This window comes from Malus sylvestris, chromosome 16 (genome assembly GCF_916048215.2).
Source record: "Malus sylvestris chromosome 16, drMalSylv7.2, whole genome shotgun sequence".
Classification (NCBI taxonomy): Eukaryota; Viridiplantae; Streptophyta; class Magnoliopsida; order Rosales; family Rosaceae; genus Malus; species Malus sylvestris.
Window position 1 is genome coordinate 8,589,372 of NC_062275.1, and position 72,089 is coordinate 8,661,460.

The 72,089-nt window shown below is 36.6% G+C and overlaps 4 protein-coding genes, 1 non-coding gene and 1 pseudogene across 5 annotated transcripts; 4 read left to right on the forward strand and 2 right to left on the reverse strand.

Moving 5' to 3' along the window:
* Positions 1-18,675: 18,675 nt before the first annotated feature.
* On the reverse strand, positions 18,676-21,472 carry LOC126609420 (bidirectional sugar transporter N3-like). The gene is made up of 6 exons (XM_050277372.1): positions 21,165-21,472; positions 20,339-20,375; positions 19,993-20,203; positions 19,739-19,900; positions 19,399-19,518; positions 18,676-19,307 (listed from the first exon to the last, which is right to left on the reverse strand). Exons 1-6 carry the CDS (start codon positions 21,217-21,219, stop codon positions 18,975-18,977), a joined length of 918 nt encoding a protein of 305 aa, XP_050133329.1. The 5' UTR covers positions 21,220-21,472; the 3' UTR covers positions 18,676-18,974.
* A 5,482-nt stretch (positions 21,473-26,954) lies between these two features.
* LOC126607894 (uncharacterized) lies at positions 26,955-27,830 on the reverse strand. Its single transcript, XM_050275597.1, has 2 exons — positions 27,649-27,830; positions 26,955-27,573 (listed from the first exon to the last, which is right to left on the reverse strand). The coding sequence occupies exons 1-2, from the start codon at positions 27,828-27,830 to the stop codon at positions 26,955-26,957; spliced, it is 801 nt and encodes a 266-aa protein (XP_050131554.1).
* A 5,921-nt stretch (positions 27,831-33,751) lies between these two features.
* Positions 33,752-33,823, forward strand: TRNAQ-UUG (transfer RNA glutamine (anticodon UUG)). The gene has a single exon. It is a non-coding gene; the product is annotated as a tRNA-Gln (tRNA).
* A 284-nt stretch (positions 33,824-34,107) lies between these two features.
* Positions 34,108-35,355, forward strand: LOC126606686 (delta(3,5)-Delta(2,4)-dienoyl-CoA isomerase, peroxisomal-like; annotated as a pseudogene).
* Positions 35,356-54,243: 18,888 nt separating this feature from the next.
* LOC126608444 (glycerophosphodiester phosphodiesterase GDPD2-like) lies at positions 54,244-56,490 on the forward strand. Its single transcript, XM_050276319.1, has 8 exons — positions 54,244-54,528; positions 54,647-54,840; positions 55,028-55,087; positions 55,179-55,259; positions 55,354-55,554; positions 55,622-55,717; positions 55,798-55,994; positions 56,082-56,490. The coding sequence occupies exons 1-8, from the start codon at positions 54,429-54,431 to the stop codon at positions 56,176-56,178; spliced, it is 1,026 nt and encodes a 341-aa protein (XP_050132276.1). The 5' UTR covers positions 54,244-54,428; the 3' UTR covers positions 56,179-56,490.
* Positions 56,491-67,574: 11,084 nt separating this feature from the next.
* On the forward strand, positions 67,575-69,551 carry LOC126608171 (NAC domain-containing protein 83-like). Its single transcript, XM_050275989.1, has 3 exons — positions 67,575-68,185; positions 68,496-68,782; positions 69,032-69,551. Exons 1-3 carry the CDS (start codon positions 68,005-68,007, stop codon positions 69,329-69,331), a joined length of 768 nt encoding a protein of 255 aa, XP_050131946.1. The 5' UTR covers positions 67,575-68,004; the 3' UTR covers positions 69,332-69,551.
* Positions 69,552-72,089: the final 2,538 nt, after the last annotated feature.

Consider the following 72,089-nt stretch of genomic DNA (forward strand, 5'->3'; position numbering starts at 1 on the left):
CACTTATTAATTTTGTTGATGTACAAAACTGGAGGGGTCTTGGAACAACGTAAATCTGACCGTGAATTTGCAAGAAAGTACATAACACAAGATGTATCGTGGTTCACCCCAATGTTTGTGCTACGTCCACACTGATGTTGATTGTATTTCTCTCTAACTGTATGTATGGGTTACAAGGGTGATGGGGAGACCCCCCAGAGAAAGAGAGAGTTTGAGAGCAGGGACTGTGGTAAGATAAGATGTGAGGGTGAGAACTCTGTATGTGAGGATGAGCTTGAGGTTTATGAGGGTGAGGAGACCCTTTTATAAAATAAGGGATCCTCACTTATTACATATTTGCCCTTCCATTTATTACATAATTACATTTGAGTCCTTCGAGTATTTATACGAGGCCTAAATACGGAGGCCCTAAGTATGGTACAAACAGTAGTCCCCCAAGTTTTCAGTCAATTGAGTCTTTTGGCTAGAGACTTGAAATTCAGTCCATGTGTGGGCCGAAGTAACTAGATGTCGTCTTGAACCGATACTTGATATGAGGCGGTGCTCAAAGTGAAATGATGCTCAACTAGAAGTAGCACATGTTGCGATCGGTTTGTGGCTTATGTTGCCTTAATTGGCTCGGCTTGTGGCGTTTGAAGATGAGGGAGTCCCTTTTATGGAATAAGGGCTCACTCCTCAATACATAAATGATGGGCTAGAGTTGATGCTCGCGGCGAGACGGTTGCTCAGTAGGCGGCGATGCTCTCTAATGATGGTGAGGGAGTCCCTTTTATAGAATAAGGGCTCGCTCCTCAATACATAAGTGATGGGCTAAGATTTGATGCTCACGGCGAGGCGGTTGCTCAGCCGGCGGTGATGCTCTCTAATGAAGGTGAGGGAGTCCCTTTTATAAAATAAGGGCTCGCTCCTCAGTACATGAATAATGGGTTAGGAATGATGCTCGCGGCGAGGTGGTTGCTCAGCTGGTGGCGATGCTCTCTAATGAAGGTGAGGGAGTCCCTTTTATAGAATAAGGGCTCGCTCCTCAGTACATGAATAATGTGTGCTCTCTAATGAAAGTGAGGGAGTCCCTTTTATAGAATAAGGGCTCGCTCTTCAGTACATAAATGATGGGCTAAGTCCCCCAAGTATTTTTCATGATGCCTAATATATGGTACATAATGTAGTCCCCCAAGTCTTCAGTCAATAAAGTTTATTGGCTGGAGACTTCAAATTGAATCCATGTATGGGCCGAAATGGCGGTTGTTCGAAGGCGGTATTTGTATACCCTGCACTGAAGCTTTGTAGGTGAAGCTTTGCAAGTGAAGCTTTGAAGCTGGAGCTTTTTGTGAATGAAGCTTTTGAAGTTGGAGCTCTCGAAGCTGGAGCTCTATAAATGAAGCTTTCGAAGCTGATTGACATGAATGATGCTCATGGATGTTGACATGAGTGATGCTCATGAATGTTGACATGAATGATGGTCATGAATGTTTATGTATGATTGACATGAGTGATGCTTATGAATGTTTATGTATGATTGACATAAGTGATGCTCATGTATAATTTTTGGAGTACTGGATGTTCTTTTGATCACCTAGTTAGTGATAATAGTGGCAGGCTGGTGAATAATTTTGGAGTACTTGATGTACTTGTGATCACCTGGTTGGTGATAATAGCGGTAGGCTGCTGAATAATTTTGGAGTACTGGGCATACTTTTGATCACCTGGTTGGTGATAATAGCGGCAAGGTGCTGAATAATTTTGGAGTACTGGGCGTACTTTTGATCACTTGGTTGGTGATAATAGCAGTAGGCTGCCGAATAATTTTTTGTAGTACTGGACGTACTTTTGATCACCTAGTTGATGATAATAGAGGGCCTGACTCTTTTGGGCATATGGGCCCTTGCCTTCCACATAACAATCCAGCCCATTATTTTTGACTTGTCGTTTTTTTTTTTTTTTTTATTACCCTCTAATGGGGTTTTACAGATGTCTCCGAAATATAAGAAAAATAAATTACATCATTCAAAAATAAATCTGACCCTCTGCTCAATGGGTCACGCCTATAATTCCCTTTTCTGCATGTCATCACCACCGCAATTCTGTCTGCTTTTTTTTATCTTCTTTTGCTTTCTGTTTTTCTTTCTGCCTTCTGCTTTGGATATGTCACTTGATGACATGATTAAGGGCAATATTCCTTTCTCTTTACTTTTCCTTCTTTTGGCGGATGGCAGACAAGAGGAATAATAATAGGATTGTTATTAAGAAAGCTTATCTTCTTCCTCTCTACTGTCGGTCTGGTATTCTTGTTCCAGTTTACAACCTTTTCAGTTCCGGAGTAGTCATCTCTGTGTTTTATCTCCAATATGGGTTATCTCCAATGATGCAATACAACTTACCCAAGAGCACCTTCTGATCTGACAAACTTAGGAAGTCCATCTGACAAACCTCTAGCAAATCCAAGCTGAGTTTGCACAGGACCTTGACTGCCTCAAAGGGGCAAAGAGCAACATCGGCAATGACCTCAGCAGATGCAGAACCAACAAGGTAGATCAATGTCTTGTATTAGGCAGCAAACTCTGGTCCAGCAAGGTCAGAATAGTACTTCTTGAAAAATTTATAGAATCCAAACTTGCGGGCACCCTGAGCAGCTCCATGAAACACATCGACATCATCTTTATTCGAATTTGGCCATATCTTCTTCTCTTACATTTCAATATGAATTCATTTTTTAACTGTTCTCACGGTGGAGTAACAGAAAAAATGCATCAGAACTAGAGCAACTTGAGCAGAGGCACAATGATACAGCTCACCGAAGAAGGTGGCAGGGATTTGGTGGATTCAGCGGTGTCCAAGAACCCTTGCAAGTTCCTGTCACAAGCTTCGTTGTCGCCGGCGTACTCCAAAGCGTAAACCAGCATCCATCTCAACCCCGCCTCGTTCAGCTCTATCATCAACTTTCCGGCGGTGACAGTGTCCTCGCCACTGCAAAAGTGGTCAAAAATCGTTGACTATATCAACCCCAAGATCACGTCTTTGATCAACGGAGTCTGCATGAGCCTGGAATGCATGACCCACATCCCAACATCCACCATCAGCTCCACCGCCACCATGTGGAGGTTCAGCGCTGCGTTCAATAGCCGCGACGTGGAGACCGACGCAAAGAGCTTGTCCGCGTCATCAAAGCTGGAAACTTAACATTTCATACTGTCTGCGTTAGTGGTGGTGGTAGTGGGATGTGGTGCTTTTTCGGCGTGGCCAATTGGCTGGGAGATGGCATATATGGTGGTGGAGGAGGCAGAGTTAAGCGGCCTGATAGTTTTCAGGACTTTTGATGCCGCTGGGATCACACGGTTTGCCATTCAACGGTGGGTGGCTTGAGTAACTCTATAGCTCTCTGTTTCTAATCCTTATCCTCTCTCTTGAAATTTGCTGCTGATGTGTTGGGTCGGTGGTGGTGTTTGGAGATTTGAAACGGGTTTTGCAGATTCACAGTGGTGAGATGAAAAAAAAATGAAAGAGAACCGACATAGCTTTTTGTGTCGTTTCCCACAAACGGCGCCAAATGTTGATGCACAAAACCGGAGGGGTCTTGGAACAACGTAAATCCGACCGTGAATCTACAAGAAAGTAAATAACACAAGATGTATCGTGGTTCACCCCAATGCCACACTGATGTTTCTTGTATTTCTCTCTAACTGTATGTATGGGTTACAAGGGTGAGGGGGAGTCCCCCAGAAAAATAGAGAGTTTGAGAGCAGGGATTGTGGTAAGGATGAGATGTGAGGGTGAGAGTTCTGTATGTGAGGATGAACTTGAGGTTTGTGAGGGTGAGGATGCCCTTTTATAGAATAAGGGCTCCTCACTTATTACATATTTGCCCCTTTATTTATTACATAATTACATTTGAGTCCCCCAAGTATTTATACGAGGCTTAAATACGAAGGCCCTAAGTATGGTATAAACAAATTTAACTGAAAATATAACTTTAGCCCCTGAAATTTAGTTTTCTCCACATAAAACGCATCATAAGTTTTTTTACTCAAATAAAACCCATTGATTAGATTCTACATTAGTAAATTCATTAATTATATTTGACTTTATACATTTAAAAAATTTCGATGCCCAAAACACCCCTATTTGAATGTTTAATGTACACAATTAGTTCCATATATACAAATTGTAAGGGAGAATTAATGATTTTATGAAAATAAAAAATAATAAATTTATTGCCTAATATAGAATAACAACAAAACATGCCTAATATATGTAATAATACATGCTTAGTTAAGTCAACAAATTATATTTTACATATAAATGTAGGTAAATTATTTCACACACATATATATAACAAACAAAAAAAAAAACATGCCTGGTTTATGTAAAAATTCATGCAAAATAACTTACCTACAAAAAATGTTATTTGATTCAGTGCACCTACTATTCGAATTTTAAAATGTTAGATTGCTTAAAAAAAAGCAAAATAATTTCCCCACTATATATTTCACAAATAAATGTTGGTAAATTATTTCACACACATATATATAACAACAAAAAAAAAGCCTGTTATACGTAAAAATTCATGCAAAATAATTTACCTACAAAAAATTTTATTTGATTTAGTGCTGAAGGAATTATTTTGTCAAACATGTTCATTTGAGCAACATCATATAGCATGCAATTAACAATTAAAGGCAGAATCATGCTTGTATGCACTCAAAAACAAAACATGACCATGAAATTCAAAGCCTAGTAGATTGGTGAACCAATAATCAACTCAAAACATAAGTGAGTTGAAATTAATACCTTTGTAGATTCCTCTTTGCATAAGCAAAGGCTAATCACCCAAAGAGATAGGGGCCTTCATTCCTTGCTTCTTAGATCCATGGATTTGGATGGAAGAATAGGTTCTCCAAGTTCCCAAAATTGAGAACCTCTAATTCTCGACACCAAGGTTCGATTGTAGAAGAAATGAGTGACCTTGGAGTAGTAGGATTGCTATATGTACCCTCCAAGGTGTTGGCCTCTTTAGAGAGAAAATGGAGAGACAATTCTCACCAATTTTTTTCAAAAATAAACCTTTTTTTTCTTTTTGAATATTTGGCTATAAAGTCATTTATATAGTCACTTCTTTAAGTGACCTAAATAACCAAAACCCTAATTCATACACTATGGCCGGCCATATTGGGATTTTTGGGCTTTTGGGCTTTAATGAATCTTTATTCATTAAATTGTCATACAACTTAAGTTAATGGGCTTGACGTTCGAAGCCCATTGGGCCTTAAGGTCCAAAACTATCCCGAAGGTCTTTAACGAACTTATTCGTTTGATTAATTAACATATTAATTAATCCTTGCCATAAATAAATGATTAAACCATTTAATCATTCTTACTCATTTCCGTTTAATCTTCAATCTCCACCTTTTACGGTGTGCGATCCATTAGGTTCCTTTTAGCGAGGTAGTGGGCGATTAAAACCATTTTACATCGATTGTGAATTGAAACAATTTTCAATTCTCCCTTTAGTGATTACACACGTTTAGGGATTCCACAAACCATGAGTGACACCTAGCAGCATATCATGGTTACCCAAGCTAATCAGAAGAGGTTAGAAAACCTATTCAGTTCGGGATTACAAATGCAATACGGTCTTTCTCTAATCTAATACTCTTGACCACATTGTTTGGTTTGATAGTTTATTTTCTCATGTCTACTATCCAATGTGTGTCTTGTGCTTATATGATTACCTTGAATGTGATTCGGAACGCATTCCCAAATCTCATTCATACTCTGATCAGAGATTTAAATCATATCATAGAGTATTCTCCCTTAAACGGTTTGAAGGTGAGAGATCCCTTGTTGCGCATTCACTTGTCTCCATAGCTAAGTCACTTGACCCCAACGATGCCGTGGACACCCTCCTGATGGAGTGACTTTGACATAATCAAAGATCAAGGTCTTAACCACAAGATAACTATGATGCCTCAGGTCAAAGGACTACTTTGCATTATCCCAACCATGAGTTCTCATGTGACATGGAATATGAGAACCCTTCGTTGATCGCGTTCAGTGAACTCATTCTCTATTGAGCACCTACCGTACTTGTCTTGATGTCACACACACCAATGACTCGAGACTAATCACTCTCCCTGAGAGAAGACATAGTACGTACTGATCTTAACGGACTGTCAACGCCCAATTGGCAATCCTATGATCAGGAACATTTAGGATGTGTCTACGAAAGAATGGTCTCATGAATCTAACTTCATTAGATTACATTCTCCAAATCACATATTCCTTGGACTTTATCGTTTAAGCATATAACATTTATATGAGACGGCTCAAACAATAATCTTTGCCCTTTATATGTAAAACTAGATTAGTTTAACATGTGAAATGTCCGTAAAGTATCATCACATGATTGGCTTTAGGGCACATTTCCAACAATCTCCCACTTGCACTAGAGCCAATCAGCTTGGTCATCTTGATGATACCTCTTCTGTAGTCATTTCATAAATGGCTGAATAGTAGGCCTAGACAGTGGACATCTATATGTGTTATCCATAGAAGCAACCTTGAGAATAACGACGTCACCATTATACATGATTCTCAATCATGTGGTTCAGTCTCTCATTTGAGTTCGGATCTTGATGAGACCTTGATTCCCAGGCTTGAGCTATCGCCCCATTAGTGTCATACACTTTCTGGTTGGAACCGAATAGAGAGTTCATAAATGAACTTTCCCATCCAAACAACATTGTTGTAAACTTCTATATGGCAATATATCTTGCATTCATAATGGAACACACTAAAGTCATTACTTTAATGTTTCCATCCAAATATCTCTTTAGTCATAATAAAGAGATATCTGTTTATCTCTTCATTCATAATGAAGAAACATCCAATGATGGATTAGATTCATAATCTAATACATTTACGCTTCCATTACGTTACTTTGATTCTTCCTCGATCTTTGAGGAATTTATCCTTTAGTATTTCTTAAATACTTAAAGACTCACTTGACAGTTGCCATGGTTCTGATCCTGGGCTTGCACTGATATCGTCTTGTACCGTTCTAGGTACAACTCATATCAATGTTTTTCATACAATATGAAATACATAAATCACCTTTCTGCGTATGCATAAATGATTCAATTTACGCATTATTTCTTTGGGAGTCAAAGGGTACATTCCCTTTGAGAAGGGCAACTTGCTAGTCTCACTAGAATCGTCCTTCTTATTGAAGTTTATCATCATATGAGAAACTTCCTAGCATCCATTGTCTATTATTAGGGATTGATATAATCCAATTATATCATGAAATATATCATTATAGATTTCCATCCCATGTATATAGACTATATCTCCCATATACATTCTATCGTTTATAGAATGCTTAAAGTCATAACTTTAACGAAGAAGCTTTCTTTTCATTTCCAAAATTAATATATCATATATACTTAAATTTTAGGAACATGATTAACTCCCACTAATCTTTTGTAAAACTAGTAAACAAAAGATTCATTTACATCTTTATGAGAAATCAAACAATTTGATCCTTTTCTCATAAAATGCAAATAGCTCCCACTAACTTGCTACGATCCATGATGGATGGATCTCTACAACTTACATGTCTTGTGATTTATAGTTTTAGACATATATTATCAAGACTATCTTAATAATGGTTTCAGAAACCCATATTATCACCATTTAGTTGTAGCTAGCAATCTTCGAATTAATTGAAACCAAGACTATCTCAAAGATGGTTTCTTCAAAGTCAACCATTCTCTTTGATTGTAATCACCTTAAGCTACCAATTAGCTATGAAGGTTTCATTATTTCGAGTCAAATGGTACTTTACCATTTCCTTGAGTATATATCGTATATGCACTCAATGTAGTCATAAGGATTTTCATTCTTATTTCTTTCGAATTAAGAGGTGCAACTCTATGACATAGTCATAAAGTTCAAAACCATTCAACTGAGACGGTTTATAAATCCTTATCGACTACCTTGGAGCTTGAGGTATAGGAACTAGGTTGTTATATTTGTTGATTACTTTCTTGTCTCTCAAAGAACCCATTCTTTGAGTTCTATCTCTCGTTCATTTGCTTTTAGGCAAATCACATTGTAGAATTACAATGAACTACCCAACAAAACAACATTTGTTAGTTGGTTTATAGAAGCGATATTCAAAAGTTATTTTAAGGATATCCTACAAGATTGTTATCAAACAAATATTGCTTGTTAGCACACAACCCCAAATCTTTAACATGCTTAAGATTTGTCTTTCTTTCCAACTACATCTTATGGAGTCATGAAAATATTGGAAGATCTTCTCATTGACAATCATATTGTTTTAGAAGTATATATCCTATATATGGGTAATAGATAACATCTAACGAACTAAATCTTATTCAAGTTCGTTCTTCTCCTAATGGAGAAATACATTATCTTATGATGCTATTTTCCTTGATATCTTTCAAGGAAACTCATCTAAAGTGTTACATTTCCTTGGATCAAATCTAAGGAGGTAAATACTTTAGACGTCTTACTCATCAACTTACATTTCTTGAATTCTTTGAAACATTTTGCAAAGTATTCGGACTTGTGTTTATTCAAAATAAACTATAGTCCAACCGAGAGTGATCTTCGGTGAATGTTATTCAACATGAGTAATATTATGTTTGTGGACAAGTGCCACTAACATTTAAGTGAATTAACCTCAACAACTTTGTGATTCTTTCTTCTTTCCAAAAGAATAAAGATTCGAACATTTCGCCTCTATACAATTTTAACAAGAAGGTATTGGATCCGGATCTAACGATCCAAAGCATCCATTTATTATCAACTCGTAATTTATGTTTGAGAGGTATCACAACTTTAGTTGGGATTAGTCACTTCCTTGCAACCTTTTGGGTTTTAAGCATCATTATTTTCTAAACAGTTAACACTACCATATTATCTCTACTATAGAGATAATTAATTAGATTACCATAATCTAATCATTGATTAATAAAGAACATTGTATTGTCAAACAAAACATTTATCCATTTCACATAGTGACGGAATTTAGTTCCTTAAAATTGGAATATAAAGACAATCTATGTTTTTCCAATTTCTTTGGTAGTTCATATGAGGAAGTAAGTACCATCTGCTTTCGCAGAGATCTACATTTGATTCACGCTTCGAATGTGAAGTACTTTCTCTTCTCTCATTAATCTTCTACTTCTTATTAGCCACACTTTTACAACGATTGTAAAACATAGTTACTAATACGGAATCATGCATTCAAGTAGAAGAACAAACTGTTTTGAACTATTCAAGAACATATTACAAAACCTTCGAAAGGTGTGTTCTTGACACTTGCAAGACATTTCTTGCAAATACCCCTTCCAATGTCCATCCTTTCATAAAGAAAGTTTGTTCCCTTGAAGTTATTTATCTTCTTTATTTGACTTCTCCTTTTGACTACAATAGTCATGGTCCCTAAACTCCCACTATCTCTCTTGAAACCTTTTTCAATTGTGTTATACACATCAAACATTTTGGAGAGCATGTGGTTATTGTTCACTATATAGTTTACAATAAACTTAGTGAACCATAAGGATAGGGACACAAAGGTGAAGTCCTTGCCTAGTTTCCGTCTCATTAAGTGGTTATTGTCACTTCAACACTTAATGATTCAAAATCATTATAAATCCATGTTAATGGTCTATTTTTGTCAACCAACCATTATGTTCTAAACATAATTACAAACTTTAAAGAGTTGTACAAGGCAACTCTTATTTCTTCACACAACAAATTGTAAGTGAAGAATCATGGCACATAAAGTGTCCATGCCTTTGTGCTTTCTTCTCAATTTCCTTGTTCATGTAACAAAGAAACAAGCACTAAGTGTTTGCATTGACTAAGGGTTGTTCAAAGCAACTCCTATTTCTTCATACAACAATTTGTAATTGAAGAATTATGACATTAAAAGTGTTGTCCTCTTTATGATAGACCTTTTCTAACATATTCTTCTAATGATACATTATCAATAGGAAGATTGTGAGGATGAGACTACTTTGGTACTTTTACAAGCCATTAAAGACAATCTATGGTTTTGTAGTACCAAGTCCGTAAACTAAACGTTCGGCTTTGTCAAGTGTTGGATAGTGTTTGCAAATATATTGGTAAACAAATACATAACGAATATAAATTGATTGATTTTAAGCCATTTGATTCGGGTCTTTAAATCAAAATAACACCACCCACTATTTTTGGCAAATTTCATATCCCTCATCGGAATTCGAGAGTTTTGGATGAAACTCTTAGTAGGTTATGGGAGACTCACTATTACCAAGCCCACCTCAGAAGAACTTCATATTGGCTAGCAACAATAATAATGAGAGAGTACGCTTACTCATTTGCAACTAATGCAAGTACCCATCTCGTTTGGCCTCTAGAGAATGATGCCTCAGAAGAACTCCATATTGGCACCATTGCACTTAGTTAAGTCATTCCCACCATGCTAGTTCAAGTAGGGGTTCAAGAATGACCTCAGAAGAACTCCATATTGGCCACACTTGTTGCCTACCTTTCACTTCATCATATGTGTATAGGCTTCTTCTGAATGTAAGCACATACTTTGCAACCCCAGAATTGGACGAATACGGTGTATGAGTCACACACGATTGAAGCCCACCACGGTGGAAGGCCACGAAAGAGTGTTCTAAGCACTCTCCGCTTATCAACTTAATATTGGTTTGGTTGAGGGTTTTAGGTCTCATCACATATAAACATTCATTTTAATCTCTATTAAAACAATTTTGGTCCTATTACAACTATTGGTCCATCTCATTGTTTTAGTTGTACATAATACTCCCACTATGCTTTTAAAACGATTTTTAAAGCAAGAGTATATGATACTACTAACATAAACTTTGCATTCATTTGATGGACTACATAGTTGCCTTAGGGTCTAAGGATGATTATGAACCTTTGTTTAGATTCAACACGAGCCTTGTGTTGAATCTCGGTCTAGGAATGGTGATTGATTTTAGTTACGCGTTTAATCACATTAAGGCGTGTTGTCTTATGGGCGTTGGACCCAACTACTTCATTTTCATGCATATCATATAAAGCAAGAAAGAAGTACTTCAAAGTAAAGGTGAGCTTATGCTCATTACAACATTTGCATATAACAAATTACTTTAAAGTAAAGAAGAGCTTAAGCCCTTTTACAACATTTGATCAAATCAAATTACAACCAAAATCTAATCTACACATTCCCATGGTTCAAACAAATTTGAAACGCCTTTCACATAGCTCAATTATATTAGGCTTATGTTCATAATCACCCTTTAATTAATTAACACTTTAACTAATTAAATTGAATGCAACATTTTCATTTGGTTTTTGTATCCATAAAATTGATTTAAATGGAGCTAAACAAAATGAAAATCCAATTCTCATTTAAAGAGACAAAACAATTTTGTTCTCATCCTATTTGGGCCATCATGCAATTAACCTCAACTTTTGGGCCATATTGCAATAACAAAAACTTTTGGGGTCACTTTGTACAATACACAAAAGTCACAACTTCATGTAAATACAACTAGAACCCAAACTTTTAATAATGCAAAAACTTCATTAAAGGAACAAAACAATTTGTCCTTTAGCGTTTTTGGACCTAAACGTAAAAACTTAAACTTTTGGGCCAAAGTGCAAATACACAAAAGTATCAAAACTTTATGTAATTGCATAAAAGCCCCAAAAGTACTCCCTTTGAGGGAGTGGCCGGTTTTGGGGAGAGGATAAGAGTGTTTTGTGTGTTGATTTGTGAGTTTTGTCAAAAACAATCAAGTGGTGTAAGATAAGAAATTCTTATCACCATTATTTCTATCACCTTTCATTTATACAAATAATATATGTTTTGATGATAGATTTTTCTATTGCCATTTAATCAAATATTTAACACTTTAAATACATGATAAATCACTTGAAAAACATATCACATAAACTTTATGAAATAAATCAAAACTTTGAATCAAAACACCAAACCTTTTTGTTCTTGGGAAGAACATCAAGAACAATGAAGAACATCCATGAAAAACCCAAATTTTTCCATGAACTTTTTCCACCCAAAAACATTCCAAAACCATTCTTACTTAAGGGAAATAACATCTAACCAAACTAGGGTACTTAGGGGTTCCAAAGAACACATTAAAACACTTTTAACAAGTCAAACAAGAACCCAAAAATCCACCCTTTGGTTTTGGCCGAATTTTCCCAAAAGCATGGCACCAAATTTTAGCTCCAATATTTATGCTCATATGAACAACATCTACAACATTTGAGATAGCAAATTTTCCAACAAAATTTACTTTCAAAGAAGCAAGAATAAAGCTTGTAACAATTACAACTTTTAAATCACAAACTTATGAACTACAAAACACAAAAGGATTCACCAACTACTAGACCTAGGCTCTGATACCACTTGAAGGAATTATTTTGTAAAACATGTTCATTTGAGCAACATCATATAGCATGCAATTAACAATTAAAGGCGGAATCATGCTTGTATGCACTCAAAAACAAAACATGACCATGAAATTCAAAGCCTAGTAGATTGGTGAACCAATAATCAACTCAAAACATAAGCGAGTTGAAATTAATACCTTTGTAGATTCCTCTTTGCATAAGCAAAGGCTAATTACCCAAAGAGATAGGGGCCTTCATTCCTTGCTTCTTAGATCCATGGATTTGGATGGAAGAATAGGTTCTCCAAGTTCCCAAAATTGAGAACCTCTAATTCTCGACACCAAGGTTCGATTGTAGAAGAAATGAGTGACCTTGGAGTAGTAGGATTGCTAGATGTACCCTCCAAGGTGTTGGCCTCTTTAGAGAGAAAATGGAGAGACAATTCTCACCAATTTTTTTCAAAAATAAACCTTTTTTTTCTTTTTGAATATTTGGCTATAAAGTCATTTATATAGTCACTTCTTTAAGTGACCTAAATAACCAAAACCCTAATTCATACACTATGGCCGGCCATATTGGGATTTTTGGGCTTTTGGGCTTTAATGAATCTTTATTCATTAAATTGTCATACAACTTAAGTTAATGGGCTTGACGTTCGAAGCCCATTGGGCCTTAAGGTCCAAAACTATCCCGAAGGTCTTTAACGAACTTATTCGTTTGATTAATTAACATATTAATTAATCCTTGCCATAAATAAATGATTAAACCATTTAATCATTCTTACTCATTTCCGTTTAATCTTCAATCTCCACCTTTTACGGTGTGCGATCCATTAGGTTCCTTTTAGCGAGGTAATGGGCGATTAAAACCATTTTACATCGATTGTGAATTGAAACAATTTTCAATTCTCCCTTTAGTGATTACACACGTTTAGGGCTTCCACAAACCATGAGTGACACCTAGCAGCATATCATGGTTACCCAAGCTAATCAGAAGAGGTTAGAGAACCTATTCAGTTCGGGATTACAAATGCAATACGGTCTTTCTCTAATCTAATACTCTTGACCACATTGTTTGGTTTGATAGTTTATTTTCTCATGTCTACTATCCAATGTGTGTCTTGTGCTTATATGATTACCTTGAATGTGATTCAGAACGCATTCCCAAATCTCATTCATACTCTGATCAGAGATTTAAATCATATCATAGAGTATTCTCCCTCAAACGGTTTGAAGGTTAGAGATCCCTTGTTGCGCATTCACTTGTCTCCATAGCTAAGTCACTTGACCCCAACGATGCCGTGGACACCCTCCTGATGGAGTGACTTTGACATAATCAAATATCAAGGTCTTAACCACAAGATAACTATGATGCCTCAGGTCAAAGGACTACTTTGCATTATCCCAACCATGAGTTCTCATGTGACATGGAATATGAGAACCCTTCGTTGATCGCGTTCAGTGAACTCATTCTCTATTGAGCACCTACCGTACTTGTCTTGATGTCACACACACCAATGACTCGAGACTAATCACTCTCCCTGAGAGAAGACATAGTACGTACTGATCTTAACGGACTGTCAACGCCCAATTGGCAATCCTATGATCAGGAACATTTAGGATGTGTCTACGAAAGAATGGTCTCATGAATCTAACTTCATTAGATTACATTCTCCCAATCACATATTCCTTGGACTTTATCGTTTAAGCATATAACATTTATATGAGACGGCTCAAACAATAATCTTTGCCCTTTATATGTAAAACTAGATTAGTTTAACATGTGAAATGTCCGTAAAGTATCATCACATGATTGGCTTTAGGGCATATTTCCAACAAGTGCACCTTCTATTCGAATTTTAAAATGTTAGATTGCTTAAAAAAAAGCAAAATAATTTCCCCACTATATGTAAAATGTATGTAAAATAATTTACCTACATAATAAAGCAAACCCAATGTCTGTAAAATACATGCAAAATAATGTACCTACATAAAAAAAATTATTATTTTATTCAATACTATTTTACCTATTATTATGTAAGCCTTATATGTATATTCTCATATCTACCTAGCACGAGGTATTTTGGGAGCTCACTGGCTTTGCGTTCCATCGGAACTCCGAAATTAAGCGAGTTTGGGCAAGAGCATTCCCATGATGGATGACCCACTGGGAATTTCTCGTGTGAGTTCCCAGAAAGAAAACCGTGAGGGCCTGGTCGGGCCCCAAAACGGACACTATTTTGCTGCGGTGGAGTCAAGCTCGGGATGTGGTGGGGGCCCGGGCCGGGATGTGACACAAAATATATGGTATTTGCCCATCATAAATTTGCATATAGGTAGATTAATTAGTATAATATGTTTGATCATATATGTAGTACTATGCATACATACATATTGAGCTAATGGTAGTACTATATACATTTGAACATATATATGTATATATATGTGTGTGTGTTAGGGGTAATAATATGCAATAAATTATGTGTTCATTGTAATTAAGGTGAGTAATAATATTTATTGATTTGTTTTGAATATTGTGGTACAATTGTAAATATTTTGTATTAATAGGTCAATTACTTTCCTACATGGCAATCACTTTTAAATTTGTCTTCTATTTGGATGTTTATAATTAGGTGGGTTTTTATATAGGAAATAAGAGTTGAAGGGTCTATATCTAAGGAACCCTTAATTTAATTCACAAATTCAAACTTTCTTAAATCTTGTATTTAATAGTTAATAAAGAATTGTTTTTCAGAACAAGTTTTTCATATCAGTCATTGAAGAGAATGACCTTACTTGAGTCGCTTATACTATAATTGCCTTGTTCTCTTCCAAGTATTTCTATGTTATTTTAACCTAATTATGCAGGTGGTAAAAATCTTATCACTTGAATTCTTATGGTTGTTTTTGCTTTTGTGTTGATTTATCTTCTTTACGGTTGGTTTTGGTGCGTTGTCATCATAGTCTATGATAACAAGCTCTTAATAAAAATTCAGCGAGGTAAGAAGTTAATGAGACTAATTTATAATTTCCCTATTACATAATAAGGTTTACATCGATTTAATATAATTCATATTGAAGAAAAATATACTTTCTAACTCTTCATTTAAATTTCTCCATAGTTATAAGACAATCATATTCACATCTCTCTCATATTGATCAACATAACTGTAGTCTGCTTATTAAAGCATGGTTTTGGTATAGTGAATCATACCTGACACACCCCGATCCCGATGTCCTCGGGACATCAAGATGGTCACGTGTTGACCGACACCTGAAGGGTGATGAACGCCATTTAAAATATGCAATTGTTGATGAACATGCTAAACATGCACATAAATATTAGAATTAATCATGCAATAGGGATGAATAACACAATACTAAAGTTCAATTGCTAACAATTTAACATTAAGATAATGCATGACATGTTCAGAGCATACATCTAATACAGAGTACAAGTGGAAATTTAAGATAGAAAATTGCTATTACAATAGATGCCGAAGCAGAGAGAATATAGCTAGATATCACTGGTAGGGGAATGCCTTGTAGCTCAGATCGAAATCCTCGTTCCTAGGTCTTGAAAGGGGCGCAAAACAAACATGAGTAGACTAAGTTGATATATATATATACTAAAACAATTATCAACGTACTAACCCCCATATTTTATGAAAACACACACACACACACACACACATATATATACATATTATGATAAACGTATGTTTTCTGAAACCTAGCATGTCGTGCAATGTCTCAGACCATAACTTGCATATATAATAATCACTAGTGAATGTCTGATAACCCCCAAGCCCCATGTTGGCTCCCCGTCCCTGTGCAAACAACCAGAGGAAAATTACCCCCAGGCCTCGTGCCAACTCCCCGTCCCTATGCTAATAGACAAAGGAAAAAAACTTTAGGCCCTATGCCAACACCATAACTGTCGCCCGGGACTGACCGGAATCTATCCATTGTCCCATAACGGAATAGGGACCACTAGGTAAGTACAAATTGAACATACATATATTTGAAAAACAACTTCATAGTATAAAGTCATCCATCATCTATACTATAAAAAGGTGTTTTAAACATGTTCTAAATATCATATCGTCATCCATCAGATATTCTATAAGAACACGGGTTATAGGAAAAATAGTAATAATTCAAAATAGCCTCAGTAAACATGTTATCTCACAAAACGTTTCATAAAACATAATCATCAAATCATGTTTTTCATGTATGCATTTCTACTATTAAAACATGCATTTTTAATAGTGGTCCACTCATAAATACTTAGCCGTTGAAGAGCCACGCAAACTAGCAAAGATGGAAACGCTACAAACATTTACCCCTAAGCACATAAAGGGTCTAATTAACAAAACTCTATTATAACAATTGAATTTGGGAAAACGAACATTGGAAACGGATTCAAGACATCAAATTACCCTAAGAAGGGTCCTAGTTAAATTTCTGAAAAGTTAACAGGGGAAATATTCTAAGAATATTCCAGGAATATTCTAGGAATATTCCGTCTGATGGGCTGGAGGCTTTGAGCCAAATGGCCATTGGGCTTGTTAGATCCCACATCATCCAGGAGAATGGATCCTTTATACCTTATATATACATACCCACCTCCATATAGCACGAGGCCTTTTGGAAGCTCCGTAGGAACTCCGAATTTAAGCGAGAAAGGGGTCAGAGCATTCCCATGATGGGTGACCCACTGAGAAGTTCTGCTCGAGTGAGTTCCCAGAAACAAAACCATGAGGACGTGGTCAAGGCCCAAAATGGACAATATCGTGCTACGGCGGAGTCGAATTTGGGATGTGGTGGAGCCCGGGTCGGGATGTGACAATTTTGTATCAGAGTCAATCCCTGGCCGAAAGTGTGCCAACGAGGACGTCGGGCCCCTAAAGGGGTTAGATTGTTAGATCCCACATCGCCCAGGGGAGTGGATCATCTATGCCTTATATGTACATACCCACCTCCATATAGCACAAGGCATTTTGGGAGCTTACTGGCTTCGGAGTTTTTGGGAGCTCACTGACTTCAAATTCCGTAGGAACTCCGAAGTTAAGCAAGAAAAGGGCCATAGCATTCCCAAGATGGGTGACCCACTGGGAAGTTCTGCTCGCATGAGTTCCCAGAAACAAAACCGTAAGGGCGTGGTTGGGGTCCAAATCGGATAATATCGTGCTACAGCGGAGTCCAGCCCGGATCGGGATGTGACAATACCGTAACCAATATCCTACATAGGAGTAGCCTACTTGCTTATTACATATCAATTATTGTGTGACAAGCTGGCAATTGATACATCATCTACTGCATAATTTGATAATAATGTTCTAAAAATGTGAACCGTAGAGCATGGTTTATGTTGTCCTATGATGTTTGACATCCTCACTCTGCCGATCTATGCACTAAATTTCAAACTTAATATCAATCTTAACGCGTAAGCAACAAAGTTTCGTGCCAATCCGCAGGATATTCAGAAATATATGTGCACCCTCACAACCCGTGAGATAATTGTGTCAAAGACCTTCACGCAAACTCCACCATTGGCTTCTCGTACTGCAATCTGGCACTCTCATATCTCAACTTTGAGCCCAATTATTTCGATCTATTGCGGCAATCAATTAATTAGGTAAATATGAAATTAACATTAAGAAATATGAGAAACTTTTTATGTCTATTGGGAACATTGTCATGTCAAGATTTTAGAATCGGTTTATGATCATTCTTAATTACACTGATATTATCTCAACCTAAACACTTATATCTTAAACAGTTACATATCTAACAATATTAGGTTTTATCATAAAGGCATTGATGCAATTAAAAGTGGAATCATTCGATATAATTTGTAATATATTCTATGAAGTTTTCAATGTGGAACTCTATTATCCAACACTCGCCCATCGTCTGAGTCAGGATTTCATATTTGAGCTAGTGACCAACTACTAATCGCCTTGTTGGATTTTATTTTTTTTCACAAAAAATCTTCATGCAATTAGAAGTTGAATCATTCAATTAAGTTGTAATTTATTTTGTGATTTTTGACATGTGAGACTCTGTATATTCTTAACACTTGACTATTCCAAGTATTATAATATGATCAGTGGACTTGATATATGTTTCACTTTTAAGATTACTAATATAAATAAATATACGTGTAATAATTTGTGTGAAACAGTGTTTCAAATAAACCCAAATATTACCAGGGAAATAAAGGACATAAACTAAGCATACGTCAATTGATATTAATATTGAGTAGTATTCAAAGCCAAGCGCAGATAGATGTAGCTTTCCAGCTCACAATTACTTTACATCGCTGAGAACCGCCAGAGTCCCCACGCATGGAACTGCCATTCAATAATTAATTAAGAGACAATTAACCAAAAAACATAATATAACAAGATCAGATCACATCTTGGCGTGATAAAGCGTCTGCTGCTGCTACACATCAAACGGCGCTCGATTGATCGTAGTTTTTTTCTTTCCGAGAAGTACGATCTACATACGACTTTGCCAGCATCACACTGCATATGATGTTTCGTTAGGTTGAAGCTCGACGGAAGCATTTTCCACATGACGATGATCATCCGTTTGTTCATGCTCCTTTGCGTCTCTAACGGCGGCGTTATTATTAACGTCGGTGTCATTGTTGCGATTGTTCGGTTGATCATCCACCGGATGAACCTCGGAAGCTGCTAATGTGGCTATGATCACAATGTTTTTCACGTCCTCATGTATAGCACCCGGTAGCTTTTTCTCATGATCGTCTATTATCACCTGTTCTCGGTTTCGGTATATCCCATACAGCAGCATCTGAAGCAGCCCCAACACAAAACCCAGAAAGTTTGGAATCTACAAGTGACAAATTAATTGTGGTTAATACTGTTATTATATAGGGATGATTGATTTGAAAAAGGATTTAATTTAGTGTAAGTATACTTACTGCTACACATATGTCCTTGAGGAGATATCCATATGCAAACCAGATAACGGCACTCAATGTGAGGAAAAATGACAAGCCAAATGGCATAAATTCGACACTTCTTGTTCGGATAACCTGTGCCTGCAATACAAATAATTAATTGAACGAATATGTAGTTATAGATATGCGCTAGGGATGCAAGTAAAATTAATTAAAATTTGTTACGGTTCATTTTGCACCTAAATTTAGTATTTTATTATCTTAATACACTTAAAAAATAAATATAAAATAATAAACTGAGAATGTGAAGAAAAAGAACACTAACAAATAATAGGGTCATGTGTACGATCGACTCACTTACCACAATGCTTAAGGGCGCAACAAAAACACTGGTAGAAATGGCAACATTAATCCATCCAAGAATTGGGACCCGGTATGCACTCCCCACTAGAAAGTGAGAAACGACAAGGATCATGGTGAAAAGTCCCACGTTCATAATACCAAATAGTTTCACTGTCAACTTCTGCACTCAGTAAATTTATGGAATTAGAATATAAATATATTTATATGTATATATAGAGAGAAAAAGAAATATTAAACATGAAACATACGAACCCTAGCTTCCTTTGGTGCATAAACAATGAACATGACGATGTAGATGATCTCTACAAAACTTCCGAATGAGTTAATGGTGATGAGCATCATAGCATTCTTTTTTACCAACGCATAGTAGAGCCAAAGCATGGAACTGAACAATGCTACCAGATATGGCACCGAGTGAAATCCTTCTGTTGATTTTTTCCTGTAAATTCGATAAAATGTCGGCCTGCATTTAATAATTAACAAGTTGGTTATATGTCTCTCGATACACACACACACACACATATATATATACACACAATATATATATATATATATATATATTCCTTTTATATAAAAAAAAAATGTATGTATCACTTACACTGGGGATAAGTAAACCATGGTCGAGATTAGATTTCCTGGCATCATTAAAAGAAATAATATTAGTAGTGGTCATTCAGATGGAATTTCTTAACTACCAAAAACTTTTAATTAAAATAAATAGCACTTTCATTCTCCATATATTTATTAGTGCGTAACATAATTTATAGTGGTGAGGAAGGTTGATCATCAAAGATCACACTGATTTACAATGTTACTTAACATAAAAACTTACCTACAAATTAACAAGTAAAAATCGGACAACTAATCTTTGAATAGTGTACATACAAAGAAAATTTATTATCGTATGGTTTGTAAATATATGTATTTAGCTAGGCTTTTCTGTAAAGAAAAAGTGGTCATTTCAGGCGATTCACAAACGGATCCGAAAAAGAATATGGCCCAGATGATGACCAAGATTACGTAACAAATGCGACCAACTAGGTTGTAAAGGTGTCATAACTGAGAGAAGAATATGACAATAATAAACAAGATCACGTATGTGGCACTAAACAAATACATATGATCGAGCACCCAAAATGACACTACATGTATGATGTATCGTGTTTGTTCTGCTCTTTCATTTGGTACACCTAGCTAGCTAGTTCCCATCACAATAACTCACCTGCTTCAAATAAAAAATTTCATGGAAACAGCTAGTATTTAACAAGCCACTCGCAGTTAATTTAGTGGTAAGGATGAATAGGGTGATCGGTAGATGTATGTTAAGTACAGAGTTCAAAACTCTCTAATGTAACAAAATTTTAAAATAAAATAAAATAAAACTCAATGAGTAATGTACACCTACATATGCATCTTTTGTTTACCTAGAATTCCAAATGTAAATGCCAAAGGATGGTGACTGTCTGCTACTATAGCCATAATCTCTCTAGATCTGTAAACCCTAACTAAGAAAACTCAAACTGATAATCTCTCTCTCTCTCTCTCTCTCTCTCTCTCTCTCTCTCTCACACACAATGGAAATTAAGAGGGTGATATTTATGTAGAAGAAGCTAAGGAGGAGGACTCAGTTGTTGATGAGAAACCCTAGAGCTCTCTCTATTTCTTCCTCTCAACTTATCATGCAGAGAAAATTAAAGGACTACTAGCCGAGGATGGTCGATGGGTTTACGCGCAGCTCGTTAATTTATATACACAAAGTGAGAGAAAAAGAATTAGGGTGTGCGGGGTGTGCGTATTGAACTCATTCATGTTGCATGACAGATGGAGGATTGGTAGGTGGTGTACCATAAACTCATTCACTGAACCACAAATTCAAGTCCCACGTGCCCCACCATCGCGTGCCCGTTACCTCCATCCAACGGCAATAAAAAAAAATGCTAGAGCATTCACCATACTTCTTGACACTACTTTGGATAGGAATTAGGATAACCCCTAAATCATCACCATAATTAATCAAATAATTAATCTCACCATAAAACGAATTAGGAAGAGTTATAGATTAGTTATGGTTAATCGGCACTAATTTACCAAATGTTTTAAGAGTTTTTCTAATAAAAAATAGATTTCACGCTCCTTATAAAAACGAGTGGCTTCTTCCTACTAAAATATGAGTATGACTTTTTACGTTACTCTTCTCGCAATGCAAAGCTGTCCTGATGATAGTAGAGCCCGATTCACGTGATTTCTCTATCTCTAATTCCAAGCACTATGCATGCTTTATGGCCATTGGCGCTTTGAGCCGTTTCTCTCCATCTTCAAAAGCCCTAAATGAAACACACATTACCGCGTCAGCTCTAGTTGTAACTTGTAAATTCTCGCAAGTCAAACAGATAAGAAATTAATTTGCATGTGTACGCTGAGCACTTGCCACAAAGTGTAGCATTTGACGTGTTACATAAGAGTATATGATAATATTGATATGGTTAAATTTAAAAAATAAATACACATGTTATAATTTTAATAAAGTAATAATATGACATGCGGTATCATACGTACAACGAACAAAATCTTCATGCCTAACACACAAGTATTCACATTCGCAAAATTTATGTTCCATGCCGTTGAATATTTGTTTGGTAGTGCTCAACTGTTCATGCAATATTTACAGGGTTTCGTGTGCATCGGGGGATCATCTCACTGACTTTTTTCGTCTTCAAGTAATCAAATTTAATAAGGGATGTGCTATCCACACCTTTCATTTTACTTTTATATATTTTTTGATGATTTATGTTCGTTGATCTTTTTCAATTCATCTGAAAATTAAAAAAGTATTTAAGAAGTAAAATGAAGTGTGTGAATATCACATCTCATTCCTTAATCCAAGCAGCCAGGCCAGCTTTTTTTCATATTTTTTGCGGTTATGAGATGGAAGAGGGAGGGAGGTATTAAGTTCGGACAAAAGAATTTAATTAAATATGAGCCACAAGACAATCATGATGTGTTGCTCGTTCTTGTCTCTATTATTGGTTGGGATTCAAGAATGCCAGGTGGATACAATGGGAGCCCTTGGACGGATTGCCATGTACATGGCTATTTTCCAACAACGTTCATTATATGTGATTTGATTGCCATCTTTTCTTTTTTGGAGTTCACATCCTTTATAAGCTATGTTATTTTAAAAATATTAGACTAACAACTCGTCATTCATCAGCGAACACGCGTTGTACGTGCAATAAAATTGGAACAAGTTTTATAATTGCAGCAACTCGTCATTGATGAATGAGAAAATAAAAAGAAATGCCACCTTGAGACAATTTCTAATTTTAGAAAGAAAAATACAACTAAACTAAAAGCTAGTTAGTATGTACTTAAGTTTTCAGACTTTTAATTTGAGCCGTATATTCAATCAAAATTGTGTTTGATTAGTAATGTAGCTAGATATTGATATTTTGCCAAATTCGAGAAAGAGAAGTTTCTTTGGGAGTGTGTTATCTACACATTTTCTTTTTACTTTTCAAACACATTTTGTTAATTTCTTTCTTTTGATCTTCTTTAATTCAATCGATCCAACAGTCGCAAATTAAAAGGGTGTGTATGAAATAAAAAATTGTGTGTGGATAGCATACCCTTTTCTTTTTAAGGAAAACTAATAAAAAAAATTTTAAATTTTTTTTAATGATAAGAATAAAATAAAGATTAACATAAATAATACTATAATTGATTTTTTTAATGTAAAAATATAATTTTTCGTTAAAATAAATAATACAAATTTGTTTTTATTAAATTTCATTTCTTTTTATCACCCAAAAGCCAAGTATAGAGGAGAGTGTGCTGACTTTATGACGTAATAGTCCTTTGCCCTCCTGAAATGATTTGGGCTTCTTATTTCATGATCATTGAGAGACCAATAATGCAGTGATGTATCAGTACCAGTGATATCTACTAGCTAGCTACCTCTCACTCCTTATAGGATATATATATAAAGGGATGTCAATTTAATCTTGAATTCGCATAAACATAATTGGCATTTATCTCATGTGTCCGGTGGCCAGCTTAGCGAACACCTAACCCTGAAGTTGCCCTGTCATTCATGCATCTCCAAAAGAACCACATACAAAAAGAAGAAAACGAAAAAAATATTGAGGAATACCACACACTACATGTATGATTAATGATTGCCATTTGTTATCGACGTCATCGAAACTAAAGCTGCCATTGTTATCAACAGGAGTAGGCTTACATGCATATATTGACAAACATGAACATTGCCATGATTTTCATCCTCACGTACTGTGCTTGGAATGAAGTCGCACGTTCTATCGACAAAAAAAAAAAAAGGTTTAAGTAACTAAAATCTTTAATTTTTGAATGTCATTTTAAATTGATTTCAACCTTTTTAAATATTTTAAATAAGTACCAAATTTATGGAAAATGTAACATACATTAAGCCTCAATTAAATTTTTGTTAGATTAACTAGAGCTTACTTTGTCTTTAAAATCAATAGAAGGTCATGGAAACATGACCTCCACCAACTCCACCCTACAACTCAAGCTGCCAACATCGACAAAAAGGTCATGAGGGTTGCTGAAATAGTATGGACTACCATGATGCGGCCCACAAAGAAGAACTGGAAGCTTTGCGAGCCAATGATCGACAAATGAGGAAAATAAGTGAGCAAAAACAAGCTCCATGAAATCGTATCAGAATTCTTAACCCTCTTCTTTGTTAGAAGATTACCCTCCTGTTGTAATTTCAATTTGGGTCCATTTTCGATTCAATTCAATACTCGTTTGATCATGGTGTCTCATATTATATAATCTATGTTTCAAATTTTGATTTTGAGGCAACTAATTAATGTTGATCATGATACCCAGTTGGTTGGTATTGAATATAAAGGTTGGGATGGGGTTTCGATGGCCATAGGTTGAGATTGGAAGTGGCTGGGACTCGATATTTCCCGATTTTCATTTTATTTGTGAATTTGTTACTTATTTTTATATCTCCATGTCTTTGGTAAAAGTTTCATTTTTATTATTTTAGTGTCCATGTAAGCTAAAAAGTGGAACCTATTGTTGTTATACGTACATCCAACGGAAAAAATTAACTGAGCCTTAATGGATATGACATTTTCAATAGGTTGGGTACTTGTTCAGTTGTTTGGAATGTTTAAAAATGTTCAAACCAATTTAGAATGACACTAAAATGTTAGAGAGTTTTAGCTAGGTACAAGAATTAATGTAGAACTAAAAATATGATTACCACCCCTCAAACCCTAGCTAAAAATATCTGCTTAAACAAGGATTTGACTTTTATTGAAATTAAGGTGGCTAGCTTAGGTACGTCCGTAAACCCTTAAATGATTGGAATTGAAATAAGAGAGCTTGATGTATACGTGGATGGAGTTAAAAAGTTTCTTTAGTGAGGGTGACCTTAACCTTTAATTATATTTAAAAAAAACTGTTATTAGCACTCCAAAAATCTTATTCTACACTTCTCACAAGTGTTATTTTCTTTCTGATTATTGAAAATTTGGAGTACGAAATGAGATTTTTGAAGTGTCAATAACAATTCCTAAAAAAAAAGTTCATCATAATAGGACATCTTCTATAATTTCATTGCCTTTTCTTTTTTCTCAAACCTCATTAAGCCACAACTTATAGGAATTTTTTCACAATCATGGGCTATTTGAGATAAAAATTGAAAGTAATAAAATTATGACAAATTTTAGTTACATATATATTTTTATTTATATTTCATTAAAAGAAGCATGAATAATATGATCAATATGTTATTTGCATCTTCTATGATTTCACAATTTTTTTTCTACTCCCAAAACTTAAGTGGGAACAGGTGCCCCTGGTGGGCCTTAATTGCCTCCGTCCATGGCTAGATACTTCTTATAATTGATACTCTTATATTACATATGAGCAAAACACATTTGGGGTTGATTCATATCACCTTAAGGCCACCTCCAACCTTGGGCTATGGGCTAAATTTCTTCCCAAACTCAATCCAACCCAAGGGAAAACTTTGGGCTAAATGCTCAATGGGTAACTGAGGCTAGATTCCGCCCAAAATTTAGCTCAAAAGTCGATGTGGGCCCTACCAAAGGGATTGCTTTTCAGCGTTTGGGCGCCAAACGCAGCCCACGATGACGCCTAACGCGTGAGGCTTCCGACCGCCAAGGACCCACCCACGTGGGCCTATTGGCAACGTTCCACTATGAGCCCCAACGACTTCTTCCATCCAACGGTCATGATCATCAGGCCGTTGGTTAATCCAACGGCCTAGATTCAATTTTTTTTTATATTTATATATTATTGAATCCAACAGCTGAGATCGAATATAATCAAATCTAACGGTAAAATAAAAGATCTAACAGCTCAAATTTAAATCCAACTGCTAAAATAATTAAAAAAAATTAAATCAAAATTCACCCAAAAACTCTATAAATACCTATGTATTTGTTCAAACATCCACACAAAACTCAATTTTCTCCTACAATTCTTCTAATTTGTCTTTCTACCATTTCTTTCCATTTCCAAATTGTTCAACATGGCAAGAAAGCATATTAGAGGTCGTAATTGGACTTGTGAGGAAGATGTTGCTTATGCTTGGCATGGGTTTCTGTTAGCAAAGATGGTGCAGTTGGCACAAATTAAAATAAAAATGTTTTATGGGATAAAATCATTGCAAAGTTTCAAGAAAACTGCAACAGCAGCGGGCGGGACGGTGGTGGTGTTTATGATTGGTGGAAGACTATCAACAAAGCATGCACTTTATGGAAGGGAAGCTTGGAGAGAGTCGTGGTTGGCATGGCTAGTGGAAGGAGTGCCACAAAAATTGTGAGTTTTTTTCTTGATATTTTATTTGTCATGTACATAAGATTATTTTGCAACTAATTATTTTTATGTATTTTTTGCATAGGGTGACAAATCAATGGAAATTTACAAGACAAGAGTAACACCAAAAAATCAAGTTTTTAAGTTGCAATATGCTTGGGACGTCCTCAAGGATTGTCCGAGGTAGGGAACCAATGCGGACCAACAATGGGGAAGATTATTTCAACATGAAGCCGCACAGACAAATGCCGAAGATGAAGGTGTCGATGAAATGACCCCATCTCCTTCTTTTGCAAAGCCCCAGGGAAGAGATAAGAAAAAGGAAACAAAGAGAAAAGGGAAGTCCCAAGATCCGATAAGTGGACACTTTGCTACCGGAATTGCAAAATTGAACGAAACTCTAGTGAGTGGACACTTTTGACAAAGGTAGACCAACCAGGATAAATATCATCAGTTAGGTAGTAACCTAGCTCATACCTATTACCATTTACCTTGCATTGAAATTTTGGTGCCCATCCATTCACAACATTATCGAACATAGGAGAAAACCAAAGAACGTTGATATCGTTGTTTGATCCAGGAGCGCCGAAGAATGCATGCCAAATCCACGTGACGTAAGATGCCACAGCCTCGAGCATGATGGTTGGCTTATTATGATGGCCCTTGAATTGGCCAGCCCAACCAATATGACAATTCTTCCACTCCCAATGCATACAATCGAGACTTCCTATCATGCCAGATAAGCCTCTTTTGTCTTCCTTGCGTAGTAGCCTCTTCAAGTCTTCACGATTTGGCTTGCAGAGGTATGTGGCTCCACATATGGCTTGAATTGCCTGACAGAAGCACTTCAGGTTCTCAATAGCAGTACTTTCCGCAATTCGGCAATACTTGTCAATTGAGTCTGCAGAGCACCCATTAGCTAGCATCTGAAATGTAGATGTGAGCTTCTGATAAGGTGATAGACTTTGGCGGCCAACGACATCTATCTTCCTTGCAAAGTAGTGGTCATGATTAACAACTATGTTCAAGATGCTTTCAAAAAGCTATATCCTCATCCGAAACCACCTCCGAAAATCATGAGCAGGAAATCTCGGACGCTCGATGAAATAATCTTTCATCATTCGGTCATGACACTCTTCTCTATCACGTTGCATAAATGAACGCTTCTTAACAGAACCATGATGGCTAGATTCGCCGTGGTGCTCATATTGCATAAGCGAGTTTACAAATTCAACTTCGGCGTTCATCAATTCTGCATCCTCAATGTCAAGCTTTGCTTGGTATTATGCCATCTGCTTTGCCTTACTACGCCTTCTTCTATCACCCATTGATGAGATATTAAGAATTTTTTGGAAACAAAAACTCTTTGAAAGTTCAAAGATTGGTGAATGTCGAGGATGATTGAAGGTTGAAAGATTGTGTAATCAACTAATATTGGACATGTGTTTATATAGATGATGATTGATGAAAGTTGAAAGTTTGTTGTTGAACGGTTGGTGAAAGTTGAAGGCTTGCTTTGTGGAAAATTAAGTGATTTTTCAATATTTATCAGAATTTAAATATTTTTAGATTAAAATGTTCATAAAATTAATTTACGATAGTCTACATATTTATTTTTTAAAATTAATTTAAGACACAAAAAATTAGCCTAAGTTCATTCTTTAATAATCTCGGGCTAAAATTTTAGGTCAGAAGGATTGGAGCAGAAAAGTTGTTTATGGGCTAAAAGCTAAATTTTCGAGGGCTAAAAGCTAAATTTTCGGGGCTAAAAAATTTGGCTTTTAGCCCAAGGGTTGGAGATGGTCTAAGAAGGGAACAAACTTAATAATTTATTGTTAACAAATTTGAGGACGAGAAAAGAAGGAAAATGAATTGCAAACTCTAAATATTTATTAACTAAAATAAAGAAAATACTACAAAATAGCCAACATGATTACATAGTTCTAAAAGACTACATATTGCCAAATTTAATCCCTACCAAGTAGGTTACAAGTTGTATTTATACATACCCAATTCCTAACTATTGGATAATAATCAACAAACAACGACAAATATATATATAAATTCGAATATGCTAATAAACAATAAATTGCAATCAAATATATTGACAGAGTATGAATAAACAAAACTGATACTAACAAATAAAATGACAATCAATGCTTGTGTACTGTAATATCCTTGAAATGAAATTTCATCCTTACTTTACTCTTGTAGTTCGATGGACATCTGCTTCACCAAGATTCAATGATCCAATTCAAGATTCCAACACCAGAAAACTTGACTTCTAGCGAATATCTTTAGAGCAAGTCCTCCCCTAAAAAAATGCGACAGCACCCAGCCCATTTAATTCACTTAGTGAACAGTGATAGACCCCAATAAATAGTAATAGGCCAAATGCATCTCCACCCCTAAAAAATGCGCTGGCACAAACAATCTCCACCCTTACAAAATATGCTGGCACCCAGCCCATTTAAAATATTATTAATTTTTTTTATAAAATAATAAATAAATAAATAAAATAGTTTTAATTTCATATTGGAGTTTTATCCAATCTTGTCACGCCACATGTCAAATAATCTTAAAAAAAAACACACTAAATAAAATTACATAAACTCACCAAATAAACTTAAAAAACACACTAAATAAAATTACATAAACTCATCAAATAAACTTTAAAAAAAATACACTAAATAAAATTACATAAACTCATCAAATAAACTTAAAAAAACACACTAAATAAACTAAGAACTTTATTGTTCCACCACAAGCTCCTTTTAATTATCTTGACCTTGTTGCAATCCCCATCGGGGCTCAATCAAGTCACTTTGATGGGTATAGTGCTATTATGGCTCTTACAATGAAGTGTACCACTTAGAGATCAATTGATTGTAACGTCCATCCCGTTCCAATGGCTCGTGTTGCACGGGATCTTCAGTGGCAGCATGAGCACAATAGATACATGTTCTTGAGTTGTTCATTATGTCCAGCTCGTATTCATCGACGGCATCATAATCATATTCATCTTCCACAATCATGTTATGGAGAATTATACATGTCATCATGATGGATCGAAGTGCCTTGACATCAAACATTATGGTAGCTGACTTGACAATCACCTAACGAGCTTGCAGGATACCAAAACAACGCTCCACATCCTTCCTACACCCCTCTTGACATTTTGCAAAATGTTTTTCTTTTTCACTTTGTGAATGTGGGACTGTTTTGACAAACGTTGTCCACCTTGGGTAAATGCCATCTGCAAGGTAGTACGGCCCGTTGTATGTATGGCCATTGACTGAATATGTGACTCTGGGTGCTTTTCCTGTTGTGCCAACAATCTTTTTTGTTGCTCCTCAAACTATTTATACACTCTCCTTGAAGAAGACATTGTAAGAACTCAAGATTTGAAAACAATGAAAAATGATTCTAAACTAAAAAGAAGGATCGAGTTTGGTGTGAGGATGGATGTAGGGATGTATGGTTTATATGGACAAAAAAAGAAAGGATGAGGTTCTGGTTAGGTTTTTTTTTTTCACACAAAAAAGCATATGAATGCTTTAGTAGAAAGTGTTGAAAATATTGAAATGTGGTGTAAGGTGGAAGATGATGATTAGGTATTTATAGGAAAAAATAATTATTTTTTTATTTTTTTTCTATATTTTTAACAATTTTTTATTAATTTTTATTAAGTAAATTAATTTGGACCGTTGGATTTGAAAAAGATTCAAATCCAACGGCTCATATGTTGACACGTGGCCAACGGTCATAATTTTGACCGTTTGGTTTTTTGTTTTTTTGAACCAAAATCGTGAAGCATTGATGTTCAGATCAGATGACCCAGAACTCGCCACGTCATCTAACCGTTAGATTTCAAATTCAAAATTTTTTTTACCGTTGGAGATCCAACAATTTAGAAAACTAGCCGTTGGAAATCCAACGGCCCAGGACAGGCCACATGGCCTCCCCATCAGATCGGTGAGTGCGCCTACACATGTAGGCCCTGGCTCTGATTTCTTGTCGACAACGCACGCCCAATCGCACTTGCTTCCCACTTGCTTGGCACAAAAAAATTTAAATGGTGTGACATCACGTTGGCGTTAGCATGATGTCACATAGGACGGGCCTTGGCTCAGCACATTCTGGGCCGACCTATGGGACGACTTGCACCTAGCCCATCAGGCTGGGCTAGAGTGATTTAGTTAGGGGCCGGCCTGTTTTGGGTGAAGGGTGCCGGGAAATCCATTCCCGGTGGACTTACTCTTATGGTTCTCTCAAGAAATTAGGATTTGGTAAAATTCACATGAAGAATGTTTGCTATATTCTAAATGCAATGCAGATGGATATGTATATCTAATGTATATATGTCTTCGCAATAGGTATGAATTTAGGATGCATCTTCTGGGAAGCATCTGCTCAGACGGGTGCGTTGCTCTTACCGTTCTTTCATCGTCTCAAACTTCATTCGAAAGGATGTGTCTGTTGATTCTAAAAAAATAAAAATTAAATTCGAAATTAATAAAATAATTAATTATTGAATTTAATATTAGAGCCCTAGCCCAAAACTCAAACCCAAGGTTCAAGCCCAATTTTGCACTCTACGGTTCATCTTTCCAATCACTTGGTAAAAAGGACAAAGTATTATAAAGTGTGAGAAACTTTAAGTGACAAGCAATGTGGAACAATAAGATACAATGAGATTTCTACTCACTCCAATACTAACAAACAAGAAAGTAACTGTACACCTAGTAAACAATAGGAACGTAATTTAAATTCTTGTCCTACTTGAAAATCCTAAATACTCAAAAGTATCTTAATATAAAGGGTAATTTTTTTTTGCCACGTGGCAGACATTTGGCAGCCACGTGGCACAAATGTGGCAGCCACGTCAGCATTTAACAGATTAATGAATGGAAAATCTAACGGATGTATTATATTGAAATAAAATAGTACTTGAGGTATGAAAGTGAAATGTTTTAAAGTTGTTATATAGAGTTGTAATAGATCTCAAAACCTGAGGAGCTACTGTGTAATTTACCCTAATATAAAATTGAACCAAATTGATAAATTAACTATTGTCTTCAAAATCACCCATGATGGCAAAAAACATGAGCTTACCAAAAAGAAAACTAAACCTAATTGCCAAGGCCAAGCAGAAAACTAATGCTAAGTACCGATGCCATTTTCAACACAAACTTCCACCGATGATGGAAATGCAAAATTCATATGCCAATGCCGAATTTCTAAAAAAAAAAAAACAAACAAATTGATGATGCCAATTTTAAAACAACAAACTAAATGTGCTAATTAAAGGTGACACGGATCGACATCCATCTTTGAAGAAACATATTACATACTATACAGTATAACCTCTATGCAAGCATAATACTGGGACCAAATTAATTTTATAACTATAATAGAGGTGCAGTTGAAAAAAATTATTTTTGACTTAGCTATGTTCAATGAGTACAAGAAACTATATTACTAGTGGAGCATGCCAATTTTCAACATTAGAAAATGAAGGACATCTATAATCTCTTAAATACTATATTTCATCTTAGATTTTTATTATTTGTTACAACATTGCATATATTTGGACTTCCTGACAACCATATGTGAAGGCAAATCTCTAAAAACGTGACATAAGTTTAGACCGAAAATTTTTATGACTACATGGAGGTTATTCAAAGCATCATTACAGATGTTTTACTGCATAAAAGAAAGCTAGATACCTCCTATAATCGATAGAGGTGATGCTATTGACACACTTATTTTAACTTCATACACATCATCACCTGTAATTTTTTGTTTATAATCTTCTTCAATTCATTTTATCCGATGGTTGATAATTAAGAGGAGTATGTGGATAGCACAGCCTTAATCGATATATAGTTGGATACCCTTATATTCTATACAAGGAAAGCACATTTGGGTTGATTAGTTTCATTTAATGAGCGAATTAATCATTGATTATATGGTCACGATTACTAGTTAATATGGTGATGATAATGCACTGTCATCATGGATGTTTACGACATTTCATTTCTGATGCTCAGTGAGAGATATCTTAAGATTATTGGTGATGGCTTTGGCGTTGGGCTACTTTCTAGTATTGGTGGGAGTCAGATCACCATGTCAAATTACAAAGCCAAGAGATAAGGCAAAAGGTACAGGATGACGAACAGCACTATCTTCAGCAACAGGAAGCTCTTGGATTTTCAGCTTCATCTTTTGATCATGTTGGGGTCAAATTCAACGCAATAACAAAATTGGAATCAAATCACAAAAGTTTGTCTTGCATCGTCATCATCTAATACTAAAAGACTTAACATCTTTTGATCATGTTGGGGTCAAATTCAACGCAATAACAAAATTGGAATCAAATCACCAAATTTTGTCTTGCATCGTCATCATCTAATACTAAAAGACTTAATTCAACATCATTTGATTACGTGCAGTGCAAGCAGGAGCTTGTTTGTTGTGCCCTAATTCATGTTAAATTATGATTCCTTAATCCAGGGCATTACGTGCATGGGAACATATTACTCTCTTTGGAAATTTCATCCTAGCTGGAAACCCTAGCTGGAAAAGTAGCAACATTAATATATATTATATTATATAATACGATACACAAGGCTAAACCAGGAAGGAAACCATTTGATTTAACATGAAGCACTTGTTCTATGACCATTGGTCCCTTAACTCTTTAAGACAAGCAATTATGATCATTTTCATCAACTCTGTTAGAACTTTCGTCAAAATGAATCACGTGCCACACACTTGAGGGTGAATCAAGGGGCAAATATGAAAAACGAAATGAGAAAAATTGTAGCAATGGTCCCTTAACTTTAACCCAATTGGAGAAATTGTTCCTCAATTTTAACCCAATTGGAGCAATGATCCTTCAACTTTAACTCAATTGTAAACTCAATTGTAACAGTGCTCATTCCAACATGACTCGTTTTGACTGAGTTGAATGAAAAGGCTGCACGTTTTGATAAGTTAAGGGATCAATGGTCATGAACTTTTAGTTGAGGGACCATTGTTCTAACTGTGTTAAAGTTGATAGACTATTTCTACAATTTTCTCTCAATAATATTACAACATTCGAACAACTCTTCTATGGAATTATGTGGTTAAATAAAATAAAAAGACAAACCTTCAACAGGAAGGTTCTATGGTGTAGTGGTTAGCACTCTGGACTTTGAATCCAGCGACCTGGGTTCGACTCCCGGTAGGACCTCTTTTTTATCTGTTACATTGTTTTTTTTTTAGGAAAACTAATGAAAAGGGTTTGAAAACTTTGAGTTTTAATGATAAGGATAAAATAAAGGGTAAAGTGAATAGTACCAGGATTGACTTTTTAGTGTAAAAATGTGGTTTTTCGTTAAAGTGAACAGTACCAGGTGCTTTTCGTTAAAAGATCCCTTTTTTTTTTTGGTTTAAATCATAATACGTTGTCGTTTTGAGGTTGGAGTAATTTGGTAAATCTGTTCACATCCTTCCCTTTCTTTCATTTTTCTTCTTTTCTCGCAATCTTCAGCCAGTGACGGACAAAAATGGCGACCTACCAATCCCTGAAAATGGATCAGAAAAACCCTAAATCTTCCGTCTTCTACCTCCAGCTCAACCGCCCGAGCCACCGCAACGCTCTCTCGCGCGACTTCTTCACCGAATTCCCCGAAGCCCTCTCTTCCCTCGACCAAGACCCTAACGTCAACGTCATCGTCCTCACCGGCGCCGGCGACCACTTCTGCGCCGGAATCTACCTAAAAACCCTCACATCGATCTCCGACAAGTTCGCCTCCGGAGACTGAGGCCGAGTTGGAGAGCAGCTTCGTCGGGAGATCAAATGGTTGCAGGACGCGATCACGGCGATCGAGCGGTGCCGGAAGCCGATGATTACGTCCATCCACGGGGCGTGTATCGGCGGTGGTATCGATATCGTGGCCGCCTGCGACATAAGGTATTGCAGCAAGGACGCGTTCTTTTCGGTCAAATATGTCCACCTGGCGATCACGGCGGACCTCGGGACGCTTCAGAGGATGCCGGGAATTGTCGGATACGGTAACGCGATTGAACTGGCGCTTACGGGTCGGAGCTTTTCGGGTACGGAGGCTAAGCAACTGGGCCTGGTTTCTAGAGTATTCGACTCCAAGGAAGAGTTGGACAATGGTGTACTCCTAATCGCGGAGGGTAAGTTAGTCATTTCCAAAAACAAATCATTTGTGATCAATCAAGCAACTTGGGATTGTTCCTACACGTATGCGCACAAGGGTGTAGACATTTGGAGCCAGAAGCGCTTTTAGTTGATAGAGAACGCTTTTAGTTGATAGAGAACGCCTTTAGTTGGCGGAAAACGCTTTTAACTTTTTTAGAAGTAATAAAAAACCCGTAGTAGTAACAGTTCGTTTGGAGGATGCTAATTTATTAATTTTTGGGAAATGACATTCAGGAATTGGGTTGAAATCTCCACTGGCAGTGACGGGGACGAGAGCGGTATTGCAAAGAAGTAGGGAGCTGAATGTGGAGCAAGGATTGGATTACGCTGCAACATGGAATTCAGCAATGCTGTTATCTGATGATTTAACTGAGTCTGTCACGGCATTCGCCCAGAAAAGAAAGCCTGTTTTTGCCAAGCTCTGATTGCAATTGCATCTTCCTTCTGCTCTGTGTTTTCAATCTATATTTTTGTAACTTGCTTTGTTGTTCTGTACTCTCGCAGTGAAAAGCACTTGTAATAAAAGCACTGTTACAAAATTTTGTCCCCCTGCACCAAGTTATTGCACTCGATTATGATTGCGCTTATAATTGCACTCGACGTTAACAGTTGGCTAGTTGACGTTAACAGTTGTTAACAGTTGATAGAGGAGAGATTTTTCTATAATTGAATTCTCGAAATGTCTCCATGATCAATCACTGGACTGCACTGATTAAATAACAATTATTTGGGCTCCTATCAGAAGGAACTGAGTACATGCCACATTGTTACACAACCATCAAAGAATTAAATTCATTCATACCACCAAAGCTTCATTCTTATTATTTATTTTTCTTAATAATTATGCCCTCACTTTGAAAATTATAGATATCCATACGTTATCATTCAAAAATAGTAGGTAGAAGATACATTAGTTACAACGGAAGATGATTCAGTGGCGAACCGTCTCTTTTAATCTCTAGAAAAAGTAGTCTTATCTTCACAAAAATAGTAGGACTACGAGGGATGGGGTTTTCTTTTACAACCCGAACTAACTCATCTTCCTTACTTTTTACCTAGAAGGGAAGAAAAAAAAATACTTAATTGAGTGAATTATCAATTTCTAAACAAACTCTTAGAGCATCTCCAACCGATGATTCAATTCCAACGTGAAGAGTTGAATAGGATTATTTGACATTAGATATTGTTCCAACTGAAACATTATTTGCTAACATGGATTGACTCCTAGAAGAATTGCTGCCTTTTCTGCCGTTGTGGGCCTTCAAATTGAATGTTTATGATAGTTAATGTGCATGGCCTACTTTAAACTATGTAGTATCATTATGATTGTTATTACTCTTTTAGTTTTACATAATGAAACAATATAATTTTCAACCTATTAGTTGGAGAAGAGTCATACCCAAAGTCAAACTGCCACAACTCTCACTCTAATCCTCTCACCTACCCACTCTAACCTTAGATTTGGCGGCGGCGACTCCTTAATTCGGCTCGGGATCGGCCACAGCCTCTCTACTCTTTATCTTGTCTTCTCATCATTCCCTCCTCTCTTCCAATTTCACCCTGCTCCCATACTGTTCTTGTGTCTTTCCTTCTCTTCCCTTGACTAACGACCGCTTTCACAACTTCTTTTTCACTGGTCCTTGGGATGCTCAACACTCTTAAGAATGGAATGGCAGAAAAGAATTTTCTGTATTAATTCTCAATGAATATACAAGTTGCGCTAGGGTTCTTATACAAACTGCAAGAATACAATCACAACTTCTAACTCCTACAAATCAGCTAAGTAAATATTTGTACAAAGGGAAAGAATAAATCACTAATAGTCAATGATTATCATGCTACCAAATAGGAAGGAAACTAATCATATCTCAACACTCCCCCTCAAGTTGGCGAGTGAATGTCAAAAACTGCTAACTTGCTCAGCAAAAAACGAAATTGATCTTTTCCTAAAGGCTTTGTCAATATGTCTGCAACCTGCTTTGAAGATGGAACAAATTTGGTGACTACCTTTCCTTCTTGAATTTTATCTCGAACAAAATGGCAGTCAATCTCTATATGGCGTGTCCGCTCATGAAAAACAGGATTAGAGGCAATGTGAAGAGCTGCTTGGTTATCACAATGTAAAAGAGCAGGACCCATATCTTTAATGTGTAAATCACATAAAAGACTTTGTAACCAGGTGAGCTCACAACAGGTAGCAGCCATTGAACGGTATTCTGCTTCTGCAGAAGACAATGAGACTGTCTTCTGTTTTTTGCTTTTCCATGAAATTAAAGAATCTCCAAGGAAAACACAATATCCGGTAGTAGAACGTCGAGTTACTGGACACCCTGCCCAATCAGCATCACAAAAGGCCTTCAATCTTAACGAACTTTGTGAGGAAAACAAAATACCTTGGTCTGGAGTGTTCTTCAAGTATCTCAAAACACGTAAAGCTGCATCATAGTGAGGCTTGCGAGGATGTTGCATGAAACGACTTAACGTGTTTACTGCAAAAGTAATATCAGGCCTGGTAATAGTTAAATATATCAAACGTCCTATCAATCTCCGATAGATGGACGGATCATGAAGTAAATCTCCTTCATCAGGAAGTAGCTTTAGATTCTGTTCCATGGGGAAACTAGCTGAGCGTGCTCCCAAAAAACCAACATCTTTCAAAATGTCCAATAAATATTTTCTTTGAGAAATAAAGATCCCCTTTCTTGAACGAGCAATCTCTATTCCTAAAAAATATTTAAGGGCTCCTAAATCTTTGATGCGGAAGCGTTTATTCAAAAAAGATTTAAGAGAACCAATAGCCGTCATGTCATTACCAGTGATCAAGATGTCATCAACGTAAATAAGGAGAGCTGTGAACGATTTGCCAACTTTTCTTGTAAAAAGGGAATAATCGGCTTTGGACTGTGTATACCCAACTGCAGAAATGGCTTCAGAAAATTTAAAAAACCACTGCCGAGAAGCCTGCTTTAATCCATACAAAGACTTGTGAAGGCGACATACTAAATGCTCCCCCTGTCGCTGAAGACCAGGAGGTGGAACCATATATATTTCTTCAAGGAGATCACCATGGAGGAAAGCATTGTGGACATCCATTTGATGGAGAGACCAGCCACTAGCAGCCGCAAGAGCAAGGAGACAACGAAAGGTAACCAACTTGGCAGTCGGGGAAAATGTATCCTGATAATCAACACCCTCAATTTGAGTGTAACCCTTGGCCACTAAACGAGCTTTGTAACGCTCAATAGTGCCATCAGACTTGTGCTTGATTTTGTAGACCCAACGACAACCAATAGGGATCTTGCCAGGGGGAAGAGCAGTCAAAGACCAAGTGGCATTAGCTTCGAGAGCCTGAATCTCCGAGGCCATAGCGTCGCGCCACCGAGGATCTTTAGCAGCCTCTGCATATGTGTTAGGTTCAATAGGAAGAGTAATATTGGCAATAAAACTTTGATAAGATGGAGAAAGATGTTGATAAGAAATATGCTTGCATAAAGGGTGACGAGTACCTTTGGCAGAAGAACCTGGAGTCGATGCTTGGAGTGGGGAAGACGAGGAAACATGAGAGCAAACATAGTCATCAAGATAAGTAGGGGTACGTTTAGGCCTATCAGAATGTCGTATTGGGGGGGTGCAAGAGGGAGACCAGGTGACGGAGAAGGACTATCGGTGACGGTGTGGTCTAGGAGAGGTGGAGCAAGGGAGGTGGATGGAGACTCAATGGCAACAGGAGGGGTGGAAGGCTCAATGATGACGGGAGTAGGTGGCATCTCAATGGCATCATAAGTAGGAGGAGGCAAGACAGGTTCAGGAGGTTGGGTTGAAGAAGTGGTGATAAAAGGAAAATGAAACTCATGAAAAATGACATCGCGGCTGGTGAACACTTTGTGAGTAGAAAGGTCGTACAACTTATACGCTTTTTGACCAAAGGGATATCCTATAAAGACACATTTTCTGGCTCGTGCATCAAATTTATGAAGAAGGTGAACATTAGTGGCATAGGCTAAACATCCAAAAATACGTAAGTGTGCGTACGATGGAGGATGACCATAAAGAACCTCAAAAGGGGATTTATTTGACAAAAGTGGTGTGGGTAAGCGATTTATGAGATAGATGGCAGTAAGGACACAATCTCCCCAAAAATACAAAGGTAAGTGACTTTGAAAACATAGTGCCCTAGCTACTTGCAAAATATGACGATGTTTCCGCTCGACTACTCCATTTTGTTGTGGAGTATATGTGCAAGAACGTTCAAAAATCACACCGCTCTCGGAAAAGAAAGAATGTAGGGACAAAAACTCACTACCATTATCAGTTCGGATTTTCTTAATTTTGTGATGGAATTGAGTTTCTACATAAGAAAAGAAAGTCTTAAGCAACTGTTGTGTTTCAGATTTATTTCGCATCAAAAAGAGCCAAGTGGTGCGAGAAAAATCATCAACAATGGTTAGGAAATATCGAGCCCCATTATATGTAGAAATTTTGTGCGGTCCCCAAATGTCACAATGAACAAGCTCAAAAATGTGTTTACTGGCAATATGACTTAATGGAAAAGGCAATCTAGTTTGTTTTGCCAAAGGGCAAACATCACAAGGTTTATTTAAATGAGAAGAAACATCTAACAATTGCTTAGCTAAAAAGTGGAGTCGTTGTGGAGAGGGATGACCAAGACGACGATGCCATGAAATGGAATTAATGCAACTGGATGACGGTGAAGTGGTGCAGCTATTGTTTGGTTTGGTGAGATAGTAAAGACCGCCACGTTGTCTACCCCATCCAATCATCTTTCTCGTCTCCAGGTCCTGGAAGATACAAAAATCCGGAAAAAAAGTTATGGAACATCGAAGGGATTTTGTTAAACGACTAACGGATATCAAATTAACCAAAAAGGAGGCAATTCGTAAAACGTTAGTTAAGGAAAGTTTGGGATCAAAAGTAAAATTGCCAATACTACTAATTGAAACCCTTTCACCAGTCGGAAATTTTACTGGAGGCAAAGACTTGTTCACAGTAGAGTTCGATAAGGGAAGTGCCGTAACATGATTTGTAGCGCCACTATCAATTATCCACTCTTGTGAATGATGGGGAGACAAACCTGTGACGGCATTGGTCTGTGCTTCAGATGGTAGATTTCCAGCCATCATAGCAAAGAGTTGTTGAAGCTGCTCAGGAGTGAAAGTCATCGGTGTTGCTGAGGTAGATGAAGAAGCGGTAGAAGTTGAAGCTTGAACATGGTTGGTCGCTGGTTTTCCCTCCTTACTGCGGCCCTTTCCCTTGTTCTTTTTATGAAGACGATGGTCATCGGGATATCCATGGAGTTGGTAGCAAGTCTCCTTAGTGTGGTGAGCTGTGTCACAATAATCGCAATGGAGCGGTTTGCGATTCCCTTGGCTGCCACGACTTTGTTGATTGCCGCGACCACCTTGAATGGCCATGGCTGCTCCTTCCAGACTTGGTTGTGGGACGGCTGTAATTCCACGTTGCTTCTCCTCTTGATTAACCATGGAAAAAACTTTGAGCACCGAAGGCAATGGCTTTACAAGTAGAATCTGACCTCTCACTGCTGCATATGAATCATCAAGCCCCATTAAAAATTGCATAACCTTATTCTGCTCATCTTTCTCGTTACAGTCGTTCATGGCACCACATGAGCAATTTTTATGGCTGCCATAAGAAGATAACTCATCCCATAAACCCTTCAATTGGGAATAATAGTCAGACACAGACATCTGATTTTGAGTGAGACGTGCAATGTCACGCTGAATCTCGAAAATTCGTGGGACGTTGTCTTGCGAAAAACGAGTCTTGAGGTCCTCCCAAACATCATGTGCAGTGTCGGCATAAACCACACTGTTGGATAACCCAGAACTCACAGAGTTTAAAATCCACATGAGAACCATGTCATTACAACACTGCCAAAGAGCAGCTTCAGTTGCGTTCTTGTCGGACGGCTGCTTCACAGACCCATCAACAAAACCAAATTTGTTCTTTGCGCTAAGAGCAATGCGCATTGAACGAGACCATGTGCTATAATTGTTTCCAGTAAGTAGAGTGGAAACAAGATGCATCCCTGGATTATCAGAGGGATGAACATAGAAGGGGCTTGAGGGATCGTTCGACGCCGCAACCGACTTGGAGTCTCCCATAGCCAAAAAAGAACGACTTTTCTTACAAGAAAAATCGAAGGAAAAAACGAGGAGAAACCAAGAAAAAAAACGTCCTAGGATCTTGGACGCTCTGATACCATCTTAAGAATGGAATGGCAAAAAAGAATTTTCTGTATTAATTCTCAATGAATATACAAGCTGCGCTAGGGTTCTTATACAAACTGCAAGAATACAATCACAACTTTTAACTCCTACAAATCAGCTAAGTAAATATTTGTACAAGGGGAAAGAATAAATCACTGATAGTCAATGATTATCATGCTACCAAATAGGAAGGAAACTAATCATATCTCAACAAACACCCTTCATTTTTCCCACCGTTTTTACTAACAACCCTCCAACTTTTGTAGGAGTTTCTTCCTAAAGATATGCCCTTTGATTTTGGAAATTATTTGTGCTAAGTGCTAGGATTTACGGTTGTGATAGTCAGATCCATCTCCTAGACTCATTTTCCACCACGGTTTTGTCCTCACTATCAGTGGCGAAGCCAGGAATTCTCATGGGAGGGGCGAAATTCAAAAAATTTAGGGTCCCTAAAATATGTGAACATTCATTCGAGGTCTAAGTTCAGGATTTGCAAGAAGATTATTTGAACTACCTGTAATATTCATAGAAGAATTTGCACTAACCGAAATATTCAAAAGAGGACTTGGACTACTCAAAATAGTCGAATGAGGGTTTGAACAACAATATTATTTGAAGGATGATTTAGCATCGTTTCTTGTTGTATCGTCCTATTACTTAATTGTATAATTAGCAAAGTTTTAAAAGATGCTAAGCTCTAATCGGGCGATAGACATGACTTTACACTTAGGTCAGAACCTAGGCAAATTTAAATAAATTTATTATATACCATATAAATAATTGTCTATTTATTATATAGCTTATAATATCCAAAAAAACATTGATTATAAAACATATAATATATAAAAATAATGACAAATTTTCTTTATTACTTTGTTGAATTTGATGGTAAGAGAAAGAAAAAAAAACAAATAATTACGAGTTCGTAATATTTTACAAATTATTTTTTGAAGTTCGTATAAATTTATAGTGAATTTTAAGCTAAATAATAGTGTCAAATAAGTGGTTTAAAAAATATTAGAATAATGGTCAAATTAATTAGACAATAATTAAAAAATAAAACAAAAGTTAATCTCTTTATTCTTGTGAAAATTTCTTCTATGTCTCCTTTCGGTACCCACACTAATATACTATCCTCTTGATTTTCGAAACGATCATCAGTTTTAACTTCCACAGTTCCACTGTAGAGCCATCAACATAACGACTATCGATAAAACAGCAATAGCAGGTTAGGTGGTGCAACTTGATTGGACAATATTTAAAAAAAATAAACAAAACAAATTGTAATTCTGAAAGTTCACGTGGGGTGGGATGGGAGAGAGAGAAGTCTCTCTCTTCTTCCTTTCTCTTCTTCTTCGTTCAAACCGAACTGGAACTTCATTTCCAGTCTCCAGAAGCTACAAAATGCAGATATTCATTTCCAGTCTCCAGAAGCTGCGATCAGCCTGTGCTGCGACAGAGCAGGGAAACCCAAAACGCCAGAAAACCAGACGGAATTTCACCACTTCCGACGAGACTAGAGGGGCGGAACCACCGCTTCTAGGCTTGATTTCTAGCGAGGGGAGGGGCGGATGCCACTCCTCGCCCTCACGTAGCTTCGCCACTGCTCACTATGAAGACTTGCTGGTTGATCGTTCTATTCTTGGATTAGGTAGTTTTTCATTTTGTGTTGTTTTGTTCTGCTTAGCAAATCACGTTGTATCACTTCAATGAGTCGTTTGTGGCCTCGTTCTTGCGATTGCTTTTGTGGCTCTAGTGTTAGGTCTGTTACGTCTGTCGTCTTTGTAGCAGATCTACACCGGTGCCTTCTGGTTCTTGTTTTATGTGATTTGTGGCTCCGGTACTAGGTCTGTTACGTTTACCGTCTTTATGGCGGATCTACACCAGTAGCTTATGGTTCTTGTTGTGTTGTGGTAGCTGGGTAGAGGCTTTCTTTATTTGCTAATTTGTGCGGATTTATCTCCATATCAAAATATTTGGTCACTGGATTATTATACCCATCTGGCACCTCGATGTAACGTTGGTTCTATATGTTTGTTCTAATCAATAAAATTCTCTATCGCTTTTGTGAAAAAAAATATATATATCAAACTGCCACATCAACTTTCAAAAGTAATTTGACATTTCTTTTCTTTAAAAAAATGGACTAGTTGATGGTTTCGTCACGACAATTCACTTTTTCGAAGGCCGGGAAGACTCACATATGCATGTCAATCTTCCCTTAGCCACCATCGTGCAACTCACTAGCGCCAGTAATCAAACCCTAGACGTGGCATGTGAAATACGGGCCTAAAATTCACCATCAACCAATAGGTCACCTCGTGGTGGTTAAAGTAATTTGACATTTAGAATTTGACAATTTCGTTGAACATGCTCTTAGAGGTTACTTTTGAAAATAAGGATACACCAAATCAGGATAACTTCCATTGTAAAAAGTCCCCATTTGTTTGCTGTATGGTTGTTTGTGTGTTAGCAGTTCTAAGGGGTTTTTGAACATTAGCCTTTGCAAAAGATTAGAATTTAAAAAATACCTATTGCTAGACTATATATTTAATTTAATCCCTTAAAGTATACTTTTATTAATACGTATATTCTCTTTGGTTATTTAATGTGTATTTTTATTTAATGTCTCCAATTTAAAATTTTAATTTTATTAATATGCATATATTAGTTCTTTCAATTATAAATGAACATAAATGAGAAAATACTAAAAGAAATTAGTGACACACAAATATGTAAATACCCAGCAGGATCCTTTCCGGATCCTTTTGGTGAGGATTTTGGGGATCCGTGAATTGTGTCTGTTCATCGTACATCATACGATCAGTTTTTGTCAAGTATTGTTTGTGTTTAGTTTTAAATAAAAATATATAAAATAATTTTTGACTGCACGATGTACGATGAACGGACATAATTGATGCAACATCCCACATCGCCCAGGGGAGTGATCCTTAAATGTATATTCTCATCTCTACCTAGCACAAGGCCTTTTGGGAGCTCACTGGCTTCGGGTTCCATCAGAACTCCGAAGTTAAGCGAGAAGGTGGCCAGAGCACTCCCATGATGGGTGATCCACTGGGAAGTTGCTCGTGAGTTCCCAGAAACAAAACCGTGAGGGCGTGGTCGGGGCCCAAAGTGGACAATATCGTGCTACGGTGGTAGAACGGGCTCGGGAAGTGGTCCGCGCTGGGTCGGGATGTGACAATTGACGGATCCCCGGGATCTTCACAAAGAGGATCTGGTGAGGATTCGGATTCCAATACATAAGTGTACATAATTGACTGTACCGAAATGTTTGTAACAACATATATTATAATGAACCTAAATGTATTTACCGAAATGTATTATATCGAATTAATGGACCTAAATGTCAGTACTGAAATGTATTATATTGAATTAATGTACCAAAATTTACGTACCGAAATGTATGTAAGAAAATGTATTAAATTGAATTAATGCCCTTATATATTTGTATTGATAGATATACCGAAATATATTAAATTTATTGTACCAAACTGAAAGATTATACAAATTGTATCAGAATATATTATATAAAAAAAATTAGTTTACCTAAATGTAGACATCAAGATATATTATATTGAATGAAATGAAAATTAAACGTAATAAATACATTAAAAATAAGGAATAAAAGGAAATAAAACATCAAAATATAATTAATATATGAAATAATTAAATGTATCATAGACTACAGTTAGATTTTAATTTTATGTAAAATTATAGTCTAAAACTCATCTTTTTAAGCATTATAGAGTTTTCTATTCTAACTTCCAACACATTAATTGGGTCAAAGACCATACGATGACCGTACGCCTCCATATTTTGTTCACCCATATCTAGAAATGAAAAAAGTGAGTTTTTTTTTTTAAATCGTTTTATGAAAAATTTGATTCATTAAAATGCTTTCATATTTTTTGTATTGATTTCGGGTTGTAAATTCTTGATGAGCCCTCAATAGACGTGTTGATTTTTCAAATGGTAATGTTAGGGAGATAAAAATTTAAATCAAATTTGTAAACAAATAATATATCGCCAATAAAAAACAAGCACGTTAATCGATAATTAATTAATAATTCAATTATCTACGATCATATCATTTGGTTCAAAATGTTAGTCTTCCTAACATTACTCTTATTGAAAATGTTTCTGTTGACCCTAAAAACTACCAAGCATACGTGGCACGCAAGCCGAGTAATCTACGAGCTAACTACGTCATTCGGTTGAATGCGGGGCGTGCCAACTCGACGGCCGAGCTCGGCCGATGAGTAAATGTGTTGACGTTGCGTTAAGCGCGCGACTGACTTATGTGTCTTGCGATTGCGACCGAAGAAGGAATACGTCTCAGCCTCATGGGCTCTCAAACCTGAAGACAAGGCTACTGTTCTTACGAAGTTCACAAATCGTCGTCGTTGGATTCGGTCACAGTGATGACATTCGTCAGAGTAAACTCACACCGAATCGACACCAAAGTGTAAGGGCACAAATACTCAAAGCGGATATAAGTCTTAACAGTAAACGCGGTTCGCCTGTCGAAGTGCCGAACTCTAAATCCCACTTGAGAGTATCCAATCATAAAATAACTCGGCATGCAATGTGCTGAGCCCAATAAACTGTAACACCTCACTTCGCCAAGAAGGCTGATGAGATGACCTCGATCAATAAGGATTCAAAAATCCTTCTCGACCGAGAATTGGATAGATAACCAGTCGCCCTCGACGCAGTGCTGTTTATGCCGACTGAAGATGCTGCGAGACCGGCTGATTCTACAGCGACAGTGTTGTTTATGCCAACTGAAGATATCACCGGTTGCCTTCACAGTGCTGTTTATCCAAACTGAAGGTGTGTCGGTGAAAAGAGGAAGGAAAAAATCTCAAGGTTGTTGATAGGGTTTGCGCAGGGCAGTTATGTGTTGAATTGAAGGTCCTATCTCCGTCGTAGAGCATCTGTATTTATAGAGACATATGTGCGTTGGTTGATAAGTTGATATAAGCTTCTTGCTATGTATCAAAACTCTTCCATTGATTGCATCAAATAAGCTTTATCACATCAAATCCTTGTGCTTAGCCTTATCACATCAAATCCCAAGATAACCTGCATGCTTGGATTTATTGATCAAATAATGCCTACCAATCCACGTACACCGTTGTGGTTGGTTGCTCTCTGGAGATAATCATCATAAACTTGTGGTATATAACTACATGGGAAATAACTCCCAACCTTCCACGTATGTGCTGACTTAAAGAATTGCAAATGAATTGCAATTCTACCATTCTTATTTAACATTATCCCATCATGACTCAAAACCTAGCCTAGCTAGGCTTTTGTATCTTGTCATAATTCCATCACCCATCCATGCATCCTGATCCCTATTTAATGAATTTCAAATTCATTTTGACTACTTGTCAATTTGTCACCACCACCACATGCCAGATATCCCAGACTAATTTGAATCGTACTGATTGCTTGGGGTTATAATCTGTATCATATCTTTAAGAATATTCCAAGATAATTCATACTAAAAAATAATGATTATGATAACAACCATAATATTATCCTTTAACAATAACAAAATTATCTTCACTTTTCTATCTGACGGTTGAGAGCTATGCTCACTCAATGGCCTTGATTGCCCGGGCCGATAGTGTAAATTTGGGTCTAAACATTGCCCCCCAGTTTCCTTGAACTTCGGCTCGTAAGCCGAATGGTCAAGGAAATTAGTCATTTGTGCCTGGCTCTCAACTGTTTGACATTGTATTCAGCTATCCACTCCATTCATAAGAAAGTGGAGCCGAGAAACACCAAGCCAAAACGATTCCAACTCCACCGAAGACGCTTATCGCCTAAGCTATACCAAGCAACTCTTGCTAACTTTTCACTTGGGCCGAAGAATTTTTAAATTACTTTGACGGCCTGTTTTCTCAAGTTTCTTGGTCGAAAAACATAAGACCGAAGAATATATTTCATCGAGCTCGACAAACCAACTTCGTCCAAATAAAAATCCACGTCCTTAATATCCTTAACCACCACGCCATGGGCAGGACGCCAATGCAAAGTCTTGTTGTCCAAATACCTCGACGCCATAGAAAAATCCTTGAGCCGAATATTAGTTACGTAATCACCATTTAGACCGAGTCGTCATGTTGGCACTCTTTTCTCGATTTTTATCAGCATGCATAGCACCTTGACTCCCTCGGCTGTTAACAACTTGGAATGAGATATATTACCATGCATGCAGCCGCCAAGTGGTTGAGAAATAAACGGGCTTCTGCGCTTACATCCTGAAGACCATCATGCTTTCATCAAAGCAGTGCTAATGTCGACTACATCCCAGCAAACCACCATCAAGTAGCTTCGTGGAATCCAAAAGGTCCACTTGAAGCCAAAAATAATTTGATTCCTCAAAAAGTCTGCAGCGCATGAATACTAATATCTCTGAAGTTTATGTTCCAAACTTCACCCTATAAATGTCATACTCCACTGAGCATGCACGTAATATTTGCTCACCGAGCACAAACACAACTCGGCATGCCATTTTTGTGTTACCGAAACACGGTCAAAATGGGGATGGTGGGTTTGGAAGAAAAAATGAACACCAAGCCACAACGACCAACCTGTGTCAAGCACCAGCCCATGCTTGCCGAGCTCGGCAAAAATTGGCATATAGGCTTACTGACCAAGGCCAAAACCAATCTCGCCAAGTGAGGATTAAGCTACACGAAGACCTACCACCTAGCATGGGTGGCCTTCTATAAATAACTTTCCTCGACTCGGTGTGTTTGCCGAGCTCGGCTAATGTTCTGGCGGTTGAATACGATATTGATTGCCCTTCATATAGGTAACTGAAATCACTCCACGGGAATGGAAGTTAGGATTTCAAGAGTCTTGTGCATTAGGTTGATATTGATTTGATGAAAAACCGCATCTGATGAGCTCACTAATTGCAGCTTGAAATAATCACTAGTAGTTCTACCCCTCGACCATCTTGGTGATGAGTGTGATGAGATAAACCCAGTAGTCATTCGCAGCAACCTTTATATGTATCCAACTGACATCACAAAAAGTTGTACGACCGAGGGCAAAAATTGCACCAAAGCTCAATGGTGAATAAATGGCCAAGTCTAAATTAATCTTTGTTTTGCAAATAACATGTGATGTTGTTAAGAGTCCACAGATGGACTTGTATTTTATCCACGGTTCCTAGACAAACTCCACCGAATCACAACATCACCGAATGAAAGGGCCAACCCATGTGGAAGCCTACCACTTAAAATGGGTGGCTTTTTCATCAATTTCATGAACCTGTCGTCGTCTTTTTTGCATGCCATCTCTCTTTCTGCCTTATGTGATGGGATATTGTTGGCTATGCATATATATATATATATATATATAACGAAGTTCGTCGAAATGGTGAAGTGTCGGCAACTGTGGGATTCGACCGAATGCGGTCTATCTGAATGATCAGACCATCAATAATCAAGGATTGAGTAACCACCAAGATTCAGTCGAAAGTGAGATTCAACCGAGCTATACGGCCAAGGACAATAACAAAATTATCTTCATTTTTCTATCTGACGGTTGAGAGCTATGCTCACTCAACGGCCTTAATTGCCCGGGCCGATAGTGTAAATTTGGCACAGTTTCACATGAAATTGGTGCAAGTAATGATTTCAAAAATAATTGGTGAACGAAAAAGGAAACAGAATAGATCATGTTGAAAAATGTTGGATAAAGTATTATGGTCTCTCAGTATTCTCAGTATTACAGTATTACTGTTGACCCTAAAAACTACCAAGCCTACGTGGAGCGCAGGCCAAGTAATCTATGAGTTAACTACGTCATTCGATTGTGTGCGGGGCGTGCCAACTCGTCGGCCGAGGAGTAAAATATGTTGATGTCGCGTTGGGTGCGCTGCTGACTTCTTGATCTTGCGACTGTGGCCGAGGAAGGAACTTGTCTCGGCCTTCGGGTTCTAGAGCCTGAAAACAAGGCTGCTAACTTAGCGAAGTTAAATATCAAATTCGGCTTCCAATGTGCCGAATGTAGTAACTCGAAACACCTCACTTCGCCGAGAAGGCTGATGAGATGATCTCGACCAACAAAGATTCGGAAATCCTTCTCGACCGAGACTTGCATAGGTAACCAGTCGGCCTCGACGCAGTGCTGTTTATGCCAACTGAAGATGATGCGAGATCGGCTGATTCTACGGCGACAGTACTGATTATGCCAACTGAAGATATCACCGGTTGCCTCCACAATGCTGTTTATGCCAACTGAATATGTGTCGGCGAAAAAGAAAATAAAAAAAATCTCAAAGTTGTTGAGAGGGTTTGCGCAGAGCAGTTTTGTGTGTTCAATTAGAGGTCCCCTAAATGATCCATGACCCCCTGTATTTATAATAGCAGAACACTAGGATTGTCGTCGTAAATAATGGGAATATCTTCTCAAGTATGCATGATCCCTTAACCTTAGAAACCAACCGAGACTTAAACTTCTTGAATTATCCCAAATGTATCTTGTGGCCTTGGTGATTTCCTAGAAACCAACCAAGACTAAACCTCTCGAATTATCCCAAATATCCATCAACCACATCCTGGCTCATAACGCAAAAGTCTATACCAATATGCTAAATCATTTAGCCTACTCAACAAGATAATTACTACCATCTTTTATCACCACCACGTGTAAAGTCATCTTTCAAGCACATCACCATTTTTACTTATCCCTTATCGTAATTCCATCAACATCGTGATCTTTATCCAACACATGCATTGATTTCCTGATCACCTATTTCACCTCGTTGACCAACCAAAGAAGGTCATCGGATCATTTTTATCCACGCCAACTAACCTTGACCAATATGATCTCATCTTTTACCCCATTGTATTTGCATAAATGCAGGGAAGATAATTTTTTAACCTGCCACGTTAGCTCTCAAACCAATCATCATGTAAGTGTAGCAATTCGAACTGAAATTGATCTCCTTTGCTTCCAAAAATATATTTTATAAGATAATTATTATAATAATCCAATAGTAATATTTAGAAAAATATGAAATCCAACGGCCTCAATGGCTCAGGCCGATATTGTAAAATCGGGCCCAAACAATTACTCACCCAAAAACTTGGTTGCTTGATGATGTTTGGCTAGCAATGACATCTTACTTTTAATTGTGACCATTGATTGTAAGATTCAGAAATTTCTACACGAGTCTATCATGGAATCAGCAGAAGAGAAGAAAAAGAGGTCAACATCTTACTAAGATTTGATATTAAGATTTCATGGTTGCATTACTGTGAGATGCCCAAAGGCTTCCGTACCATCTTTCTTGGTTGCACCAACCAGATTTCCACATGTTTGTTAGACTTATTTGAGATTGTTTTGGTCCTCTTCGAGCGGGTTGAGTGTCCATTTCACAAAGGCTTTTGTCACGCTTGCCGACGACCCAGCCAGGCTGCAGTACGTTCAGTCGTTGTTAACTTCTCGTGTCGTTACCGTCTGAAGCTTGAAAGCCATAATTGCATTGGATTTATTTTGATTTCCACATTAATAAGAGTCCTTTTTTGAGGATTGTGAGACCCCATCGACCTTGCTAAAATAAATCATTTTCTCGAGATAGAGATATGACATCACCACTAGAGTTTGTCCTGTTAGATAGGGAAAAAAAAAATTAAGCCCTTCTTTACCACTTTAGGGAGTCGGGGATTCCTTCCAGCCAAAGGTCTAACTAAAGAGTAGGGAAGGGGAACTCAAAACTAGCTACTGGGATGAAAAAGCATGACAAGAATTCTCAACTTGAGGTGTTAGAAGGTACAAAGAGAGAAAGTAGCTGTAGAACGCACTACTCTCACTTTTTCCGCAATTTAAAAAAGAAAAAAGAAAGATCTGTCACTTAGTACTACGGTTTAGTGGTATTCCTCTTCACTTATAAGTGAGAGGTCTTAGATTTGATTCTCTCCAAAAGCAAATTTGAACCACATTATTGCTAATTCATTGTGAGGCTGAGTCCATCCCCTCCCTTTATTATAGATACTATCATTTGTTCCAAAAAAAAATAAAAAAGAAGGATCTACCCCTTCTTTTACTTTGTTTTTAAAAGACGTCCAGCCACCCTTAGTGTGAAGGAGATCGAAATAGGCTAGCTTTCATTTAGCGTATCAATTTATTTTAGTTATGATGATGCAAATGTTTTGAAATGATTTTTTTTTTTTGGTATGAAAATGCAAATAATTAAATATACATAATTTTTTACATCTGTAATAGGTGAGCTCCACTATTTAAAAAGAGAAAAATAAATGAAATTCAAAATTTACATCTGTTCTATTGAAGTGAAAATCATATATACATCTTCCGAAAATATAAAATATAGAAACATGGAAAATGTTTGGGTATAGTATGTAATTATGTATGACTACTACACTTCAGTATTCCAAGGATAAACATTTGTTGGGGAATCAAGGATAAATGGTATGTCCTTATTTTGTTTATATTGGAAATCAGTATTCAAATTGATACACTATGGATAAACGTTATTAATCTTTATAGTTTTATAGTGGCGGATTCATGAATTATACCTCAAGGGGTTTTAATGGAAGGGTTCAAAACATTTGTAAGACAGAAATAGCTTGCATGGGGCACAAATTTTTTACGAGTTCGGTTGATTTGTGTCAGGTTTCTTTAGCGTGGCACTTCAATACTTCATCGAGCACTTGTTGGACTTATCGACATTTGACAAGTAGTGTTGCCGAGGTCTGTCAACATTCGTCGAGCCCTAGGCACTTTATCGCACACTTGTTGGTTACCATTGAGTCACGTATCAAACTGTTATAGCTCGGGTCCCTAAAGGACTTTCCAAGGCATTTTTAGTCATCCGTAAGGTTCCCAAATTCAACCAGTCCCTTGCTGAATTTGCCCTTGGTTATTCACTCATTTTTGTTTACATTTTAATGCATACCTTGAATGCATAAATAAACATTTTTAGATCATCTTCAATCCTTGGGTTAAAATCTAAAATTTTTAGCATATAAAATTTAGGTTTTAACCTATTGTTTGGGCCCAAAATAACAGTTTGGGCCGAGGGAGGAATCACTTTTGGCCCGGGAAGACGTACGGCGAGAGGGTCATGGGGTGTTCAGCTCATGGGTTTCCAAGCCTAGGTCGGTTAAATCAGAGTGCAAGTCGAGTCCTAATACAATAGGGACCCTTGACGAGATCAGTAAAACTAGAAGGCGAATCCGGCTCAGTTAAGGACTAGATTCGTAGTCCTAGCAGAGATAGGACTGATCGAGGTCATCCGGAGAGGGAAACCTAGTTCAAATAGGATTGGAACTCGGGCTCGGTGTTCTGCTACTATAAATACAAGACATTCAGCAACACAAAATCAACACAAAATTGCCCTGCGCAAACTCTCACAACTTGAGATCTTTTTCTTTTCCTTTTTCGCTGACACATCTTCCGTTGGCATCAACAGCACTGTGGAAGCAACCGGTGATATCTTAAGTCGGCATAGATAGCTCTGTCACCGTAGAATCGGTCGGTCTCGCAGTATCTTCCGTTGGCATCAACAGCACTGCGGCGAGAACGGTCGACTGCCTATCCAAGTCTCGGTCGAGAAGGGTTTTCGAATCCTTGTTGGTCGAGGTCATCTCATTAGCCTTCTCAGCGAGGTGAGGTGTTACAGTTATTACATTCGGCACATTGTAAGCCGAATTCGGTTCGTGAACTTTGTAAGAAATAGCAGCCTTGTCTTCAGGCTCGAGAACCCAAGAGGCCGAGACGCGTTCCTTTCTCGGCCGCAATCGCAAGACGCAGAAGTCAGTAGCGCGACCCAACGCAGCATCATCAAATTTACTCCTCGGCCGAGCCTCGGCCGACGAGTTGGCACGCCCCGCAATCACCGAAGGACGTAGTTAGCTTAGAATATATTCGGCCTGCGTGCCACGTAGGCTTTGTAATTACCAGGGTCAACACCTATAAACAGCTTTTCTGCTTCAACATTTATGGGTTAAAATTTTAGCCCCAGATTATTAAAGAATCCATTTAGGTTAATTTCTTTTTAAAGTAACTTTTTAAAAAGAAAAAAAATTATGTAGACTATCCTAATTTAATTTTATGAAATTTTTTACCGAAAAATATATAGATTCCGACAAATATTGAAAAATCACTAACTGACACCATAAAACTTGTGAAATATTATGAAAGGATATGAAACACATAAAAGAATTTTTTTTTTTTTTAATCACTTTAGCCATTGGATTCAAATTTTTATTGTTGAATCATATTAGATCTTAGCCATTGGATTCAAAGAATTTATAAATATAAAAAGAAAAAAAAGTCCACATATATGATAGGCCAACTCCACTAACTCGGGAGGAATCCTAAGTTCAATTTGTCTCAGAAATAAGTTTTGGGTTAAAACTCATATTTGCCTCAAGGGTTTGAGTAAGTTGGGATAAGTTTAGAACTTAAAATTTGAGTTTTACTCCAAATATTAGAGCAAGTGTTAATGTATGTTTAGAACTATAAGTCTCTTACATTTTATGTACGATTTAACCACAATGAGGATCATTGCTTGAGATCTGGACGAGTCACGACTCACGAACAATCAAACCTTGAACCCTAAACATAGACTAAGAGCCAAGAATATGATCAGCATTGCCTCATCAGCAGAGAAACGCTAATTAAATTGGAAGGGGATCCTCTCCGGATCCCTTCCATCAAATACATCCAATCAATCAATACGAGTCATTGAAATTTGATCTAACGGTTAAAGTTATTATAATTTTTAAAGAGACTCCTTGTTTTTAACCTTTGAATCAAATTTCAAGAGCTTTGATTGATTGATGGGATGGATTTGGTCCGGATCCCTTTCCAATTAAATTTGCCAGTTTGGCAAAATTTTGGATATGCATGGCCAATATAGACTTGGAGCAAAAACACGCAATTCCTAATTAGGCCCAAATAGAAAATACTAAATGAAGTTAAGTTAATTTGTTGTTTGAAAAGTTCAAATTGACCTCACAAATAAGGATATCTCATAAACACGTAAAACGGATATGACAAACGAGATATGAATTAGCATACTCCTTTAGAACAAAAATAATTTAGAAACTTCCGCAAATTTCTCGTTCTTTCAATGAACACAATGAAATATCTCAAAACAAAATTAGCCTGTTTGGAATGGAAGATTCTATCTCTAGTTTCTAACGAGTCAATCACACTATTTTGAAGCTTCTTAAATACCGCTATCACTGTCCAAACATGTCCCAAGCTTCTGTGTTCTTCAAAACCGAGTGCCAATTTTTTCTTAGTGTCCACATTTTTCTTGAATTCCCAAAGCTTGCATTTTTGCAAGATAAAAATCAATGGCTCTGAAGGCCGTTCATGTCTCTGATGTTCCAAACCTCGATCAAGTCACAGAAAATGCTGCCGCATTGGCCGTATATTCGCCGTGGTTGGCTCAAGGTCTCGGCATTTGCAATCAAATTAATTACTTGGAATTCAAGAAACAAAAAAAAAAAGAAAGGAATCTGATTTTTGGAATTGGGTTTTTTTTTTTTGTCACTTTTTTTTGTGTGAATAGGTGTGAAAGATGAGGGTGAAGAAACGAAATGGGGATACAAATGGCCAAAGTTCGTGGTGATGGGACACAGAGGCAGCGGGATGAACATGTTGCAGTCTTCTGACGCAAAACTCAAATCCATCAAAGAGAACTCCATTCTCTCCTTCAATGCCGCCGCTCAGTTCCCGATCGATTTCGTCGAGTTCGACGTTCAGGTGAGCATCATCTTTGTGCTTCTTTTGGTACCCAAAAGAAAACATTTGATCAAAGTCACAAACTTTGTTAAGAGAAACAGACTTTGATTTGAGGGTACTAATTGTTCTGCTTCTTTTTTCTTTCTTTTCGTTTCAATTTCTTGGTTTTACAATTAGGGAAAATTGTAAACAAAAGCTATTTTTGTAGGTGACCAAAGATGACTACCCGATCATTTTTCATGACAACTTTATTGGCGCCGAGGACAAGGTTAGTTCGGAATTGTTATCAAACGGACCCTTGAATTCCTTGATTTTTATTTTCCTGCTGACTATTGATGTTATATGTAATTTTGTTTCAGGGTGTTTTCAAGGAGGAAAGGGTTACAGACATTACTCTGCTAGAATTTCTCTCCTACGGACCCCAGAAAGAGGCCGGAAAGGTATCACAAATGGTTATTTTTTCCGATTCCAAATCGATAAAATGTATGTGGATGTTCTGTTAATAAGTCTATTTTTTCATTCATTCAAATGCAGGTGGGGAGGCCCTTGGTCAGAAAAATAAAAGATGGGAGGATTTTTTACTGGAAGGTAGAACAGGATGACTCCCTATGCACATTGCAAGAGGTGTTCGAGAAAGTTGAGCATTCCAAGGGTTTTAACATTGAATTGAAGTTCGATGATCAGATTGTCTACAAAGAAGAAAAACTCGAACATGTTCTTCAAGTAATCTTGCAGGTAAGGATGCCTAATTTGCTTAGCAGGTTCTATAGGACATAATATGTACTAAGATTTCTTTAAACAGGTGGTGACTAAGTACGCGAAAGATAGACCGATCCTGTTTTCGAGCTTTCAGCCTGATGCTGCATTGCTGATGAGAAAATTGCAGACCACATACCCTGTAAGATCACATTCTAAACTTTCTGTCGAAGCGTATTGAAAATGGTCTACTTTGCTGAACCTGCATTTAATGCAATCCAGGTCTACTTCCTCACTAACGGAGGGTCTGAAATTTACGCCGATGTTCGAAGGAATTCGCTGGAAGAGGCCATGAAGGTGTGTTTGGGAGGTGGTTTGCAAGGAATTGTATCAGAAGTAAAAGCTATCTTGAGAAATCCAAGGGCAGTGACCAAGATTAAACAGGCCAAACTTTGCATTATAACCTATGGACAATTAAAGTAAGCCATCACTTTGGTAAAAGCACTTTTCAGATCAGAAGTACTTATTCAGCTAATAATACGATCATATCCTTTGTGAACTTGCAGCAATGTGCCAGATGCTGTATACATGCAACTTCTCATGGGGGTTGAGGGAGTGATTGTTGACCTTGTCCAAGAGATCACAGAGGCGGTTTCCGACTAGAACTGAACCCGAATTCATGTCAAAGAAGGACAAACTTGGAACTTTTGCAGGAAAGGTTATGCCAGAGTAGATACAACGTTGACGGCCAATTAACGTGGCCAGAACCGGATGAAAAATTGTGCATAGAGCAACATTTTACGGACCATACCTTAGTTTTTGTTTTTTGGTTGTATCCAAATGGTTACCCAAATGGAAGATGAGTTTGGAGTTCAAATTTTAATCAACAATAAATTTTTGGAATATATTGTGTACTCAAACGACATAATTAAGTAGATTAGTCCTGCAGGAAAAAAAAATGCCAGGCCTTGTTAGCAAATCTGAGGGCTACGTCAACTTGATGGGGAAATCGAGACTTTTGGTTCAAGCTTAATCAACTAAGCTACAATCGCTATACAGTTTTCTTTGAACATGCGTAAAACATAAGTACAACTTGCGAAACTTAACTTCTGATCTAAATAATTTTATTTGCGTAACACATAGTTGTATTCTCAACCTCCGTCTTAATAAATATTAAAGGAAATATTCTTGGCACTTCTTTTGCACTCGATTCTAATAACAATTCTCATATTAGATTTAAAGTTGTAGATTCTAGGTTCAGTGCCTCTTGTTCTTTCAAATATTACAATATAAGAATAATTCCATTTACACACACAAAACCAACCCTCGTTAATAGAGCTGAGATAGATCATTATATGTTAACAAATGTACTGATTTTGTATGTCTAGACCCTAAATAATCGTACTCTACGGTTTAAAAAAATTATCCTATAATCCCTATAAAATGGAACAAGGTTAAAAGTGACGAAGTACTTTGCTTCTAAAACAAGAATACAAATACCCTCTTAAATTCTTGGAATGAGGTCTAAAAAAGACGCAACTTTACAATGGAGAGATATTTATGTGCCCCTAGAACACGAGGTGGTACGCCACATGTTAGTACACAATTGGTGAAATTTTTTTTTCAAGTGAATTCCAATTATATAATTACATGTGATTTCCTACTCATATTTCGAATACATTTAAAAATCTTTCTTTACAATGAGGGTGATCCACACATCATCAAGTGGGCCAGTTTGTTGACACGCCCAAAGACACCCATCTTTTTGTTAGCATTTGATGGGCCTTTTGAGGAGGAGAGGAAGTTTCTCTCTAGCGTGCACTGCAAAGCATTTGGTTCCAAAGTTGGCAGTTCTGGAAAAGTACTTATTCAAAGAAAGAAAAGTACGGTTTGTGTACGTTGTGTGATACGTACAAGCATTAAAAAAATTAAAAATTAAAAAAAATTAAAAAAATTTAAAAAAAAAAAAACAAGTAGAAAAGTCAGTACAACAACATTATATAGGATTTAGTACCATCATCATCTCATTAACTTTGTTCAACGTTTATATAATTGTATCGTAATCATTTGTACATTAACAAGATAGCTAAAAATCAACCCAAAAAAGGAAAATGTAACTTGTACTTTGAAAATCCATGCACAAGGCTTCTGATCGTCAAATTTCAACATCGTCACGAGAACAGTAAATTCTTCTACCTCTATTAATTTTAGGCCTACGATAATTCTAATCACACGCAAAATCTAACTTAGATTCGAGCTTACCCTATTGAGCTATATTCATGCGTTCAAGACATCAATTCAACGACTACTTGTATACAAAGAATGTCTGTTGTTGGTTAGACCAAATCCAACCCTGAGCTAAATGTTATTTTTTAGGTTTTATTCCCCCTGGTCAAATTTCAACATCGTCACAAGAACATTAAATTCTTCTACCTTTGTTTTTTCAGGCCTGTGATAATTCTAATCACAAGCAAAATCTAACTTAGATTCGAGCTTACCCTAATGAGCTATATTCATGTGTTCAAGACATCAATTCGACGACTAATTGTATACTAAGAATGTATGTTGTTGGTTAGACCAAACCCAATCCTGAGCTAAATGCTATCCCCCCCCCCCAAAAAAATCAACCCAACTCATGCTAAATGTGTGGGCTAAAAGCTAAAAGTCAAATTCCCCACAGGATTTAATCCAGAGGCCACCACTAGCGGGACCCCACCCACATGGGGCTGTCTCACAGGATTTATTGAATCTAACGGTTGAGATCGAATATAATCAAATTTAACGGTAATAAAAAGATCTAACGGTCCAAATTTAAATCCAACAACTAAAATAATTAAAAAAATTATTTAACTCAAAATTCATCAAAATTTAGTGATTTTCAATATTTATCGGAATTTAAATATTTTTAGGTTAAAATGTTTATAAAATTAAATTATGATAGTGTACATAATTTTATTTTATTTTTTTAAATACTTTAAAAGAAAAAATTAGCCTAAATTTATTCTTTATAATCTCATGCTAAAAAATTTAGGCAAAAATGATTGGAGCATAAAACCTGCTTTTGGGGCTAAAACCTAAATTTTATGGGCTAAAATTTTAAGCTTTAGCCGAAATGTTGAAGATGGTCTTATGTCCTGTTTGCGTAAGTGAAGAAAGACAGCTATTAATTTTATAATCAGATAGTGTTCTTTTCCATTAATCTGAGGCTTACATATGTGTCTTTGCAGACATTAATCTGATGGATTGCTTGCTTCAGGTTGGTTGACAATTATATTTTAGCTGGAAATTGAAGAAAATGAGGTCAGTCTATCACTGCATGCGCAGTGCATGTGGGCATCTACGTCAACAACATAAACAATAATTTGGTCAACTTTGAAACCAATGGCAACTTTTTAATTTTTTAACCCTTAACCCTTAACCCTTAATTTGTTCTAGAAATTCGACTCCCATTGGATATTTTATTTACTTGTTGATGCATCACATTCACCTATATTATTTTCACTCAAACATGGTTACAATATTTGGTTTATATATTATATAAAGGATTAAATATCAAAATGATCTTTGTGTTTTACTCTATCGATCAATTTAGTCCCTATGTATTCAATTTGGTCAAATTGGTCCCTGTGTTTACATTCGTTAGTCAATTCAAGACAATCCGTTAAAAGACATCTACAATTGACATGTCCTAAATCGCATAGTACTCAAGTGAATTGAATGAGGCGACAATTTTTAAGGGTAGGCATCGTATCTGTTTAATGAGTATGCATAAAATTATATTTTTGTCCTCTCACATGTTTGGCACATGTCAATTTTAATGGTCCTTTAACGGATTGTCTTGAATCGGCTAAGGATGTAAACACAGGGACCAATTTGACCAAATTGAAAACACATGGACTAAATTGGCCAATAGAGTAAAATACAGGGACCACTTTGACATTGAAGCCTTATATAAAAGATGGCCATATAGAGTAATTTATAATTACTAAATACACAGGAGTATTCAAGCACTAATCATTTCATTATATATAGTAATATATGACACGAAGATAATTAATCATTTGTACTTGATTCCCAGAGTAAACTCATGATTATAATCGTTTATTTTTTAGGTACTCATTCATAAATCTTCCTTGTAAAAATTCATTCAAATCGAAATCGTCTAGCTCTTTAATTATTATTGTAAATGTTCCATTGTTTATAAACAACATTGTGTTGTGTTCCTCTGTTTATTAGGTCACAATTAGATAACTATACTTCTTCTCATTTCAATGAAATGTTATAAAGATGATCTTTAAGTAGAAGCCTAAAGCCATGGTTGGTTTAGATTATGAAAACTAATTAATGTGGAGCAAGCCTGACGAACGGTTAATACATATTAAATTACTAATTAATCAGTGCTAGAGTATATATACAAAATATATTTGTGTGTCAGTTGTCTATGTTACAAGCGATTGTTTGGAAATATTTTAAATAGCATGATATGACATCACCCATCCATTTTCTTCTGGGACAAAACTACATATTAATTATCAAGTTCATTGAACTCCACAAAACCCTAAAATGTATATTATAAACTTGTAAGTTGTGACAAATATGAAAGTGAAGTCTGTCGTTGTAAAGAGACACTCTTAGAAAATGGGAAATGATGCCCTACGAAGAAGAAGAGCACAAATAATACTTAAATCATTGACATAAAAGGGGAGTGAGCACTATTTTCTTCTTCCCCGTCAAACTGCACTTCTACTTGGTGGTGAGCGGTGATCTCTCTTTCCAGCTAATAATTAAACCCTAATATAATCTGTTGCTTATACTGCTTAATTGTCAAATCATTCTTTAATTATGCTATTGGGCCTTTAAAAAGCTACTTTGCTTACCAAGATGAACACTTCATTGGCAACACTTTTTTATTATAACATGAGGCATGCAGCACCTTGGGTCCAATTAGACCAGTCAATGCCATTGTCCCATAAGTACCCATACCAATCCATTCATATTATAACGTGCACCTTGGGTAAAATTAGATCAGCCAATGTCATCTTCCCATAGGTACTCATACCAATTCATCCATATTATAACGTGTACCTTAGGTACAATTAGACCCATCAATGCCACGTCCTATAAGTACTCTGATCAATTCATTCATATTATAACATACATCTATTCATTAGTACTTTAACTTGGTCTATAACATATTTTAACATTACCGTCTATATATATAATAACATGAACCTAGAATAATGAATATCATGCGACAAAAAAATCGAGAGTAGGGTTCTCCCCCCTGTAATCCCCTCATATTTGAACTGTCAAGATTAAACGACGTCACGATCCTATAAAGCAAAAAAGAGGTGATAATTTGGAGTTGAGAGAACTGTACTCTATAAAATCGTGCAAATATTCTCTAAATTCATGTGTTATAAGGGCTGTTTTTCTTTCCAAGTAACCCTATTTATTGGCTTCTCCAACTCAAATTTCAAAAGATGGTTTATGCCTAACTCATTATTCATGGCATGGTCTCATTATTCATGGCATGGTGAGTATATATGCAGTGTATGTTGGCCATTAGGATGCTTGTAATGGGGGGCAACCCCGAGAAGATGAATTTCCCAATAAAAGTAAAAGGAGTGAGGCAAAGAGGAAGAAAAACCAAGCCAAGTAGCCAACCCCCAAGACCCAAAATTAAAAAATTAAAAAGAATTAAATTGAAAGATTATTAGAGTAATGGAAAATATGATTGGGTTGAAGAAGGAGGAAGGAAGCAGAGAAAGGCATTTTCCACTGAACAACATATTTTACTCAAAAAAACAATAATTGCAGCCTTAGACGTTTCTCTCTTTTCTCCTTAAAACTCTATTCGACACCCACACGCAACCTCCTTTGACCCTCACTCTACACAAAAACAAAACCTAATATTAATTCATTTAATAGTTTAAAAAATAGATAACAAATAAAAAATCACAGCCGCATTTCGGCTTACGAAATCCAGCTCCAACTATTCCTTCCATATATTTTTTTATAATTTATTTTTACAAGTTGGCTGAGAAGAACATTTTTTTTTTTCATTTTCTTGTGATATTCCCTTTTTTATTTAATACTTTCTTTTTACAAAAAGCTCCCTTTTTATTTTATAATTCGGTCGACAAAATTGTTTAATTTTTGTGATGAAAGGGTTGCCCTTCTCCCTACGCAGGCTTTTCTTTCATTTGTCAATGTTTGATTCTCCGGTTAACTACAATCTCAACCGGCCCACGTTGTCCCCACTCCAGTTTTTATAATTCCAAAACTACCCCTGAAGAGTCCGGTTTACTACAGAATAATATGATGCACTTGTTTGGCAAATTGAATGACTAGTTAGACATTATTTTGAACATTTGCATGGTGAGAGTAGTTTTATTCTTATACGAAGTATTACTATAGCGAGATTTTACTGTAATAAGCACAAAAAATTGATTTACTTCTATTTTAGAGTGTCAATATGTCTACCCTTGTATCTTATTTCCTCACCCGCTTCTTAATCAAAATTGTATTTACAAGTTTACCCCTTACAAAATGCCATATAAAGACCTAGAAGCAATCCAAAGTGCAAGCTACGGAGAATTGTGATAATTTTCAATATTGATATAAAAACCGAGAAACTGTTTAACCGAACAAAATCAGATGAAAAGAAACTTGTAAGAAACCAAGTTGACCAAAACCGTTTAAACTTGGACTGAAACTGAACTGAACCAAACCAAACCGAATTAAAACAGTTTTGGTTCCGGCTTCTAATTCTCAAGAACCGTAAGAACTGCACCAAACTGTCTATATTTTTTTTTTTAAATCTAATTCTATAGTCCTTGTTTTATATGCCCAAACTAAAAATCTATATAAAAAATTCTCAAGCCCAAAAGCCAAAACCTTGGTAATTATCTCACCTCATCCATTCAACTATAGCCGTGGGTTCACATTCCAATTTCCATCCCACTCTCTCCTCTCTTCTTTTCCTCATTTATCTTTATGCATTATGTACACTTTAATTTCGTTTTAGGATGTACACTTTGGTCTTGATCTGAGGCTTTCTATCATTTGATTTATATATATGTAAATTTTCTATCTTCTAGTCACAAATCTTATAGATCTAGTAGTGGGACTCAAACTTACTTGAATTTGTGGTTGAAATACGTGTTTGGAATTGAAAGTAGAAGATTCAAAACAAAAATATATATATATACACTCACAATTTTGGTAGAACCGTAAACCGGCATAAACTGAAGCATATGGTTTTAGTAATAAATTTAAGCGGAACCGCACCGAACCGTTGATATTTTTCAATTCTAATTCCGATTCGAAGGTGAAATCAGGCCGAACCGGACCTTGTCCACCCTTAAGTGCAGCCCTATATGTATAAAAAAAAAATAAAAAACCTTTAAACAGGCAAACAACTGTCCTATAGAGAGACCCATGAGTGCTTCAATCCAGGTTTTGCATAGGCAGAGGCAATACTGAAAGAGTGGGGGCAAATAGAAGACGGCAACGAGAAGCAGAACCAGATTGTGTGCTTGAATGTGAAGGTCATTTTGGGAACAACAATAGTGGGAAAATAATGTTTTCACTTTTTAATTTTTAGCAGTGAGTAAGATAATAAGGTCTGAAAAAAAAATTGTGAGTGGATCTAGTAGCTCTTTTGTTTTATATCGAAAGAAGTTTATTATTGTAGTAGAAGAAGGAAGAAAACCGTAGGACTAGAATCTGCGGGTGGAAGGAGAGGATTGTCTTTTCAAGAAAAGAGATTGTTTAGATGATTTCTCCTAAAATTTCCATCTGATCGAAAATAGTGAGACAATAAGATTGAGGAAATCTTGAAATGGGGCATTGCTTGAAGGTGGCATTTTTGTCAGTTACCCTAAATCCGACGTGGGTGCCCGTCGTCTTGGAGGCAAGTAGGTCCCTGAACTTTATTCCCTCACCCACCCCACCACGAGCCATAACATCATCATAATTACTATAACACCCTTGTCATACTCAACCAAAATTATCCTTTTTCCCTAATCACAAAAAGATGAGACGTACGTATATATGACTTTATTGGTACTGTTTTTAAGATGATTAAAGTGCTTTTAAAAAAAATTTAGATTCCAAAAACACTGAAAGTGCTTTCTGCAAGAAGCATTGCACTAGTTATATACTTCAGGTAGAAATCACTTCAAGTACTTTTTCAAAATTCACATGTATATTTATCCAAAATTGATTTCAAAAGTGCTTTCACGATTTTAAAAGTACTGTCAAACAATCTCGTATTTGTACGAAATATTCAAATTAGCTTACACGCATCCCTATGCGTGAAACCTACAATCCCATAAAAACAAATATTGGTCCCCATTTAATTTTGACTACAATTTTGTAAAGGGGAATAAAAAGAAATGAATATTTGGAAATTAATTGATTTTCTGCCAAATATTCCATGCGTGATATGATTCTTTATATATATATATATATATATATATATATATATATATAATTGTTTTATAATTCAATTATTTATGGTTTGATCTATTTTGGCAAGTAACTTAGGTGGCTGAAGATATTATGCCATTCTTATATTCTTCATGTTTAATTGTCCAACCAAATACATACAACTTTCTTTTATTCCACCTATTTTAAGTTAAGATGTCAAAAGATTATGAGCCTTGATGTTAGTATCTCAAATTTTGTGGCCAAAGACCTAAAAATGCTTTGGATAGAAAATGCGATTATGAGATAGAGGTTAAGGCAAAAATGATAGAGGAAGACCTAAGAAGACTGATAAGAGACTCTAAAAAAGAAATGAAGTACTTGAAGATAACAGAAGATTTGACGCAAAACCGACGCACTGACGATTTAGGATTCATACAGCCAACTCACTTAGTATTATAAGACTTTGTTGTTATTGTATTTGATATAATTGAATCCATGCTTAATGAAAATTAACAATTATAAACAACCTAATAAGATCTTTGATAGAAACTTGAAAGAAAAAAATGAAGCCAAAATCTTATGATGGATTTTATATGGAATAACATCAACAGTATTTGGTTATTACGTAACCAAAGAGATTGTTAAAAGAGTTACACTTTTAACTTTTAAGTACTCATTGAAGTATTGGCTAACCTTTTTATGTTTTTTGTCGGAAGTATTTGGCTAACCTTAAATAAATAGATTACTGTCATTTAATATTATAGTTTAATGATTTTATTATTATTTATAATTTAGAAATTTTATATTCGATTGAACAACGAGTTCTAATTCAATTTATTGTGAATGGTTCATTTTCTTAACCCAAATTGCAGGCGTTTTAGTGAATCTATATTGTTGTATAAAAGATAGAAAAAATTAATATAATTATCTTTTATTTTTTGCCATGGTACTAAACATTTGAAAAGGCTAATGATATATATATATATATATATATATATATATATATATATATATATATTATTTTTTAACAAATAATATTATCTACAGGGGAAGGGATGAACTTAGCCTCACAATATGTTAGAAATAATGTGGTTCAAATTCATTTTTGATGAGAATCGAACTTAAAACCTATTTACAAATGAAAAGAAATAAGTAGGCTAATAATATTAAATTTGATATAAACAGATATTTTTAATTGTGTAAGACACAACTAACAAAGAATATTGTAAATAAAACAAAACTGCCTAGAAATAAGTACATGAAAGCCTAATATTCTCATTCCCCCTTATGTGCTTGGTAAGCGCCTCTTCACGTCGGATCAAGCATATATTTTTAGCTTATGAAGCATCCGATAAATAAGAAGGATATCTGAACCTTCTTCAAATAATTACGTTTTATGAGGATTAAAAAAAGAAATTGGTAAAATTTTCCTTGTTTTCGACACCATGGATATCGAAAAGTAAAGTCAAATGTTTTCTCGTCGGAAAAAAAAAACTATTAAGAAGCAGGTAAGAAAGGCTCCCTCTCTCCCACTCTGCCGTCATGTATAAAGCCCTTCCGCCCATTATTGATCTTCATTTAAGCGAGCAGATTGAAAGTTGTTGAGGTAATAGCAAAAGTAAGTAGGGAAGCAGAAGCAAGAGGTCTTCAAATAACTTTTGTATAATAAAATTTCTAGGTTGCATTTCGTTAGTCTCTAAGGCAAAGTCTCGCTTAATCATTCATAGACCATTTCTTCTTTCTTTAACCGATCATATCTGATCTATAGCTAGTAGCAACATGAGAAAATGGTCCAAAATAGTCAATTTTTTTTTCTAAGTTGCAAATTTAAAGGGACGGATGAATCAAGTATGGCCTCTAAAAACATACGATAATCAGCTTTTTAGTAACATTTTTCTTTCCCGCCGGTGTCGCCAATGGTTCACTTCCTTGAATGAAAGAAAAAAAACTACAAAAATAAAAGCCTAATATTCTCATTTCTCAACAAATTTAGGCAGTTTTGTTTTTGTTGGTTCTTTGATATTCCAAAAAGAAAAAGAAACCGCAGACATAAATATTCCGTAGTCCGACCTTTTGTTTAGCTGGCAAATGGCACCATAACTAAATGTTGATGACAGAGGCTACAACCGTAATTTCACCCAATGACTTTTAAGGCTTTTGGTCTAGTACCGCTGTCAGCATGACATAACGTGACTTCATCCTTACAAGGCCGTAACCCTTTGCTGCCTGCAACTAATACCCTCGGAGTATGATTTTTTTTCTTCCTATTCTCATCTCATTCCCTCTCATTCTTTCACATATTATTTTTTGTTTTATTGTCTTTATAGAAAAATCAATATAAGATATTGACGTGATTAAATCATAACCATTCAAATAAAAGAAAAAAGAAAGAGAAAAAAATTATGAGGAGAGAGTATCCTCCTCCAATGCCATCTGCCTTTCGTACCAGAACTTGGCCTTTGCTCATCAGACTTCGGTACAAAGACCATAATACCCTTCGAGCATTTCCTCTCTCAATTGTACGGAAAATCTACCTACAACGAGGGTGTTATTCTAGCAGTATTCTAAATTAATCATGCACCGATATCAAATTTTATATATAACAATGTGTTACTGGTTTGAAATACTGCTATTATTACAATAGCATATATGAAAAACTACTTGTATATGTGTCCATAAACATTTATTTTTCTGAGTTTAATAAGTTAACTTAATAATTGTGTTAAAATGTGGATTTGAGATAAGGTATGCTACTTCTGAGGCTCGCTCCTACGTTTATATGTGTCTGATGGTGATTTGGAGATAATATATGTTACTTTTAAGCCTCATTTAAACTTTCAAGTATGCCAAATAAATGAATGAAGACATGATTCTCAGGTAATCATAGAATGAGTTTACTTGTTTCTATACGAAGCCTAATCAAGTAATCACAACTGAGAGTGAAATATCTCGTCCATCTTTTGTTGAACGGTAGGGTAGACGTTGCAATGTCAGGAAGTAGAGATTAGCTTTCCTTCATCTCATTGCAAGTAAAGAGCCATGCATTGCCTATTCCCTAAATTCTATGAAAGAAACCTACTTAAAATAGCGTTGCTAATGTTGCGGTATCCCAAACCGATCAGGGATTGACTTGTATGTAAGATTTCCTATGTAGCAATATGTGATTGCATTGGAGTAAAATTACAATGACGTCTCCATAAAATTACTCGCACGTCAATCACAAAATTGGCATATATGTGAAAACAGTTTTTTTTTTGGTGATTCTAAGAAGTTACTTTTACAAATATGTCTTAAAATAACCTATTACAACTAAGAAGCAATCAACGTACAGAATGTGATTGTTTTGTGAGAGGACCAAAATGCACCTCCCCACCGTCCAAAAAATATACAAGTTTGCAACATGAAGGGTAAGGATTAAAATGGCAATTTAGGTAAGCGATAAAACAAAACCATACTCGTATCAAAATTTGAGATTTGGAAGGCAGGGAAGAAACCCAAAAGGGCTTTGACAGCTTCGGTTATTTCCACACACAAAGGTCGAACACTAAAAGAAGAAAGTCTTCCTCTCTCTCTCTCTCAAAGGATTTTGGGTTTCCTTTAGTTGGCAAAAACTTTAACCTTTTCGCAGAGCCCTCTACGTTTTGTTAAAATTGTGTCCAAGGAAAAGGAGATTGAGTCTTGTTTACGCCAAATGGGTGTCCTCTTCTCTCTCTCTTTTTCTCGCTCCTCGCCTTGTCTCTAACACCCATTACTATAAAACAAGCCACACTTTCTCACCTTGAAACTCACCACCATTAATCTCTCCACACTTTTATTTCCGTTAGGACTCTTCGTTCCTTCTTGTTCTTGTTCCCTCTTGTTCTTGTCCAATCTCCTCGTTTGTTTATATTATACAACCCTCCAACGGACTATAAGACCCTGTCATGACTGTGTTTGCTCAGGATTAGATTTCTGAGTTGGGATTGGACTAAAAGGCTTTAGCTTTTTCAGTTCATTGGACTTTCTCGGACTAAAAGGCTTTAGCTTTTTCAGTTCATTGGGATTTTCTCGGACATGGAGAGGATTAATTTTGTGAAGAATGGTGTGCTGAGATTGCCTCCCGGTTTTCGATTCCACCCGACGGACGAGGAGCTTGTTCTACAGTACTTGCGGCGCAAGGTTTACTCCTGCCCCTTGCCTGCCTCCATCATCCCGGAGGTTGATGTCTGTAAGGCCGACCCTTGGGATTTGCCAGGTTGGTTTTTCACTTTTCCGTACAATTCACTTCTTCCGTTTGAAGTGATTGTTTTTTTTTTTTAATTTTGATTTGGTTTGACCAAACTACAATGCCAAATGCCTACCAATCAAAACCCAAATCGTGTTTTAGACGGAAATGGTATCGAATCTCCCATTTTTCGGCTTCTGCACTCGTTCTGTGAGTGCGGAAATCGTTAAGTAATCAGTTTGGAGCGCAGATAGCTTGAAATGGAGCTCGAAAATCGCTACTATAAAGAAATTAGATGGAGAATTGAAAGACTCAATTGGTTTGTTTTGTTTTGGTTTAGGTGATTGTGCGCAAGAGAGGTACTTCTTCAGCACTAGGGAGGCCAAGTACCCCAATGGGAACCGATCGAACAGAGCGACGAGCTCTGGTTACTGGAAGGCGACCGGATTGGACAAGCAGATTGTGACTTGCAGGGGCGGCCAAGTCGTGGGGATGAAGAAAACTCTGGTTTTTTATAGAGGAAAGCCTCCCCATGGCACTAGGACCGATTGGATTATGCATGAATACCGCTTTGTTTTGCCCGAAAATCCGGCCTCCATTGCCCCACCGGAAAAGAATGCAACCCAAGTGAGCTTCTTGTTCTATTTAGTGTTAGTTCAATGAGATTAGCAGTTTATTTTCTCATAAGATCCCAGCGGAGGCTTAAAAGTCATCCTTGGTCACATCTTTTATGATTGAAGCTAGAACGGTATCTGATTATCTTCGAGTCCCCAACTTAAACTCCCAATTCTGAAGAACCCCATTTGAGATATTTCTTCAATTGTGCTCTCCAAACCACAAAGAACACATTTTTATTTTACTATTTTGTTGTTGCAGAGCCCTGTGGTGCCAATGGACGACTGGGTTCTTTGCCGCATATTTTTGAAGAAAAGGGGAGGCAAAAATGAGGAGCAGCAAGTTCAACAGCCCTCCTGCGATGTTCGAAAACCCAAGAACTCGAGGCCTGTTTTCTACGATTTCATGACGAAAGACAGGGCAAATTTGAGCCTTGCACCTTGTTCTTCCTCCTCAGGGTCGAGTGGAATCACAGATGTGGTTTCTAGTGAGCAAGTAGACAATGATCACGAAGAAAGCAGTAGTTCCAATAGTTTAGGTTTAATTAGAAGAAAACAGTAGCAGTTTAAATTAATTAATTTAAAATCCGCTTAAATTAGTTCGGTTATGTTCCAGTAATTGGGCTCGTTGCTCTGTCAGAATAAACATCTAAGAAAAATCCAAGTTTAGGAAGAAAATCGGCAAGTAACTTGTAGTCGGAAATTTGGAGAGTAATGGATGGTTTTTATAATTTATGTAATCAAATCCCACATTTTATAATATCTGATGTATTTACATTCTATTACCATTTGTTTGGACCCGATTTCAGCACTAACAGTTGCACGCTGGCATATTAACCATTCTCCGTTCTCTCCATATGTTTGAATGGTTGGAACGATTTCAGATAATTATATAATCCAAAAATTCCAGAATGCTCGGTAGTATGAGATACTCTTACAGATATCAAAAAAAAATCCTTGTAATCTGAACATGTTCTTCTGCGTATCACGCAGCAGAATTTCTTTATAGAAAGGCATGATATTTTCAAGGAATAAGTGTTGAAAAGTGATCCAAAGAGGAGTAAAAAGCAAAGTGAAAGTGTAAAAAATGTAACGTGAAATTTTCTAAAGGGAGTCTTTAGATTTGGGGAGGAGCAGAAGAATTTAGAATAATTTTTATCTCTGCAAAGATCGTCACCTTCGCACGAGGTTCCATTTCTCCGTTTGTGGAAAGTTCAAATTCACACTCAAAAGGAACCCAATTCCGAAACTTTGTTTTCAGATGGTTCGAAATCGAATCTCCAAGAATCAAATTCCAAGCCGGCTCTCTCCCTCTCTCTCTCTCTCACAAATCTTCAAATGCACTCCAATCTGCATCATGGAAGATTAAACCCCGGAATCTTATTTCCAAGAAACAGACATTCTGACCTAGATTTTCCACAAACATTTGTTGCAATTTTGTACTATTTTATTGTCTTACAATAAAAAGGGGCCTTACAGGAGAAAAACTTGTGCGGAGCAGCCGGGGATCGCTATAGGGTTCCACTCGGCTCTACTAATCTCGTCTAGTGTGAGAGCTGTCATGGTGACAAATCCTACCGAAATTTCTCTTCATTTGTAGGGCATATCTCGAAAGACACAAGACCAATTGTATTTTGGTTTCAAAACTTTATGCTAATTTCATTCAATATAAACACTAATCTAATCAGGTAGTTTTACCGAAATTTTTCTTGTACGAATGCAGGTTTGGTGATGTAGGGAAACAGGGCCAACTAAATTTTGAATCTAAATGACCAGTTGGTGAAAGTAGAGAAGCGACTAAAAATACAGTGGAATGTTTGCTTAGCAGGGACCAGCGCTGCAAATTGAAAAGAAAAATGGGATTTGGCCAGTTGGGAGAGGGTCCCAAGTTTTGAAAACGGATCCGTCCCATCAATCAGACACTTTAAATTTCCTAAAAGCACATGATTTCTTGCGCATTTATTCCTGCTAGTTTACGTAAACGATACCTCTTATTCTTAATCCAAACAGAGTTATAACTCTGATAGACAACAAATTAGCCCAGATTAGGGGAAAGATTGTCCCACTAGAGTGAGCATCATTTTCGGATTCTCTTTTTGAGGATATTAGAGATCCTTCAATCACATTTATTCATCGTATATTATGCGACTAGTTTTTGTCAGGTACTGTTTATATTCAATTTTAAATAAAAAAATTTATAATAATTTTTTACCGCACGATGTACGATGAATAGATGTGCTTAAAGGATCTCCAGAATCCTCACAAAAAGAGGATCCGGCGAGAATCCACCTAAGTCCCACTGGCAACTACCCTGCTGTTTCTGCTTGGGATAAGTTTCAGCAATCCAAGCCTACAATTGGTTGGTTTAAGCTTGTTTGGTATAATCAAAATATTCCCAAGATGAGCTTCATTATTTGGTTGTCTATTAAATGCAAGCTTTCTACTATGGATATAATTTTAACTTTTGCTCTGTCGGCTCCTGTCATTTGCGTACTCTGCTCTAGTGTTACGGAGTCCCATTGCCACCTCTTCTTTGAGTGTCCTTTTACCGATGGTATTTGGTCTTTGGTGCTATTCAAGTGCGGTGTCTCTTGGCTAAGGCTCCCTTGGCCTCTTCGATAGTTTTGAAGTTAAGTCTTGTTGTTGCAGTGTATTATGTTTGGAGGGAACAGAACAACTGTAGATTCAAGAACTCATGTCAACCCGCTACAGTGGTTCTCAACTCAATTAAGTCCACCATTAGACTTCGATTGAGTTATTTGAAAATCACTCATTCTGCTGCTAATGACTCTACTTTACGTGAATGGAATATAAGTTATATAACTATGAATAGTTAGTGTTTTTTTGCTGCTTTGATGTCCATTTTCTTTTAACTGCAGCTCTTTGTTGCGTGTTTGTTTTTTCAAATACTCTTTGCTGCTTGTACTTTTTTTTTCTCATCAATATATTTTATTTACCAAAAAAAAACATTGACTTGCATTAGTTTTTGATAATTTTATCATCAATTAGTTCTTAATCATTACTTAATACAAATTATATTTACTGCATGTTTTGCACACCTGTCGCGCATGCAAGAGCCACGAGCCTGATGTAGTTGATTCCATCACCAGTAGAATATTATTGGCCCAAAAAAAATCATCAGTAAAATATTATGGATGCCATGGACACAAAGTACACACACAACTCATCATAGGATCCCTCGTCATAATAAGTAATGATAATCAAATTGAGATAGCGGGTATCGTAGCTGGAGGAGGATTGTCTGCCCTCCAAGTTTCGGTGCCCTTCTATGCCCTCCTGTTTTGTGTGGTCACGGTTAA

Bases quoted from the DNA above. Each gene is read 5' to 3' on its own strand.
- LOC126608171 (XM_050275989.1), top strand. From the start codon at position 68,005: ATGGAGAGGATTAATTTTGTGAAGAATGGTGTGCTGAGATTGCCTCCC. The intron at 68,186-68,495 runs GTTGGTTTTTCA...GTTTTGGTTTAG, and splicing joins CGACCCTTGGGATTTGCCAG to GTGATTGTGCGCAAGAGAGG. The intron at 68,783-69,031 runs GTGAGCTTCTTG...TTGTTGTTGCAG, and splicing joins CGGAAAAGAATGCAACCCAA to AGCCCTGTGGTGCCAATGGA.
- LOC126609420 (XM_050277372.1), bottom strand. From the start codon at position 21,219: ATGGCTATAGTAGCAGACAGTCACCATCCTTTGGCATTTACATTTGGA. The intron at 19,519-19,738 runs GTAAGTGAGTCG...TTTGTATTGCAG, and splicing joins TTGCGCCCTTAAGCATTGTG to GCACAGGTTATCCGAACAAG. The intron at 19,308-19,398 runs GTAAGTATACTT...TGTCACTTGTAG, and splicing joins TCAAGGACATATGTGTAGCA to ATTCCAAACTTTCTGGGTTT.
- LOC126607894 (XM_050275597.1), bottom strand. From the start codon at position 27,830: ATGAACGCCGAAGTTGAATTTGTAAACTCGCTTATGCAATATGAGCAC. The intron at 27,574-27,648 runs GTGGTTTCGGAT...CTACTTTGCAAG, and splicing joins CCTGCTCATGATTTTCGGAG to GAAGATAGATGTCGTTGGCC.
- LOC126608444 (XM_050276319.1), top strand. From the start codon at position 54,429: ATGGCTCTGAAGGCCGTTCATGTCTCTGATGTTCCAAACCTCGATCAA. The intron at 54,529-54,646 runs GTCTCGGCATTT...TTGTGTGAATAG, and splicing joins TTCGCCGTGGTTGGCTCAAG to GTGTGAAAGATGAGGGTGAA. The intron at 55,088-55,178 runs GTTAGTTCGGAA...ATTTTGTTTCAG, and splicing joins TTATTGGCGCCGAGGACAAG to GGTGTTTTCAAGGAGGAAAG.